The sequence below is a fragment of the Eufriesea mexicana genome, unplaced genomic scaffold (assembly GCF_001483705.2).
Source record: "Eufriesea mexicana isolate 0111107269 unplaced genomic scaffold, ASM148370v2 scaffold382, whole genome shotgun sequence".
NCBI lineage: Eukaryota > Metazoa > Arthropoda > Insecta > Hymenoptera > Apidae > Eufriesea > Eufriesea mexicana.
Window position 1 is genome coordinate 1,742,761 of NW_016908540.1, and position 72,089 is coordinate 1,814,849.

Below are 72,089 nucleotides of genomic sequence, written 5' to 3' on the forward strand. Positions count from 1 at the left end.
TGAGATCGTTATACTGCGATGATTTTCCTGCAAGAGAAGTATATAGTCCCTAATAGGTGAGAGTGAAGTATTCATAAACAAAAGCAAGGTCATTATTTCAAAACACGTAAGTTTATTATAATTTTAAAAGCAATTACTAAATTACACATTATACGTATTTTTTAGGTCAGTTCAAATTCTAGATAATTTTAAACAAGAATATATTATACTACATGCAGGATATTATATAACTACCATAACTATTAACCACTAATATCCTCAAAATAAATTTAATTTTGGATTGGAAATAAAAATTAAAAAGAAATTTAAATATTTTCAGTATAAAGTAGCAATCACTTTTTAAAATCCAAAAATTTCTATCGAATAATATTTCGACTATTTCCATCCTTGTATATATTATAGATAAGCATAATTACAATTAATGAGTGACACTTAACTAAAAAACAGTCATTTGCAAAAATTTCAGATAATAAATAACGAAAAAGCTACAATTAGATTGGAATAGACAAGGCGAAGCAGAAAAATTTTATTCACAAGGACAGTAATCTGTAAACTGTGCCAGAGCCATAAACCATCGCGCTGTTGCACGCAACAAAAGAGAAGAAAGGAGGCAGTTTACAGGCCAGAGAAAATAGATTGAAAGCGCAATTTTACAGGAGAAATTCAAAAGCAACGAAATTGTGCTTACACCTTAGGACGAAGGCGTATCATTTCTACAAAGGCACGATATAAAATATGTGTGTTGACTGTACCGTGATACTGATTAAAGTCGTAAAACATCTTTGACGCCACTGCTGATAGCGTGGAAATAGTAAAATGTAGACCATGCGCGATTTACAGCGTGAAGCTCGAGCAATGAAAGCGAACGGGTGGAAGCGAGACGGAAAGAGAGACAGAAACACATTGTAAATTATCGACACGGCGATACAAGTAATTGATTTATCGGATCTACACAAATAAAGATACTGTACGATTCGATACCATTTCCTGATACTGAATACTAACGCGTAACGCAATTCCACCAAGCGGACACAGAAATTCTCCAACGTACGTTCGAACATCGATTACGCTTACATACTTGCTTATATCGTTAACTGAGTATCCATTCGCGCATTTTCATTTAAAATAGTATATCTTTCCATCAAAACATTTTAATATCCGGCCAGATTATCGTTATCCAAAGTATTTCCCCTTGATACTTGTTCCAAGTTTGGAATTTCATCATAAAATTGCTAAAATTGGATCTTAATATATAATTTATATTAACTACGTTAATATAAAATTAGATTTTAATATTCGATCAAGTCGTAGCTATTTAGTATGCTTCTTGTCGATATTTGTTTTAAATTCAGAATTTTGTTATGGGAAAATTTAAAAAATTGCATGACAATTTTCTATATCCGAGGTAGGCTTGTACAAAATTATTGAAATTGAGGTTATAACTGCCTAATAAATATTTTAATATCAGGTGAGATTATCGTTACCTGATGTGTTTCTTTTTGATACTTGTTTTGGGTTGGAATTTCATTATCAAACTGCAGAAATTGCAGGACAATTTTCAATGAGCCAGGTATCATTTTGCATATTGTCACCTAAACTGTTATACCGTAGTAATAAAATAATTTATATTTGAATAAATTATTATTTAATATGCTTCTTATCGATATGTGTTTCAGAATCAGAATTTTGTTATAGGAAAATTTTTCAGATTGGATGACAATTTTCTATATCCGAGGTAGGCTTGTACAAAATTATTGAAATTGAGGTTATAACTGCCCAATAAATATTTTAATATCAGGTGAGATTATCGTTACCTGATGTGTTTCTTTTTGATACTTATTTTGGGTTGGAATTTCATTATCAAATTGCAGAAATTGCAGGACAATTTTCAATGAGTCAGGTATCATTTTGCATATTGTCGTCTAAAATGTTATTTATATTTAATTAAATTTTTATTTAATATGCTTCTTGTCGATATCTCTTTTAAGTTTAGGATTTTGTTATGGGAAAATTTAAAAAATTTTATTAAAATTGATGTTATAGCTATTGAATAAAATATTTTAATATCCGATCAGATCTTTGTTGCTTTTTAATATTTTCTGTTGGTCTTTGTTTTATATTTAGAATTTTGTTATTGGATAACTCTTAAAATAAAAAATTATAGTTAAATTAAAATTAAAATTAAAATTAAAATTATAGTTTATTAATAGTCTGCTCTTCACTTAAAATAATATATCACTCGAAAATCTCTTCAATTTTCATACACTTTCAACCAATCTGTATCTAAAGTTCAGAACTCTGTTATCAGAAAACTAGCACCGTTGATCGATAAGGTAGACTACACCTTTCTTCAATAACTGAGGTACTATTTTCTACATTTTCACTCAAAAATGGTATATTTTTCCATCGACATTTCATCCTGTATCCAAAGTACAGAATTTTATAAATAACATTTTATTTTAGTAAAAAATATTATTCTCCACTTTACAGTCTTGAACGCTGGTAAAAGATACGTGAAACGAGATACGTTCGCATAACAATAAGCTCTCATAAATTAAAATTAAAATAACAAATATCTAATACGAAAGGAGTAAGAACCCTCAACAGGATTAACAGAAAATAAATTATAATTAAAAAAAGAAATGTTACCTATCATATTACATATTACTAAATATTGCTTACTTTTAACAGGATTAACAGAAAATAAATTATAATTAAAAAAAGAAATGTTACTCATCACACGAGTGGACATAAGTGAACGGTATAAGCATTACTATATCAAGAATAAACCTCCATATCCTAAATAACCAATTACTAAACATCCAATTAAAAATTCCCCGTTCGTCGTTACCCAGAACGATCAATCAAAAATTCATCACAGCCACGAGCTCTTCTATTACGGAATATCCTGAGCGGCAGAAGAAAAATGGAACATCCAGTAATCCCAATCCGCGACGTCTCTATCTTCCAATTCCCTCTCCGTGAAATCATCTCAAATATTTACTAAATTACACGTTAACACGCGGCATACCTACGAGGCTGCAGCATGAAATTACACACGTCTAAAAGAAAACAGGAGGAAAATAAAATCGAACGACGCGGGATAGGCATTGAACTTGGCAAAAACCCTCTGCCTATCCGGAAGACTGGCCAGTGTAAAATTCAGTTCGCGAGGCTGTAACCCGGCGAGAATCCATAATAGCGGTAATAAATTACCAGCGATTCAGGCATTTTTCATTCGTACTTTTCCCCGTCGCACGCGGCCAGCTCGTTACAAGAATGCCGGCCAGAATCGATTAATCATCGACGTGACTTGTTAGAAATCTTCATCGCAAGTAGACCACGTGGCACCATCAGCGAACCGGAGGGATCTCGCGATCGACCAAACGTCCCGCTTTTTCTCTCGCCGGTGCAAGCTGACGGAAAATGGTCATAGATCACCAAATATTTCGCATACCAGGCAACGTCGGGCCTAAATTGCCGCAGTTAGCCGAGTTCTGGATTGCCCGGTTAACACCGATTCTCTTGTCCCATTGCGCGAGGTAGAAAAAAGATGGCGTACCACGGTAGTTAGGTGCACCGAGCCACGACTGACGCCGATAGTCGTTCGATGAATTGCCCGCTCGAATATTCAATCGAGTCAATAATCGAGCGAAACATCGAGTCATTCAGCGCTCTTCCCGGACTGTTATTAGTTCAGGGAATTTCAAATGTCGGACAAAAACGGCCGAGGAATATGAACGTTAATAGCGACGATTTCTTTTTACTCCGACCGATGACTTCTCCATTTTTACCCGTTTTACTACAGCGAATAGCTTTGGACGAGATCGTGCTGCTTGGCATGATACGATAACAGGAGAGTGATAAGCGGATGACATGTTAAAAGGGTAATTCTGCGACCAATTTTTTGGCAAGGAATGATTTTTTTCTATTTACTCTTAAATACCTCGAATTAATATTAAAATTAATTACTTGGGATGCTGAAAACTGTCAGGGATGTCTCGGATCGTCGATGGTTTTGGTTGGGCTTTTGTGATTAGTAAATTTGATAAAGATGCTTTGCAAAATCGTATTTTCAAGTTCACTAGTATAATTATAGTTCACTAATATAGTTAACTACTAGTTCACTAATACAATTCACTACTATTTCACTAATATAGCCCACTACCAGTTCACTAATACAGTTCACCACTAGTTTACTAATATATTTCACTACTAGTTCACTAATACAGTTCACTACTAGTTCACTAGTACAATTCACTACTAATTCACCAATATATCCCACTACTAGTTCACTAATATAGTTCACTATTAGTTCACTAATACTTCACTAATATAGCCCACTACTAGTTCACTAATATAGTTCACTGATAGTTCATTGATAGTTCACTAATAGTTCACTAATAATTTACTAATAGTTCACTGATAGTTCACTAATATAATTATTATTTGTTATACGAAAACTTGGTATGTAAAGAATATTAATAGTTCGAGGTACAATATGAATGAAATATGGGGAGAAAGAAAGGTTCAAGTGAAAGAATTCTTGAACATGTGGTTTCTCAATTAAACTAAATTCTAAACCTCAGAAAAGTATTTTAAAAAATTTCCGACTTAAGTATACTAGAAAATAAATTATGCGAAGTAAAATCTGAATGAAATAATCATTTAACCCTTTCCACATCATGGACTTTTGCTTACGTCAATCAGTGACTCTAACAAGATTTTTGTAATGGAAAACATTGTGAAATTAAAATTTTTGTTCCACAGAAAGAGAATTAAAAACATTTGCGAGTTCCTTCATAAACGTATTTACTTTTCTTATTTCCCTTGGTGAAAACAGAAGCGAATAATAAATTGCTGCTTTATAATCTCGCCGTAGTGGCGCCACTGAATGATGATTATTCGATTATACTGAATATTAACATTCACAAGAGTAGTATACCAAATATAAATTAGCTAAAATACTAGATAACTAAAATATAAAAAAATAAACAATTCTCTCCAACTATACTATATACATATCAAATATAAATTATCTAAAGTACCAGATAACTAAAATATAAAAAAATAGACAATGTTCTCCAACTATACTAAATACTACATTTCCTACAAATAGTTAAAACAATTACATTTTTTAGTATATAAAAAATTAAAAGAAGTATCTATAATGAAATATAGGATGTCTCAAAATACACGCAGGATTTTAATTTTGCTCCATTTATAGGAAAAAGTGTTACCAACGAAGAAAACAAAACGGCTTGACAACTGACAGTTCTATATTATATCAAATATAAATTATCTAAAGTACCAGATAACTAAGATTTAAAAAGTAGACAATACTCTCCAACTATACTAAATACTACATTTCATACAAATAGTTAAAATAATTACATTTTTTAGTATATAAAAAATTAAACGAAGTATCTATAATGAAATATAGGGTGTTTCAAAATACACGCAAGATTTTAATTTTGCTCTATTTGTATAATAAAATGTTACCAACGAAGAAAGGAAGATGGCTTAACAGCTGACAATTCAAAGCTATTAAAAATGGTGAAACATGAAACATGAAAGAGCAACGCGTCTTCATTATTGAGCAATATTTACAATTTTTCATTAAAAACCTGTGTCTTCTATCAAAATTATTTCTTGCCAGAATTTTGGGACATCCGATATAAATACATAAGCTAACATAAATAATACCAATTCGAAATTTTTAATTTAAAAACCTATATAGGGTACTACACAGAACACCAATTTCGATAGTCCCTCAGACCCCCTGATACATGATACAGTAAACTCCTCTACTTCGAATCCATCAGATCATGTTGAAAATAAGATACATCTTAACACAACGAATATACAAAAATTAATCTCTCAAGAGAAATAGAAATATTTTTAAACTATGTACTGAAGTGGTTCCGGGAACGCATGAAGTGTTTATTTCACACGTTAGATAAGACTTAGGGGGCCAGGACGAGCTGCAATCGCATACCCTTTTTCCTCACTCTAGTTTTGGCTCTCTACGCGAACAGTCAGAATACTTGAGACATACCTTTCTTAGGAGAGAATAAAGATAATTGTAAAATACAAATAATTATTTCTTTTTACCCATAATCCCAATAGATCAATTCACAGATCCGCGAGTACTATTTATCACTCGAATCGTACGAAACAACGAGAAACACGGTACACGGTGACTAGAAATCTGAACTTTGTCTCTGATTGTTCCCGTGTCACCGGCAGACACGTCGAATCCATTTCTGCAAAATCGGTGCCCGTTCAAGAACTTTCAACTCGCCTTGGAATCGGCCCGAGACGTCTATCGGCGGCCACGAACGAAATGCTCGAGATCGGGTAATAGTAGTGGTGGCATAGCTATGGGCAGCCATGCGGAATGGTGGCAGAAATGACTTCCAGGTTTTCGCGTTCCGTACGATGGTAGCAATAGATCGAATCGCGCAGCGCTACTATTGTATGCGCCGCGCTCGCACCGCCCCCTATCTAGCGTCCCTTTTGCAATTCCAGCTGCCGGCTAGCATCGAGACGGCGCAGATAATTTTAATCGAAAGTTCGTACACGTGGGCCACGGGCTAAAAGCTCGCAGCCGGAGATAAGGATTTGTCGGGACCGCCGGTTATTTATAATATCGTAAAAGCGATCTCGACCGCCTGACAACCGCCGTGACAAATAATTGCCCGCTTTAAAGAGCTGGTTAATTGCTCCCTGTGATTACCGATCGCGGCCAGCCAAACGAGAAAATTTCGTTTCAAATTCTTCGTGATATCTCAATTCTACCGCGCGGTTTCAAAGCTCTTCGGGACAGACTGTTTGTGCAATACATTCTACATTGTTCTCGCGATTGTGAAGAATTGGACCAAGAGTCAGTTTAATGGTTCCACATCCGAATCCATGGTACATGGGTGAAGTTTGTTGATAGGGAAATTTCTGCATGCCTTTTCTCAAGTTTGTGTTAAGTAATACCGACTCTCTAAAAATATTGCTAAATAATAATAATAAAGTTTGTTTACAAAGATATTATAGTTGACTTGGTGTGTAAAAATAATACTTTCAAACGAAGAATTTGATTATAACCTTGCTGTTATTAATTATTGAATTGTGAAGCTAGTGAAATAAATAGACATTCAAAAATTCGAGGCTTATCTCTTTTTCTCAATTCAAAATTATTTTAGAAAACCAAGAAGGAAAATATGGTATAAAATACAAGATAAAAATATATTCATCAATCGCGTACCTAGAGAAAGATTTTTTAACATACCTAGCACTATAGTCTGTATAAGAAAACATAAATCGATTACAAAAAGATTTCGAACAATCACCATCGACTATAGTACACGAAGATCTCTACTTGTGATTGTGAAGAATAGAACTAAGAGTCAGTCTGATGGTTCTATGTCTGAATCGATGGTACATAGGTGAAGTTTGTTGATAGGGAAATTTCTATGTGCTTTTTCACAAGTTTGCGTTAAATAATATGCACTGTCTGAAAATATTGCTAAATAATAATAATTAAGTTTGTTCACAAAGATGTTATAGTTGACTTGGTTTGTAAAAATGATACTTTCAAACGAAGAATTCAATTACAATTTTCCTGCTATTGTTAATTATTGAATTCTGAAGCTGCTGATATAGCTACTGAACTAGGCATTACAAAATTCGAAGTTTACCCTCTTTTTCGCAATTCCAAATTATTTTAGGAAACTAAGAAGGAAAGAAAAGATATAAAATACAAAATAAAACAAAAATATATTCATCAATCGTATATCACGAAAGATCTTTTAATATATCTGGCACTATAATCGCTGAAAGAAGACATAGATCGATTACAGAAAGATTTAGAACAATTATCATCAATTATAATATACAAAGATCAAAGTACATAGGTGAAGTTTCTTGATAGGGAAATTTCTATGTGCTTTTTCGCAAGTTTGCGTTAAATAATAACAACTGTCTGAATCTATTGCTAAATCATTAGTGAAAGTTTGTTTACAAAGGTATTATAGTTGACTTAATTATTAAAAATAATACTTTCAAACGAAGAATTCGATTATAATCTTGCTGTTGCTAATTATTGAATCGTGAAGCTACTGAGATAACTAGACATTACAAAATTCGAAGTTTTACATCCTTTTTGCAATTCAAAATTATTCTAGGATATCAAGGAAGAATAAAAATATAAAATATAATATAAAATAAAATAATATCCATCAATCGTGTACCATGAAAGACCTTTTAACATACTTGGCACTATAATCGTTGAAAGAAGACATAGATCGATTACAGAAAGATTTAGAACAATCATCATCGATTATAGTCCACGAAAATCCCTACAGAAATCAACAATTCGATCTTCGAGTATTTCGAATCACAAAGCTCCCTAAAATTTTCTTAAAAGTAACAAACTATATACCCTCAAAGAGTCATTAAACATCGTGAAAACGTTGCAAAGAAATCAAATAATAAAAGTCGGATGAAATGGTAGATCTGCGAGTCAGCCGGCTGGATAATTAAAATTATCCATATCCTTCACCCACCACGTCTCTATCGTTTGAAACCAATCATGTCCTCGGCCAGCCATCCATTCTCTCCAACGATACAATCAACTTGCCTCGACAAGCAGAAAATCGTTAAAACCGATTCCTTCCATCAGCTATCCCTACACCACCTCCATATCTCACAGCTATTCTTCAAGCACGCGGTACCAGTTTCTAATTACATAAAATCACGCACCGCGCGTCCCATCGTGCGGTCTCGTGTGCGGAAGGTAAGTTCGTTTTAACGATTAGCAAATAGAGGAATCTAAACAGCAAGGAACACGTGGATAATGTGCATTTAAACAGAAATATTAAGCAATTTACGGCTGGAACTTGGTCACATACTAAAAGTCACGAGGCTGAGCAAGCATGTTCGGCGTCGTCAATGCGCCTCGGGACAAGTATATGTCCTGCTGTGTACACAGTCTCCCGGAGAATTTGAAAATCACGAGTACCTTAGCGCTGCCTGGCCACGCTGTCGGGGTAACATGCGAGGCGTTGTCCGCGTGATGGCCGATCGCCGAGGAAAGACTGTCGTTCGCGCCTCGTAAAATGGACACGATCGGCACGCAACGCGGCCGGACCTCCTTTAAACCACTTGAATATCGTTATCGACTTCTAACGGTCCCTCCTGCAGCCGCTCTCGAGTCAGAAGAGAGAATCGCACGTGTATACGTATACACACGTGCGCAGTCGGTGAACAAATAGAACGTGCGATTCGTTCTTTGCATATATGGACGCTGCTCGTGGAAACCCATAGGCAACGCGCTCGAGATAAGATCTCAGCGACCAAGGTACCCGAACAGCTACATCAACGTGCAGGCTGGATTCGCGCGGACGATGCCGAGTCTCTGCTGGGAATTTCGTGAAAAAGAGAGGAAAAAATGGCGCCACGGGAAAGTGCGCGATTCGAAAGGAGGAAGGACCCGATGGAGACGTTCAGGGTTCTGCTGCTCACTCGCGATGGTGCTGGCAGATCTTGCCTTGGAGGTTGCGAGCTAAAAAGTCGTGGATAGTTACGTGGATATAGTTGACAATCTTTTGGTCTCGTTTTTCATCGTAGAAGAAGTCTTCCATTTTGGGTAGAGGGGTGTTTGAAGAAATTGGTTAGAGGGAAGAGGTCTGATGATGTGTCTGGAGAAGTTAATCTTCGAAGAAATTAAACAGAGAAGAAATATTTGACAGTAAAAGGTATCACTGTCATAAGCTACTTCTCACTGTCATAAATTACCCAAAAAAATAAAGAGGACCTGGTAACCAGGACCTGAAATTCAGCTGACCACATTGTTCAATTTTTATAATAGTTACGTGGATACAGTTGACAATCTTTTGTCTCGTTTTTGATCGAAGAAGAAGTCTCCCATTTTGGGAAGAGGGGTGTTCGAAGAAATTGGTTAGAGGGAAGAGGTCTGACGATGTGCCTGGAGAAGTTGATCTTCGAAGAAATAAAACAGAGAAGAAATATTTGACAATAAAAAGTGTCACTGTCATAAGCTACTTCTCACTGTCATAAATTACCTAAAAAAATAAAGAGGACCTGTTATCTAGGACCTGAAATTCAGCTGACCACATTGCACTACCTTGGTGCCATTGATAATCCGCAGTATAGGTTACCCTGTTCAATTTTTATAATAGTTACGTGGATACAGTTGACAATCTTTTGTCTCGTTTTTGATCGAAGAAGAAGTCTCCCATTTTGGGAAGAGGGGTGTTTGAAGAAATTGGTTAGAGGGAAGAGGTCTGACGATGTGTCTGGAGAAGTTGATCTTCGAAGAAATTAAACAGAGAAGAAATATTTGACAGTAAAAAGTGTCACTGTCATAAGCTACTTCTCACTGTCATAAGCTACCTAAAATATAAAGAGGACCTGGTATCCAGGACCTGAAATTCAGCTGACCACATTGCACTACCTTGGTGCCATTGATGCCAAATCCGCAGTACGGGTTACCCCATTTTATTTTTATAAATAAAACTGTAAAACGTGGAAAATGTATCGAGATTGTTAATCAAAATTAGTAAAAATTTCAGAATTTCAAAGTACATGGAGCAAATACGAATATCGATGATCCAAACACACTTTTAAAGATCACTATAGACCATGCAATTCTGAACCTAAATCTCGTGCTAGCTCACGTTAGAAGATGACTTGTTTGAAAGGCTGAAGTTTTCGAACCGAATAGAAAATCTTGGATTCTCGAGGACTCCGAGACTCGGCTCTGAAAGGCTTTCGTGAACGAAGACGAAGAGAAGGTCCTACGTCGCCAAACGAGTTTGAAACTGGCTGGTTAAGATGCATAAATAAATATTAACCGGAGTGGCCGACGGAGATGCGTAGATATATCGATTTATCTCAATGTCAATGCTCCTCTGGTCGCTTCGGTTACATTTATTAGGGTCATTAACATCAGATAGACGTGGAAGATTATCGAACCTTCGTACAGTTTGTCATCCGAGCAATGGATACGTTTCTGACAGCACTTCGTATCTTCATCGAGCATTATTATTGAACATGGTATAAAGCAACGGGTAAAAAGCTCGTTCGCAACGGACAGCATAATGATGTACAATTTACATAACTCCCTTGCTGCGAGCGATTAAAGCAAGATTTTTATAGGCCGTTGTGGCTAAGTAATCGGATATGAAAAGGGCGAGTAAGATATAAAATGTTCCAGTCCTTTCACTTTGTTACGCGAATCGTCCATTTTCCTCTGGATAATCGTTAGAAGGATGAGACAGAGGCGCGAATTACGAGGAATAGAAGCAACGTGCCTGGATAGGAGAAGGAGAAGTTTAACTTGATATTTGGATGCAAAAGGGATTTGGAAAGTGCTGCAATTTTCTGCTGATCTTATCGTCATTGTACTAACGACCGGTCTCCAAATGCCAATTTCATAATCAGGAAATCGTGGATTGGAATAGGCGAGTTTCTCCGACGACTCGACAATGCGGGATAATGTCATTGACTCGATAATTTTCGTTTCGTATATTTTTTCTCGAATATGTTACACGCATAGTGAATCTTTCACGACGCATAGTGAAATTCAGGAAATTCGCGAGATCGTTCGTAAGATGTTTACAAATGCGTTTGTTAAACTTTTGCTTTGGAGAATATATGTGGGTACTAATGTAATGAGAATGGAGAAGTTATGGCTGAAGTCAGAAAAGTCGTGAAAGCTGTTGGAAAAGTGTGCAAATTATTTCTACAACTATAATGATGCTAATTAAGGTACTTGTCAATGAAAGTTAAAGGTAGCAATATGTCTTTAATAAGAATAAAAATAGGAAGTCCAAAACAAGTCATTTTAATTGTTTTTGGTACCTGTAACCTAACCTAACATAACATAACCCCTATGTTAATTTTTATATTTGTCAAAAAATAATATTCATTTGCGATAAATCAATAGATAATAACACATAGTGAACGTATATTTGATTCATACTTCATCAAAAATGATTAAAAACACGTAGTTACTGAAACTTCATGATTTCACAACGCTATTATATAAACCACCCCTTCGAATTTCCATTCGATATTGATTATCACCCCTAAAATTCAATAAAGAAATTTTAATATTCATATAAAGTATCCATATTGCCACCTATTTACCCTACTCTACTACTACAATTTGCACATTTATTCATAACCATTCAACGTCAAACAACAAGTAGCCTTAGTTCTTCTTTGAGTCCTAATAAATGTAGAGTCTAAATCTAAAATCACCAAAACTCCATAATTCCATATTATTACTGAAGATCTATGCTTGTGAAAGCTACCCCTGCAGGTACTCATTCACCTTTCCCAAATTTTCCGATTTCCAATTGAGAAATAGCTGTATACTATTAAAATTCCTACTCAAAAATGACAACCTCAAAACCACTGAATTCTTAACAACGAATGACTAAATCACTATAAACCAATATTCTATCCCAAACTGCAAGAAACTTAAAGTCATTGAAACTTCACAAATGTATGTCACGTCGCTTCAACCCGCACCACTAAATGATCAAAGGAGTCTCATCCAAAAATGACAGTCTCAACATCCACCCTGAACCAGTGAACTCGCGACTATAAATAACCAAATCACTCTCATCCAATATATCACCCAAAACTACAGAGGGCATAAACCTACAGAAACTCCACTTTCCCATGTGCTAATTATGACGATGATAATGACATCATGATGACGAATATGACAATGTTAAGAATACCGTGTGACGAATATGTCAATATTGAGGATACCATGTGACGAATATGTCAATGTTGAGGATATCACATGACAAATATGTCAATGTTGAGAATATCACATAACGAATATGTTAATATTGAGGATACCGGGTGACGAATATGTCAATGTTGAGGATACCATGAGGACGAATACGACATTGTTGAGGATACCACGTGACGAATATGTCAATGTTGAGGATACCATGTGAAAAATATGTCAATGTTGAGTATACTACGTTACGAATATGACAATGTTGAGGATACCACGTGATGAATATGACAATCTTGCGGATACCACGTGACGAATATGACAATGTTGAGGATACCACGTGACAAGTATGTCAATGTCGAGGATACCGCGTGACGAGTATGTCAATGTTGAGAATATCACATAACGAATATGTTAATATTGAGGATACCGGGTGACGAATATGTCAATGTTGAGGATACCGGGTGACGAATATGTCAATGTTGAGGATACCATGAGGACGAATACGACATTGTTGAGGATACCACGTGACGAATATGCCAATGTTGAGGATACCACGTGACGAATATGTCAATATTGAGGATACCACGTGACGAATATGTCAATGTTGAGGATATCACACGACAAATATGTCAATGTTGAGGATATTACATGACGAATATGTCAATGTTGAGAATACAACGTGACGAATATGTCAATGTTGAGGATACCATATGACAAGTATGTCAATGTTGAAATTACCATATGACGAATATGATGGTGATGGTAACGATATTATAATCACAATTATGAGGGTGACAATGATGTCATGATCCCGAATATGATGATGTCGCCGATGATGTTACGATGACAAATACGATATTGACCATGATTTTGATCATGATTATATTTGTGACGATGATATTAAGGTGACGATTATAATGGAAACCACGATACCACGAGTATCAATACGTTGACGATGATAGGAATGCATCATAATCACGCAATGATCCCATTATCCATTCATCGTCATTCTCCAAATGCCACTGAAAAAAAGTAAAAAGCGGCATAAAATTCGCGCGAACCTGGTCCCCATTCCACCGACAATCGTAATCGACAAGGAACACAGCGGACAGCTAAATTATCCGACGAATGCATGACCGGATCCCTGCGGAATTGGAAATTTCCAGTATTGCAAGTCCAGTCGTACAAACGCGGCTCGCAACTCGCATCTCGTTCCCCCTGCCTCGTTGCTCGCTGTCTCCTAATTAAGTTCCGCTCGGTCGAAGCGTTATTAGCGCATCGCGCGATGCGTCGCCCCTAAGAGGGTCGCGGATGGCGCACAAGGGGAGGGCGGGCGCCATTAAAGTCGACGCGTTGCGCCGTGGAAAATATCGCGCGACGTCGCATAAATATCGCGAGCGTAAGAGCCAATAATAAAATCGTAAAAGTGGCTCGAAGTTCAAAAGGGAGGCGCGGTAACGCGAGGCCGGGCCCCGGTCCGGTTGAACGCTCGCGCTATTTAAGCTTTGCCGGGCCTCGCTCGCTCGCTCGCTCGCTTCGCTAATGGCGAAGCGGCGGCTTTTGCGCGAGCGACTCGTTAAGCCGCTACTCTGCTCTCCGCGTCCTCTATGTACCTGCGCGCACGTAAGAATGTTTAAGAATATCTGTATGTATTTATATACGCGGTGGTCGATTTTAATTATACGCCTTCCAGGAAACCGACCGATGGAAACTCGAACGCGTTTCGAGTTTTAACTCCACGCTTTTCGGACCCGAGTCTTTCAATCAATCGAAGAAATCGATGAATTTTATTCCAGAAAGCCATGATTTCGATGAAATTTTGGGCTTCCACTTTTCTCTTCGTTTTTCAGCGATATTCGAATTTTGAGAAATTTGGAATTTTAAAATGAGGATGAATGAATTTTAGATCTTCTGTTCTTGGAATTGGGTGCAACTGATTTTGGTAGATGAATCTTCTGTATTTGGGAAATTTTTGTATACTATAGTTTAGGTATTTTCACTGACTTTTTTGCAAGAAAAGTGGTTTGAAATCGAAAGTTTCAAGAGAGAAATGGTTATTTATGTAATAGCTTCGTCCCTGTTTATTCCTTTTTATCGATGAAAGTGAAATCAAATAACAATTTGCATATTATCGATACAAGCGCGAGTCGAGTGGAAAGAGTTAATATTGACTTTTACTCAGATAAAAAGTGTATAATCAATAATGTAGTATATACGATAATAATATTTATATAAACTTAATTATTATTATCATCTATATTTATAGAGATGTATACTATATTTATGTATACTATATTTAGGTCGATATCGTTAACGCTAATATATTCTAAATTGAGTAACAAAATTTTAATGTGGACAACGCTTCTATCTTCTTTGAATTTTCTTTTTCTTCCCTTTTTCCTGATCGAGTGTGTTCAGATTGAATTTTGAGAATGGTAGTTTGAACAGTACAAAGTGTTTTACGACACGATTATATACCCTATCGATGTCTTTTTAGTAATCGATCGACGCTTAATGGAGGAAAGGGAATGACGAATTTATTATTCCACCGTGGAAATTTTAACGACGCATGAGAGACCGAGTTTAGATGTGCTGGTAAATGTGAAAGTTGAGGCTTTGATCTTCTTTGAATTCATGCACTCCGGGTGTGAATCTATTGGATTCCAAAATTAGATGAGCTTGGGCTCTCATGCCACGAAGAATCGATAAAACTTTATCACCCCATTTGATACAGAATATATTTAAATAAAATAATGTAACGTAGACACATCCATGACATACAATATAATTTTGAAGATAAATGTCAGAAGAAACCACAATCATTAAACCCCTCAAGAAGAGTGCCATGGTAGATAATAATTATATAATAGTTTATTTTATCAGATCAAATGTTAAATTCTAATCCATATTCTTCTGTCAAAGAATTTCTTTCCGTTTCTCATTTCCAGTAATTAGTAATTATTAATATTCTCAACACGAATAGTGCAATAAATAAAATGGCATAATATAGACATATCTATAACACAAAATATAATTCGAAAATATAGTTGATTATATATCATTAACCCTATCACAACGAATGCCATAATACACGATAATTATAGAATAATTTTGTTTATCAGATCGAATGTTAAATTCTTATCGATATTTTTTAGGCAAAGAATTTCTTTCTTCATTTTCAGCAATTAACAATTATTTAATTATTAATAATAATAACACTCTCAACACGAATAATGCAATAAATAAAATGACATAATATAGACACATCTAATAACACAAAATATAATTCGAAAATATAATAAATTTTACATCATTAACCCTATCACAACGAATACCATAACACACGATAATTACACAGTAATTCTGTTTCTCAGATTAAATGTCAAATTCTTATCGATATTTTCCAGTCAAAAAATTTCCTTCTGTTTCCCATTTCCAGCAATTAGTAATTATTAACACTCTCAACACGAATAGTGCAATAAATAAAATGACATAATATAAACACGTCTATAACACAAAATATAATTCGAAAATAAAATTAATTTTATATCATTAACCTCATCAAGACGAATGTTATAATGCACGATAATTATACAATAATTTATCTTATCACATCGAATATTAAATTCATATCAATATTTTTTAGTCAAAGAATTTCCTTCCATTTCTCAAACACATTCGTCACGAATAAATAAAATGACACAGCATAGCCACACCTATGACACAAAAAGGAATTCAAAGAATGCTAAATTTTAAATATATCCCTTCCAAAACTTATTACAATCTTTCCCTCTACAGACGTGAGATAATAATTTCATTTATCGCATCAATTCACGTTAATATTCCTTGCCCACTCCTAAACATACACTTCGTACATTCTAATATTTTACTTCCGTACCTGCTCATCCCTCAAATTCCATAATCCCACGAAAAGCCAGCTCAATCTCACCGCTCGCGACTTCCTCCCTCCCGACAAAAGGCATAATTTCTGGTGCACGTAGAACGCATAGACTGTGGAATCAATAGCCCACGATACCATCTCGGTATCGGAAGAACATTCAGGCAAAGTCTGAACCGCGATAAAACCTCAGCCCTCTCGGAGGCGTGCAATAAAGAACGGTAAGCGCGGTTCCATCGTTGGTTCTTTTATGGAAATGCGCTCTCGCCGGGTCACCCTGTATACGCATACGCGTGCACGCGGCGCGTGTGCACGCCGACGCACACATCGGAGCGGAACGGCGCGGTGTGTACGCGCGCGACCTCGACCGCTCCAATTCGCCGTTAATTGGGCGACATTTTCGCCGTGCACCTTTTTACGCTCTTGGCCTATCTCAACGAGCTTATATCCTGAGGAGCGGGCATAAATTACGGCGATTACCGCGGCCACTGAGCTACTCCTCCCAGGAGCCGATTCGGCTCGCTAATTATCGGCTCCGTATAAATTTCCATCGTTTCCTACCAGCCGTGGCTCGCAGCTTCCAACGGATGCCGCCGATAGAGAAATAAATGCCCACGTTATGGCATCGCCGTTAATACGCCCCTGGTGAGCGGCTTCACGCTTGCATCTCTCTCTTTCTCTCTCTTCTTCTTCTCTCATTCGCTCTCTCGATACGCGACCCCGACTCGTGACGCTTAAAACGGACCCTTCCTGTCGGCTGAGCGTTTATATCAATCGGGATTATGAATTTAGCTCGTGTTTTTATTTTGTCCCTTCCATTCCTGGCATCGTGGGATATCCTCGTTTTGCCCGTGAAACAGTCGCAGGATCGAGCAAGGTTGGAGTAGTCGTGGCAATTCGCGATGCAGAGACGAGGATAGAAGATCTGCATAATGAGATTTGGGGTGAGATACGTCTCGATGGTTCGAGGTTTCGTGGATTTAGGGTCAACCCCTTCAGGTATTGTTTAATCTTCAGGAAGCAATGATTTGCTCATTTTTAATCAATTAATTTCGGCAATTTCGTGTAACGATGAAGGAAATAATTAATGATCGCCCTAAATTTCGTATCAACCCCTCGACTTATTATTTAATCTTCTGACGTCAGCGAGCAATGATTGGCTCATTTTTAATTGATTAACTTCGCTGTGCGACGATGGAGAAAATAATTAATGATCCTCCGAAATCTGATATCAACCCCCTGACTTACCGTTTAACACTGGAACTACTAAAGAGGTTAACGTGACTTCACTCCTTTCAGATACTTTATTCTAAAACCAGCCCGTAATTTTATATGCAGATTTTTATTTTCATCGTAGGTCTATAATTACTGTCATTTCTGTGCACTAAATTCAATTATCCAATATAGGCCTTTAATTCTAGCGTTAATTTTCAGATGTCAGAAATCGACTATTTGTCGAGTTTAAATTAAATTATAACGAACCACCAATATAGTCTAAATGAAGACACTTCATCATCACTTCACTTTCTAACTTCGTCAAATTAAAGTTGCCAAATTAATTCCTTGGCACACTGATAAAATTGAATCGGTACAAAATCAGGAAACCAATCACCAAAATTATTTTTGACAAAAATAGAAATTGGAAGCCGAAAGAAGTTAGCGAAGAAATGGTCTGCGGAAGACGAGAAGAAACACGACGATAAACTGATTGATTCGTTTCGTAAATTTTGAGAAGAGAATTATGGTTCAGCTCGATGACTTTTGATACAACGAGACGAGAATATAAAGCTATTGTAATTGATACCAGTGAAATAATTAGTTCAATGAAATTCGTCCAATTAATGTCACGGTCAACAAATCTTGCAGGCTTAGGATTCAATGACGATGGTATAAAAACAGGTGGAAACCGTAGAAACATTTAGAACGCGACATTTACACCACCCCTCGTTCGAAAGGCAAGTATGGCGGAGTAAGAAGAAGAGGAAGAAGGTTGACGACATAATAAAATGGTGGACAGAATCGAGCCGGTCGGCGTAAGAACTTTATACCTCCCGGAAGCCTGGAGTCTCATCGCGTAACGAAGTTAAGGATTTACGGGGTTTTATCGGTTAGGGCAAAACCGTACGTAGGTGCTCGGGGATTACCGTCTACATCCGACCTGCGTAGTTCACAGCCCCGCGAAACGTGCAACTTCAAGATCAACGACCCACGATATTCATCCCCAATTACGCGGCCATACCACTGTACGTTGTTGCAAAAGTTGCCAGCGAAAACGTCTCTGATACGGTCATAAATATGTAACACGCGTGTACAGCGACTGACATAACTTCGTGCAGTTCTAGACTCTAACCCTTTGCATTCTCGGAATATTTTTATCGATCGCACGTTTTCATAGCGAGAAGCTATTCCACGTTGAAACTTTTCTTCTCCGATATTTGCGTCTTTATTTATACTATAAATAGAACCAAATATCGTAAGTTATCAATGAAAGCAAAATGGCACCAATGGAATTGAGGGTTATTATAGATGCAGTAGTCTCTGTTCTGAATCAAATACCCGATTATGTTTCTCAACAAAGTAGGGTGTTGAGAATGTAAACGTAAATCTGTAATGTACTCTGTATCGGCAATTCTCTATCAACACACCGTGTCACGTTAATCTGATACAAGGACTTTAAATTCCTTAATTTACCAATGCTCTTTTCCCTTGTACGAAAAGTGTAAAAACGAAAACGGAGCTGCTGCTGCATATCGTTAAATATTTTTACATAAAGCACTCAAGATTACACCGATACTTTCCCTTCATACCATTTTGTCGCGTGGAAGAAGATAATACACGTTTCATTACCGGAGAATTTGCTTAAGTAGTTTATACGATACTTTATATGCGACGAGATAAAAGAAGAAGTCCGAATAGCGCGACAAAGAAGCTAACGAAAGGTACCAGCCAAGCGAGATAAAGCAATAGCAAGCATACGCACGGCCATATACGCGCGCCATTAACATAACCTAAAAACCGTGACGCCGCGAGCTAACCTGCAACCACAGCAGCGCGCTCTGCATGCCGCCGTTGCACCAGAAAGCAGAGAGATCAAACTAAACAAGTACTATCTCTAACCCTTGGTAAATAAGTACTATCTCTGGGAACATCTATCCGGCAACGCGCAGTGCGTATGAGGCGAGTAGTAGAGCAACGGGCAGAGAATGAAGAGACAGCGATAGGACAGATTCGTCGTCGCAGCAAAAACGACTGAACAAAGTGCTGAAACGATTTCTCGCCAATCGTCGTGCCCGACATAGCTGGCGCGCGCCGTGGCATTAGAAATTCCAGCCGCGGTGTATCCAGCGCTTTCATTGAAAGCCTGATAGATTTTCTGTCGCTCTCTGTTAGGCGTACTGTCAGCGCCGCGCGTACGCAGGCCGTGAGGCAAAAACGGCCGCGACACGGCCGCGGAATCGAGGCAGAAACTACGGGGATCCCGCGTGTGTAACGGCGTCGTTTTTTCCACGTGGCGATGCCTCGCGGCACACACACATATATATATATATCTTGGTCGGCACATAAATTTATCGCGAGGCTGATCAGCGCTAATAAGACCGCGGCAGGCACGCGCTCCGCTGGCTGCCGTCGAATCGGACCGCCGCGCCGTTCAACCAGTTTCCCCGATATAAACAGCATTTTTCATCGCTCTTAGACCGATTCCTCTCGTTCCAGAACGAACGCTGCATGGCGGACGAGCCACCTCCGGCCAAGCCATCTGACGAGCGAACGGTAGCCCCCCGTCGAATCCCCGACAAACGAACTCGATCTTCGTGTCGTCCACTCGCAATCGCTCCGACTGAACTCGACTCTCCTCGAGAGGGTGGACGTTCGTGGAGCCAGGTATATCTATCGGTGTGCGTGGACGCGAGCATTCCGTGTAACGCCATCCTTCAGCCCGGTACCTCTCGTCATGATGCCCTTCCGCGGGCACTAAGCCCGGAGCAGGCGAGAACAGAGCCGCAATTTGCGTAATTGCGATGCCTACCCTTCTCCCTGGACTGGCTCTTTCGAGCTGGACGCGACTCCCTTCACAGCCCTCGCGGCCCTGCGCAAGCTGGCTTTATAAACGCTCTCTGATGGAAATTTCGCAGCTACGCGAGTCCCCTAAGCTACCTATGCGCGGCTCGTGCTACGCCAATTAGCCGTATTCGCGCCTTCGATACCTCTGACGGCTAATGCCCGGCATGGCCGGTGATTTCCGATCTCCCGGCCGATTGTAAATCCCTGGGACCCCTATACGCCGGCGTGTCTCGATACCAAGCGATACCGCGTTTTTCCCTCGTCCTACCGCTCGTGCATCCCGGCTATCTGCATAATGACACGCCGATTTACAAGTCGATCTCGCTTTCTATCGAGCCGAGCCACGGCGCACACCGACGCGCTTACGTAAATCACTCGTTTCAGAGGTAACCGCGAAACCAACTGGTGTCGATTCTATGCAACGTCGAGTCAACTATGTTGTACGTGGCCGACTGGCAAATGTAAATTACCAACCTAACGAACGATGGCTGCTACGCCAGCTCCTTGTAAATCCAAGTCAACGAGGTGGGCAGAGGATGCCGGAGACGTTGACGAAGGTGGCGGACTTAATCGGCTATTTATAAGCTTCTCTTCGTTTTCGATCCTTCGGCTCTGATTTTGCTTTTTGGACATGTCTGCTGCTCGATGCTCGCTTTCTTTCCCATTGGCTGTGAATCCTTTATCCATTATCTGTGCATCCTTTTCTCAGATAATTACCCAAATCTTTTCCATAAGTGTTCCTCGTTTTGCATTCTATCAGCATCTTTTTGCTTCCTAGGGTGAGTAATAGGCTTCTTGCTGGTGAGTTTCATTTTCGATTCCTCGAGTCGCTTTTTAATTCTTCGAGATGTACTTTTTGGCGATGAACGTTGGTTCTTAATTATCTGCATGCTACATATGCGAATAACGAAGCACACTTTTTTCCCGACAGAATTATTCAATGCTTGGGAACTTGATAAATGCCCCCTGTTTTGCGCCGTTTGAGCCCCCCGTTTTTTGAGGGGCGTGGAATAAGCCTTTTGTTAGCGAACGTTAGTTTCCCTGGTAATTATCGACAATGACGCGCCCGTTTCTAAGAGAATTATTCAAACTTTAGAACTCAATATAGTACAAGAAAATATAATTCAAGTTTCGCAATTCATGCAGTCGATACCATCGTGGCATTAAATTCCTCAAGAAACGACATTGGAGTATTCTATCCTGAAGCCTCGAACCTTTAAAAGCGATGAATCGATGTTTCCATTCAGCAAACACGATCAATGGAGGAACAACTAATATCACTATCCAATTCGCGTTTAATGAAAATACAATTTTATTCTAATAGACGTAATTAAATAATGATCGAATTATATACCAGATGACTGACGTTCAGATTCGAATAAGTCAGTTCTATAGAAACATAGTGGATACTTCTACATCCATAATGAAAAATTTACCGTGGAATATGAAAATTCCCATAATAATTGGAATTTCAATCTCATTTTGAAAAATCCAATTTCCTCATTGGAACTCTCAATGTTTAACACCGAACCTAGCTAAGTGGACCTAACGTTGAACGTTATCGTCTTAAATCTTTGCTGCACAGGATTTCAGATAATAAAATAGACCCATGTTGCACAGAAATTTTATTGCGTTTCAAATGAAACAAAATTGGAATATTTTTAAATTGCTATATTAAATTTCTAAGGTTTCTTATTATATATATATCTTTCTTTTCAGGTTTGCATATTAATTACAATTCTACCTCAATCTATGTGAACATGCATTCTCTTAGGAGCAGACAGATATTTTTAGTAATTGCAAGAAAGAAAATTCTGAGACTAGTCATTTTCACTTAATTCGTACTTCTGGTGTTAAAAACTCCCTAGGAATATCATAATGTGCTACGGACTTCAATAATATCTAATGCATCAAACAGCTTTATTGCTCTCTCGTGAGATCACGTCTTGAATATGCCTCCACAATATGGTCTCCTAATTTTATTAAATATAAAATTAGCATAGAAAGAATTCAACGTAAATTTCTGAGGTTTGCAGCTTATAAATCCGGACACAGAATGGACTTTATCGATCACGATTATGAACCAATCTTAAAAAGACTGAACCTGAAATCTCTTGAAGCTCGTAGGACGATTTTCGATCTACTATTCTTATTTAAATTAATTAATGGCGTCATTAATTGCTCCGCACTAATTTCCTCTATCAACTTTTATTCGCCTGCTAGATCACTGAGGTCATTGCAATCATTCCTGCCTTGCAAATGTACTTCCAGATACGCCAATACCGATCCTGTAAACCGAATTTGCTGGAAGGACCAGTTTCGAGCTAGATTTCTTCACTGGATCGGTCAATTTCTTTCATAAACTATTATCTAAATATGTTTAATTTATACTGTCACTTCTTCATTCGTATTTGATATGTAACGTTTCTTATATGTAATGTCCTCCGCATAGAACTTGTTAAATCTACAAATGTACACTAATGGGGCTACCCGTTGATTATATATATAAATACATTTTTATTAATAAAGGAATCGCATAATGTGAAAACATAAAAGAAGGAAAAAAAGATTATCGCAATAAACCTTCCAATTTTGAATAATTGATGAACCTATACTGGCATGTGGATGTTACCAACACAAACGAATACATTTATAACATTTTTTAAAGGTATTACCAACTGCTTTACGCAAATAAGAAGAAATATTTCAAGGTGGGACTAAAAATATCCCAGCATGCATTACGGTGCATCAAAAAGGTGGGATAGTTTTAATCCCAGCGTGCCCCAAGGAGTTAAAAGAGAGTCCGAGTCCTCGGGTCACTGATTTAATCGAAACTTTAGAGATTTGTAGATTTAATCATCCAGTTTAAGAAAATGTACCATCATAAGGGCAACTACTCGACAGTTTTTGAGATATTTCTGATTAAAGCTTCATTATTCTTAACTAGAGATTTCTTCCGAATAGTTATCGATAGTTACCAAGTGGCATGTGGCCTAACAGCAACGGTGGGAATTTTTGGATATCGCCATTAGACCACAACGGCACTTGGTAAATATTCGAAATAAATCTGTAATTACGCTAATAATAAAAATCTCGAAAATTATTGAGTAGTTTCCCTTATAATGATATATTTTCTTGAACTGCATGACTAAATCTAGCTTAAAGCCTACAAAGCTTAAATTAAATCTATGACCCAAAGGACTCGCACTCTCCTCGTAGTCACCCATTTTCGAGATTTTCCTTTCAATATACGATGTCTCCCGTTGTTCCATTTTTGTTTCAAGATTCTACTGCCGATCACCTGATTCTGGCAAATTTAGCATTAATCCTTTGACTGCCACGCCGAAATCACAGGTTTTTCTCAGGACGTCACGGGAGTATTTTTACTATTCGAAGCATATAAGCGCTACGGTCACTAATAAGTCACAGAAGAAACCGTGACCGGTCATATATGACCAACGTGAAAGTGAAAGTGTCAAGGGGGACATCCGTTTAAGCGAACGTGGATAAAATCAAGATTCCTAACAGACAAGTTCGGCGAATGCGTGATTACAACATCGATAACAGCGAAATAACCGATAATGCACTCAGCTCTACGGTAAATGACGTAATCCTGCGCACAGCATGAACCAGCATCCGTTCCTCGAAAAGCTGAGGAAGAGGGACGCGCTGCACGCGATAATCGGCACGCGGGGAATCAATGAAAATTGGCAGGGCGCGGGGTAAGTGTCGGCGTGACACGAAGGAGCCGAGGATCGGTGCCTTTTCGCATTTCCCTGTTGGCCGATTATTGAAAATCATTTCTCGGAACGGTCACGGGCCCTTTGTGTATCGCGTGCGTGCACGAGCACACGCGAGCGGGCCCAGGCGGTGCCCCTCGCGCGCTGCACCGGAGAGAACGCATCCCTGTGTGTCGGTGCACTCTGGACGCGAGATCAGCAAATCTAAGATCGTGCAACTGGTGTCCAGTGGCGTGTCCGCGGCATACGTTGCGAATGTTCGCCACCGAGCGAGAGAAAGAGTCGGAAGCGAGCGTGTGGCGGAGGAACGGGCGGATGGAGAAAGAGAGGAGGACGAGCAGCGGAGGCAGCGGTTGCGAACGAAGAGTGAAGGATGAAGGGGACCGACTGGCGAAGAAGCGAGAGGGGTCGAAGCTGAAGGAAGGAGGTGGAATGCGCGGTTCTCGAAGGAGGAGCTGTCGGCGGTGAAAAATCACGCACCCCGCCACCACTGCCATGGCCAGAGCATCTGCTCTACATACCCTGGCTCTCAACCTCCGTGAGCAGAGCTCATCCTTTCGCGCAAAACGGAGCTCGGCCTGTGATAATCGGCTGGACGCACCTGCGGCTCGTTCGCGGTCGATACACACGCGTATCCTGCCCCGACATCGTTTTTCGATGTTTGCCCGCCGGCTAATCTCATTATGCTTCTTTCGTTTAGAGAACTGGTTCCCGTATCGGCCGCGGATACTCTACGAACGGAACTGGTATTAAGATTAAATTAACGTTCGCGATATCCGCGAAACGGATGTTCGGCCGATCCGATGGCGACAAGAGGATACGGACGGGTTTCACCGGGTGCATAAACCTGCAGGAGTGATGGATTAATAACCGGACTAATTAAGGTCCCGGGCTAGCTCGCGCTATTACGTTCCTCCGGTTAATTATACGCCCTTTCGATGTTCCCTATCAGCAGCCTCTATAGATCCTGTAGCCTGTAAATAATAATCAATTCGACGATATCGCTGTGGCTAGTTCGGAAAGCCGAGCCGAATATTCGCGATCGCGAACAAGAAGGAGCAAGAAGGGATGATAGATGGAGCTGACTCGCTTTCGGAAGGGAACGAATTCATCAATGAGAACCTCGAAGAATCGGCGTGCGGTGTAGCAGAGCAAGATATACGTGCGCTGGCTGGGCTACCGGTCGGTCGGGTCGGGTCGCTGTTCTCCTGTGCTTCGTCTCTCTCTTTTGCTCTGTTTTTCTGTATCTCCTCTCGCCCTCCTCTTTTCACCTTCGCGGAATATCTCGCTCGCTCGCCCTTTCCACCTTCCTCGCTACCTCTCTTTCTCACCGGTTGCTACTCTCGCTCCACCGAGTTGTTGTTCCACTGTTTTATTACTTTTATAAATGCCGCCGCTACCACCACCACCACCGCCACCGCCATGAGCACCGCAGCATCGCCACCACTCGCCACCACCACCACCACCACCACCTCCGCAGCAGCCGCCGCCGCCGTTGCGGCGGGCATTTCCTTTGTTGGGGCAGAACGGTCCATTGTTGCTCGCCAGAAAGATGCGAATTTTAATTCGATATTGTCTAATATTATTTATGTATGCACGCGCTAGAGAACCTGCCCATTTCAAAGCGTTCCCTTGCACCCTTGCCGCCTTGCTACCGCTTCCTTCCTCTCCGCGCGAAGCCGAACCGCCTGTGTATCGTGCGATGAATCGACTCTTGTGCCGCCTTCGGGCTCGGGCCCCGCTATCACCGCGTGCACGATTCCTTCGTGGCTTATATTTCATGCAGATTTCTTGCTTTTAGGGGCACCGAGAGCGTCACGAAAAATATTCGCAGGGTACTCGCCAGCCGTTGACACGTTTTGCGCCACGCAATAGCACGATGGCCCATGGGGCCCCCGGAGCCTTGGAAATTTAGGATTTATCGAATACTCGTGCATAATGGACACAAATGAAATAAAAATATCGGAAAATATTCGCAGGGTAACTCGCGAACCGTTGACACGTTTTGCGCCACGCAATAGCACGATGGCCCATGGGGCCCCCGGAGCCTTGGAAATTTAGGATTTATCGAATACTCGTGCATATAATAGTCGCAAATGAAATGAAAATATCGGAAAATTTCCATTTGCGTGGATAATAATATCGTGGATATCGATATTGACGGTAATTTGAGATCTTTTTTCAGATATTTTTCAATTCCTAAGATTATTCGTAGGAAAGCTTCATGTCCGAAGAGTATCCTCGGATGCCGGATTTATCTAGAAATTTTGTCGGAGTTTCACTAACTTGTTTAACGATGGAAAATTATGTAAATCGCGATATAATAAGCGGCAGGTAACTGTAAAAACAGAGAACGCGCCAGTTTCGATCTAATCGTCGAAGTTGAGCTGTGTTGAACTTAATTAGTGATTGATGACTATCTAGGAACTTAATGCGCTGTTTGCATCGGTGATTCGAAGTTCATCTAAAACTAGGTCTCCAGCTAATGATCGCGGTAGTTAATCCTGGTTAACGCGAGGAAAGGAAGGAAAAATTCTGACATACTGTTAGCATTGCAACTAGGTTTCATCGCCAGTTTGAAGATGTACCTGATACTGGATCACGTTCCCGGTACATGTTATATGTGCATGTCAATGTTATAGATCATCGACCGACATCCGCGTTCAATTTTTATCTCCCGCTGCCTAATCAATTTTGAAACTGAAGAAGACGCTCTAGATGCAGATAACTAAGCCGCGTTTCTATTAATACCGATCTTTTAAGGCTTAACTAGCCGATGTAGTTATCTCTACATTCCAAATACACGAGAAGTAATTCGTATCGGTAAAAATCAATTTAAAAATTGGTTATTAAAATTATTATAATTATTGGTTATTAACCTTTTGCACTCGAGAGGCGCTTTTCAGTCACCATTTGATAAAATTTCGAAGCTCGATATTAATTAATATATCAAATTTAAAATAATGTAACAGTGCGCGAGGTATCGAAATTATTATTTACCGTTTAAAAAATATCATCAGCTTTATGGCAGAAAATTTTTCAACTCGTGCCCTTCTTTAGCCAAAAATCTTCATGCGCAAAGGGTTAAAATCAGTTCTTAAAAATTAGCTACGGATTCTTAATAGAAAATTTCATTTTTTCCTCGGTATGTTATAATTTTACCCATATGTAACAATTACGGATTTGATACATACACGAAGAAGGTTTCGAAATATACCATTTCTATTAGTGGTCTAACTAATTAATTAATTACTCTATTAACTAATGAAAAATTCGCCTAAATAATTTACCCAGAATTCTCATCAATTTCTTCCTTTTTAAATACATCGTATTAAGAACTTTCCTTAAGAAATTTCAACGAAGAACATTTGGAAAGCCTAAGCAGCTCCTTAATCCCACCTTCCAGGAGAGTTGCTAATTAAGCAACGTGTCAGTTAACGACTCGGCAATTAAATAAAATCCACTCTGTGCAAAGATCCACTTCACCGATTACAATTCCTCACCTATCAGACAGCGAATAATTAATCGCAATTCTCTATGAACCCACATTGGCGAGTTCTCGAGACACTTGTACTGGCGATCGATTACACGCATTAACGCAAACACAGCTAAAGGTGGTTCCGGCGTAGGCGTCGATTGTTTTAATACGAAGCTCGATTTAAACGACGTCTAATTACCGCCAAGTGTGTAGTTTCCTCGACGGAACCGGAGGCACCGCGAGACTTGCGCGTACGTGGCCGGCTCCAGCTGGAAATCAATATCAGCCGACATCCAGGTTCACTTGGAACTGCAGTCACAACAGAATGCGCAACAGTTGCGTCTGAGCGAGAGAGAGGGAGAGACTGTGTATCGTGCTCGACCCCATTGTTTGTCTGATAACCATTCGAAAGTACCTTTGACACCCTCGGCCGAGTAGTGCCTGCCATGTGAACCGTGGACGGAATCGCGATGGATAACGCGTTGAACGAGTAGAACGTTTTGATATGAACGCTGCTGGCCTGGCCACCGGGTGCAGCACGGTGCAACGATGCAGGAACCAAAGCAGGATGAACGAGCTGTGAGCTCGAGCAAGTCGGAAACCGTCAACATGTCCGAGAAACGGATCTCGTTGGGTATTAACATCAGCATTCTCGTGATACTGACCATCTTCGGTGTGTTGCTTTCGTTACCGTTGAAATTGCTGTTGACCACGAACTACTACAATAGAAACGAGACTATCGATAAGAACAGCACGGTGGAAGTAACAAGGGACCTGTCCAGCGAGGTGGCCAAGGTCCCAGTTCCGACTGACCATCGAAAACTGAGACGTTGCCCCAGGTTCGGTTACGAGGACAGGTTGAAGTCGGTCTACCGTAGTGATTACGATGGCAATTGCACGTACACGAATGAGCAACCTAGCACGGATCCTGGGGTGAAGGACGGAGAGGATAAGAGCCTGGCTGTTAGCGAGGGGAAGAACGAAACGTCGGAGACGTTGAAGGAGGTCCTTGCCGAGAATGGGGCGGAAAAAGCGGAAGAAAGTGGGAAAGAATGTCGAACGAAATCGGTCCCGGTCGCCGGACACATTCTCGTGACGATGCTTGTCATTTCAGCAATAGCTGCTTTCGTTGAAGTGTTGCGAATACGTTTCGCTAGAGATAAGGTATTACAGCGTAAACCGCACTAGTTTCTATCGTAAATTTGATCCAGCTTAACGATACCCAGTCCGATTGATCTTTTAAACGATCGTTATTTTCGTGGTTGCAAATCCAATCAGTGTAGATACGTTACAGGTACATTTAAGAGGCAGAGATAGCGATGCTCGTTTAACGAAAAGTTCGAAATGAGGAATCGCTTGAGAAATCTAGTCTAGGATATCAGTTTAAAGAGAAAAATAATGAAAAAAAAAATAACAGAGTAAATAGATAAAGTAAGAATCATCGATGAAAGTAATACATAGTAATAAGCGATAATAGAATTTCTTGGTTGCAACTGCAATCTGTGTAGATTCATAGTCGCACAGAGATATTGCTTGAACTAAGGTATTTAAAAAACGAAATGTTTCATAGAATAGAGAATTATTTCTAGACGTAGAAGTGCCATTAAATCAGTTCATAGTATAACACGAGTTAAACACTAGCGCAATGCAAGTTCCGTAGCGATACGACACTAGCATACGTATGGACACGTAATGTCGTATCACGTTAACAAGTAGAACCATATTTTTGTAAAAGTGGATGCAACGAAACGTTACACTGATTGATTTCACGAGCACCGAAATGCATTTTCCCTATTTTATGTCACAAACCCAAGTAGAAAGTAAATAAATAAAACATAGACACCAAACATACAATACCTCTCTAGTATACGAACATGTATATATATGTGTGTTTAAAAAACCTATAAGGACTCGTCTAAGGCAGGTAGTATCACCTCAAGAAAAACGTCCATGGTCGAGCTTCCCATTCAAAGGCGGTTCCTACCGAGGTACCCAATCAAGAGCCAGAGGTCTTTTGAAATGAATCGATCAGCTTTACGCCTATTAGGTAGCCATATAATTAGATCACCTCGCAGGTATGAAAGTATCGTGTAACATAAATGGATCTGATTCGAACCGTAGGTGCAAGGCCGCCGCCACTTATTCGTCGATCATCATTCCCAACGCAACCGTCTAAGCAAAGCCCTGGCTCGGTCAGTGGTACACCGAATAATCGGATATCGAGACGCCAGTCAGCCGAGTCCGACGAAGAGATCGGAGTTCTCATTAGCGCTCTTCGTCATCGTACACGCCTGCTTCGAAGGCATTAAAGGTAATGATGTAGCGATGAGAAGATATAACGAAAAAGCCAAAATGGTACCAGTTTCTTACGATCGGTATATTATCTGTGATTGGTACGAGATTGCATTTATTTTACCAAGCTTCAACTTCGAGATTAGGGAATTAATTTATCATTTGTAGCGATACGATTCGAGGGCAGATAAACCTTCAAATTTTCTGACAATGAGTGTTCACATTTTGAAAACAGTTTGATGATCCGATGAAGAAATAGATTGGGACGGTTTCAAATCCATATTGATATATTAAACGTATTGAAAATGAAATTGAATTACTGGATATTTAAATGTTCAAATGTACTAAATAGTACTAACCTATTCGAGACTAATTATTTAAATTATTGGACCAAGCAAAGCACTAAATTATGTTTCATTCAGCTTCTATGTGTCTGATTTTTCTCCTCAAGCACTATCATGCTTCTCCATAAGAGAAATGAGTTCCATTAAGCAACAACAATTAATTATTCTCTTAACTAGTTAGAAATAAAAACAGTGAAAATGTATTAAAACTATCAACTCCAAATCTACCTCATGTTTCATGCTTCATTTTATACCAATCTACGAATTACTCATTACCATTTTATCACATTTTTATCTTCACTGTTAAAGGAATACTATTTAAAAATGAACGTACCACCAAATATCCTAAAAGGAAGAAACTCGCATGAAATACGATACAACGATGAATCTAACTCTACTTTTTACTTTCGTTTCAGTAAGGTCGATCAATTGAATTCTTTGAAAATTCATTCGCGTTAACAATAACAGGGTACACGTCTCAGACTGAATGGTACGTTTCGAATACATTGTAAAAGAGAGCAAAAAGATTTTCTTGAAGAATAATTCATCGTGAAACTGTCTTGGTAGGTCTTACATATTGCACATCGATCATGCTTATGAAACTTTTTAAAATTCCTAGTACTTCGTGAATTCACCACCAAAAGGATCTCCAATGAAAATCGTTGTTTCCTCCTGTTCGAATTTTGCAAATTCAGACAACTTAATAGAAATTTTGCATTTGCAAAGAATCTTCCGAAACCTTTTCCTACTGCAGGCAACAGATCTTGCTACGATTTCACATCAACCATAATTTTAATCGTTTTTGTTCTTCATAAGGTAATTTTTACATATTGTTTTTATTTTAATATTTTTCTCGTCCTATAATAAATATGCAATGAATAATATGCTTAAAACAAAATAAAACAGTTTGATTAGAAATGAAAGAAAATGAAAGAAATGAAGAAACCTAATTCACAAAATAACGAGTTTTACATCACCTATACTAATGAATATTTTCATCATTTTCTTCTTTTTTTATCGAACAAGCAATAAGGATTATCTCAAGGAACTAATTAATCATATATTTACATTTTCTCAAATATGACTAATTTAGTGTGTTTTAATTAATATTACCTGTGGTTTTATTTTTTTTTTTTTTTTTTTGGTAATACATTTGTAGAAAAAGCGTCTATGTGAATAGGTAATCGTAAAATTTTTCTCGGAATGGAAAATGAAAGAACGCACCTGGTACGTCTTATTTATTCGTACTTTATCGCATACGATATTGTAATACAACGCGACGATCGTGTGAAAGTAATCAAAAGATGAACGTATTTTGGAAAAGTTAGAAATTCTTCGATATGTATTTTCATATTAATAGTCGTACCTCTTTAAACAGCGAATACTTCGACACTTCTGTGATTTTCATCGTTTCCCACGTGATATGTAAAATGTTAATCATAAATTGTGAAATATATATGTACATATATCGATGTCTGATAAATAAATTCTTCCATTCTCCAATCGAGTTATTCTATACGAAGAACATACTCCCTACGAACATTGCAAGAAAAAGATTAAACAATTGAAATTATGTAATAATTATTTAAGGTTAGTACTATAACTACTATTACCAACAGCAGTATTTCTTTTTAAAGCATGTTAATAATTTCGATATTTTTACAAATTTTTTTAATATTTCTTAATTGTCGTTTAAAGAAAAAAGTACATTATTATATTATATTATTTAATTTCGTATCGATATTATCGTATTATATTAATCGAGATGCTATCAAAACGCGAGCCAAAAAAACAATTGTTCAAATTGCTCGATGTAACGTAAAATAAATTCGTTCGTTTTCGTAACGAGCAAAATAGCAATATGGCGCCATGCAAATTCCGTTATAATTTTAGAGCACCAATTGTTGAAGCGCTTAGAAATATAGCCAATCTCAATATTTTAACAACGTAAACTTATAATGCATTTCAAACATTCTCACAATAATGTGATACAAGGTGATACAATTGGAGTATTACTTATTTACTTTACTTACAATTTCGTGTAGCACAAGGCACGTCATGAGCAGAATCAAATGCTTTTCAAACGTCGAGACTGTCAAACTGGAAAATTTAAATAGAAAATTCTTCTGTCGCGATAAATTATTCTTTATACCTAAAAATTCGCTGCATCGATAAGTACACGAGTCTCATACCTCTTTTCTTATACCACCATTGATTTGTAGCTTTCTTAAACACAATTTTCCTCGAATTTTCATCCCACCTTCGCGCCTTCGCTCCATTTTGTACGACAACTAAACGAATAAAATCTAGTGATTTTCACGTCCTTGCCATTGGCGTTACTGTTTTACGCGCGAAGCAGCAGGTGTCGCCACCTTCAAGGCCGTCATACAGTATTGCACGGGTGAAACGCGCAGAAAAGTGGAATCATGAATTAAAGGTACCTCGATAAATGGGTCGGTCTACAAATCGTGGTAAAGGAGTGCAGTAGGTGTTATGTTAATTATACTTTTCACCATTTGGATCGTGTAATAACGAGATAAGAGTGAATATTTGTGACGAAGTGTTTCGCTTGTTGCACAGTTGCCAAGGCGACTAAGGTGCGTGCGTGTGCGTGTCCAAAAGTGTGCTATGAAAAGAGAACGATCATCGGGACAGCGATTCCACGGCTATCTTCGTTCCAACGGCAATTCCATGTTTCAAAAACGAACGGCCTGAAGACGGGAATATTATGGACTATCCGGTTTTAGGCCACTACGACCCGTCCGTAGAGGCCACGGCTGATAGCGGCGGTGACGAGCAAGAACTGCTTTGTAAGTGCTTTTCATGTTTCATTTTAACGCATTTCCTTTTTTCTCTAGGCGCCAAAAACTCAGTTGTATCGCAATTCGATTTTTTCGATCGAAAATTCGAAGAGTCAGAAAGGCGCGAAACCTCTTCGTTCTGGGACACTCATTGCTCGAATCATGATGCGCGATCTGGTGTCCTACTAGCCGTTAGTATCACACGATATCTTTTGTCTCATTAATTCTTGTCCGCCAATTCAATGATCCGTTATTGGCTACTCCCTCTCTTTCCGCTGTTTTCGAAGCGTGATGTTTAGTTTCGATCAGCTGTTCGACTCTGAACGATCTTGCAAAATTCATGGGTTAGGCATGCGATCTAAATCAGCTGTGACGTTGCTGTTTTGAATGTGAAATTCAGTCTCACTTGTTCAAGCTTAAATATTAAACCTCTCACACAAACAATGATACAAAATATTATCAACGTTAATAATCAGTAACCTATATTTGATATTGAAATGTTATCACAAGTTATGTTTAATACTTTTACTGATATTGAAACAACATTGTGAAATTTTATTATCAACTTTTTGTCATCTTTCATTACAGGGGAAGAATCAAATTATGTTTTACCTGGTGATGAATATGTACCTGCAACTGAGCAATTTGGAGAAGATTTTGCGGGAGCTGAGTTTCATGAAACTCGTACTTTACTTGCGGATGGAGGAGATAGATTTGGAGTTTCCACTGCCACTTTTGACAATGTTGAAGAACTTATGTGGATAGGGAATCAAGGGGTATTATAAGATTTAGTGTTATAGGTGCAACTAATAAATTATTTTGTTAACTCTCTTTACTTTGTGTAACTCGTACCATTAAAATAGCATCAAAACCATGTTGCTCTAGTGATATTTATTGAATAATATGTATTTTTTTTTTAAGTTATTTGACTATGAAGAGATTAATGAAATAGTGTTTAAAATAATTACTAAAAATGCTGGTGCATTGACAAAAAACAATCCTTCATAGGGTCACGTCACATCTTATTACGGGGCTGGTTTACAAAAGTACACCTCATTTCAAGTTCATGCCACACAAGAAGTTCGGCATATTCATCCATTAGATGAGGGAATTTTAATCCTAACACAGAGTTTATTGAGATGTCAGTTAAGGCGTGGCATTCCAATGTTTACACATATGTATGTGAATTTTGTGATATATGTAACAAATTTATGAATATTTTCTTATTCAAAATACAGTACAAAAGTAAATGATATTATAGGTCATCAAATATGATAGACATGCAATGCATGCTACAAATTTCACCAACGAGATTACTTATGGGAGGACATCAAGAAAAAATAATTGATTTTAATCTAACCAGAGGAAAAGAGACTGGATTAGTAAGTTTTTATACATGTTTGTAGAATGATAAAATTATATGTACATGTATCGATATTATCTTGTACTTGTAGGTACATGTAGGTGAACATGGTTGTGCAATTTTAAGGCAGCATAGCAGGCTTATATGCTGTGGTAATCCTGCTGGAAGAATTGATCTCAGGGATCCAAACACATTATCAATAGAACATACTTTCGATACCCATAGTGGTTCTCTCAGTGATTTCGATGTTCAAGGAAATTACCTTGTTACTTGTGGTTTTAGTAACAGGTGAGGCTTAGAATATGACCATTAATGTTTCTTTTTTGCAACTATTTTATATTAAAATTTTATTTCTGTATTTAGTCATCAGGGTTTGTCAGTAGATCGATTCTTAATGGCATATGACTTGCGACAAATGAGAGCATTAAGTCCTGTTACAACTGTGGTATATCCTCTTCTATTGAAGTTCCTACCCAGCTATTCCAGTCGTTTAGCTGTAGTATCACCATTAGGACAAATGCAACTTCTTGATACTATTTATGCTAATGTACAACCCGCCATGACATGCTTGTATCAGGTAAATGTTACATTTAATATTTACAGGGAAAAGGTGTCTTCAATTATATAAATGTATAAGTTTTCTTGTTTTGATAGGTTGCAACTGGTGGTGCAATGATACTATCATTTCATGTATCTTCTACATCTCAGTGTCTATGTTTTGGAGATTCAGCAGGTTCTATACACCTAATGTCTACAAATACACCTGAGCCTCAGTTTAATACATTTTTTCAGTTAGTAAATGTATTAAATTTAAAAAGTAAATAATTCAAGTACTTCACAATGAAACAAATGCTAAAATGGTTTTGTTTTCATTTATTTAGGCCAACTGAATTTGCCGATCCAGTTGAATCACTTCAATCTATATCATTTAACGATGATGTTACCCCATTAAGTACAATACCAATTGTTTATACTGGACACCCACTATTGAGTGATTGGCCAGAAGAATATTTGAAAAAAGTTTATAGGTAGGTAAATATAATTTGCAATTAAATAAATATATAAAGTATGAAAATTTAATGAAATTAATGATGATGATCAATGAGGAATTAAGTTGAAATTTTTTTGTATGCTTTTACAGGAAAACACCACAAATTGATCCTGAAATACTACGCACAATGAAGATGCAAGGAACTATAGGTTATGCCCCAAATCCTCAGGCATTTCGGAGAAATCAAGTGAGGAAACAATATTCTCCCACTCTTCTACAATATTCTTCTCCAACTCTCCTAAAGCTCTCCTAAAATGTAAATTTCCTGTTCTCCATTCACAGAGTGTCAGCCATGATTCCTGCTTAAGATTGTGTAAGAATTATGTTAGTCTTGATGTTTGACTTTCTTGTTGCTAGTTACATCACAATGAAGTGATAAGGCATAACCAATTATCACTACTGAACATTGTGAACAACCTCCATTTATCTTTAACTTTATATTGTTTAAATTGTTCCTGAGACATTTTAATGTTTTAGTTTTTTTATGGAATGTATGGTTATAATTGATTACAGTTGTATATTCCATATGTGTTGATACATGTAGTGTGTTATTAATTGAATCAGTTATACAGATAATATTGATTACATTGCATACCTAAGAAGCATATGCTGTTAGTGATTTCATTACAGTTTCAGTGGTATAATCTTCATGTATAAATTCATGCAGTTAATCGGAAAAGAAATTCGAGCTCAATACGATTGAATTTTTTACTTTTATAGAGAAACCATTGATACCATGTGATTTAAGACTGATGACATTTCGTGATAAATATTGTAGTCCATGATCAATGTTAAAAAAACGTGATATATTTTCATAAGCTAGTCCACAGTATTCTAATAATTTTCTCTATGTTAATGTGTATGAGAGAAAAAGACCTAAATAGGACACTGAATACGTGTAATATTCAACTCTTTTTTTCCTAACTTCTGTTAATGTGAATTTTTATTAGAATAATACTGTTATATTTATAAACAAAAACATATTTAAGAGAAATATCTGATCAGAGGTATGATATAATAATAATCTACTTAATCTCATTATGATTGATAAAAATACGATATGTAGATTCCTATTAAAGAGTATAAACATTAGTGATTCTGTCTTGAATCATTTGAATTTTTCAGAGTAATTTTGCTTAAATGAACATCTTTGAAAGGCTGAGAAACATTTATTTTATTTTATCTTTATTTTAAACTCCATATAACAATAGCACTTTAATGGCTGTGTACAGTTACAGTTATTGAAGGGTAGTGGCTGCATTTACCTCGATTTCTTCAATGTGCCAATCTAGGAATTATGAACGTACATCAAAACTGGTGTACATGCATGTAATGGCATTGCATAATTCGTGATATAACCCTGCGAATTATTTAAAATACGCTCTATATAGGTCTGACTTTGGAATAATTTGAATTTCCACCTATTTTAGAAACGAAAAATAAGGAAAATATGTCACTTATAATCTTTGTATTAGGAATATAATTTTCCATCAACTTGTGGCATGGAATTCGGAATACTAATAAATTTGAGAGTTTTAATTTTTTATGAATTGCTAAAAAATAAAAAATCTCAACTTTAAAATTGTAATAGCTATAAAAGTCGCTTAACATTTCTTCAAAAATGTGCATTTAAAGTAATTATTTTCACCTTATCGTACTGCGAACCGACCGCTGCGATTTTCTACGGTTGAGAATCGCGAAATTTATGATAATTTCGTATCGTTATTTCAAATTTCAAAGTTTTGCATCTCAAGAAACAGCGTGAATGATAAATAAAACAAAAAGAAAAGAAAAAGAAAAACTATTTACTGCCTTTAATTTCGCGTTGAAGCACAATGCGTGTGTAATCGATGCATTTCATTTAAATGGTTGTTTACGTTTAATGATTTTGTGCTCAATAATCGATAGTTTTAGTATATCTAGTGCCTATATAGAATATATTTTTCAAAGATGTAATAATCGAAGTTGTATTTGAGTGAAATAAAGGTTGTAAGACATACACGTAAGCCTAACTTATTGGCTCGGTCCCACGCGTATTCTATAGGTATTATTTATTTTTTCACGGTCCAAATCGTGTTCATATAAATGCATCGCAGTGTAATTATAACAAGCAAGAGTATTCATCCGCATATAATTCGCGTTGATAAACAATCCCAAAAGAGAAAAAAAAGGAAAAAAGAAAAAAATAGAAAACAAAAGACGTTCGATTGATTAAAGAAAAATAAATAATACCTCTTTTACAGATACCTTACAATTTGGAAAAACGACGGGGAGTAGTCGCAAAGCTTTTCGCGGGGGACTCACGATCTAAAACAGATGACGGCACCTTTGTGGCCATACCTAAACGTTATCGTAAAATTGAGGTGAAATACTCACGACTCGGTTACGATGAGTTTGATTTCGATCAGTATAATTACACCAGCTTCTGCGGTCTCGAAGCCACGCTTCCCAACAGCTATTGTAACGCTATGTTGCAGGTAAGTGCAGTTAGATCAGTATGACAGATCTGCAAGAGCCTTATTATTCTTTCAGGGAAAGAAATTCACTTTGCCCAACACTCATCTCTATTACGTGTTTTCCAGTTACTTTACTATTGCGAACCCGTGAGAATAACGTTGCTCTCCCATTCATGCCAAAGAGAATTCTGCTTGTCCTGCGAGCTAGGATTCTTATTTCATATGCTGGACACATCCCGCGGACTGCCTTGCCAAGCGGCTAATTTCCTTCGTGCTTTTAGAACAGTCCCTGAAGCGGCAGCTTTGGGACTTATACTCAGTGACCTCCATCCGGAGGCGAAAAGGAAAACAAATTTGATAAGATTGATACAGGTATGCTTTCAAATGCTTAAGTTTAGATACATTGTTCCCAGAGGGTGTGATGCACAATGTTAACTAATTATTTATAAACGTCCTTATCGAACGTCACGGCTCCAAGCCGATCTTGAACTAATCATATTTGTATAGAAAGGGACGACGTTCTGTAACAAAAACAAAGAAGTGGAACCAACTAAGCACGACAAGTTTATTGATTCTAGCCAATAAACAACTTTTCCATGACAAAAGTACACTTTGCAAGTGTTACTCAACATCAGTATGATTGCCTGCAAAACATTAGTCGAATTTTAGATGTTTTAGTGCTAATTATTATAATTATCCATTAATTATACTTATCATAAGTGACTATTTTATATAAATATTTGATAACTCTTCTATTACCCATCCAATATACTTTCCTGATTTACTATATTAGGATTCAGGCTGAAAGAAGAATGATGTATTGATCTGTATCTATAAACATTTACTGTATATATATGTAATAAATAAACTTGCTATTTAGATTTTTTTGTTAACATTAAATAATAATTTAGAATTCCACGAAACTTGTTTTTCATAGAAACAAATTGCTGAATAAATATCAGTAGATTAATGGTATTGTTAAATTTCAGAGTTGGAACAGGTTTATATTACATCAGATCCATTATGAAATTCTTGAAACAAGAAAACGACAGCAAGAGGAAGAAGAAGCAGCTCGACTTAAAACAGGACCAAAATGTCCGCTATTCGTCTATAACGAGCAGGATTTCCCTAGCATTTTGCAGGATATCGGTTCTCGATATAGAAGTCATGCGGAAGAAAGGAAAAAGAGGCGGAAGCAAGGGAAGAATGGTAAATATATGTGGATCACGTCGAAAGGTAAACACAATTCACGTGTATCCTTTTTATTGGGCACTTTTGTGTTTATTTTTCATTTTGTATATTTCGTGCTCTTACTTGACCAATATAACATTATTTTCTTCTTTTCTTTAACCAAACAAGCATATTTTTATATTTGCATTCTAGTAATACTTTCTTCTTTTATTATTCTATATTTCTGTAGAGAGCTTTTTGTTTTTTCTTTTTATATTTCGTTTTACTTACGCTTTCTGTTCTTTTTTTTAGAGGAAAGAAGACATTGTTTTCCATGAATGCATGGCCTATTTGTAAAAATTCTATTTGTATTCGCAATACTTTAACTCTTAATATACCTATTAAACTTTTAATTAGTAGTTCTCAAAAAATAGATCACTTCAGAATAATTTAAACGAGTTATGTATTCCTATTTTAATATCACTGTTTTTATCACTTTGAACTTAAAAGTCGAATTTAATTTTAATATATCTTCTATTGTAGCAATACAAATTTTTGTAAAAATCGGAGATACTTTGTTATTGATAGTAAATAATTTTATTAAGTGTAGATATTGCTGATACAAATAGCGTTTTCCTGAAACATCTTATTTAGTAGTACAGTAGTAAATAAGTTTTTATGAAAGAGCATTAATTATATTACATATATTTTCCATAAATTTTTATTATTAATCTAAGTATTATAATTACGTATAAACTTTTCAATGCAAATTGATGTTCAAGTAATCCTAAATATTTGTTTATTGTGAACAGATAAAAACAATAGAAAGTCTGTGGAAGAAAGCGAGGTACGAGACGAAGAAACAGAAATCAGTCGACTGTTTGGATCGGATCAAATGCACATACACCGTTGTCTGAAATGTGAGCAAGAAGCTACAAAACATTCCATCATGTTGCTATGTAATTTAGTTTATCCGGAATTAGTACATCCTTGTAAGTCATATCTTAGATTATACGTACGTTCGATATCTACATCGAATTAAAAATGAATTTTTATCCATTATAGCAGAAGAGGTTCCATTTACGAGTGTTCTTGCCCGCAGTTTAAGACCCGAGAAAATTACACCTGCATGGTGCGATAATTGTCAGAAATTTACACCTACCCTCCAATCTCGACAGTTGACTAAACTACCTCAAATATTGGCTTTGAACTGTGGTTTAGATACACAACAGGTATTCAACACATATTTATATGCACATTACATGAAAATTTAGCAGTTTTAGACTGCAAGTATACAGCGGTGGTTTGTAACGTTTAAAAATTATTGTCATTTTAGGATAAAGCATTTTGGCAAACTCAAATGGACATAGTAGTTAAGAAAATATTAAGCGACAAAGAAAGTAGCCCATCTTTAAGTCCTGTCCCCATTACCGTGAAACCTTGTCGATACGGTAACAATTGTACCCGAATTGGTTGTAGATTTAGGCACATTGGTAGAGATCCAGGTACTATGGTCTATCTTATATGCGTCAGTATCTTCGTTAATCTTCTGATATTTGATATTTTCGATTTCTTTACTTTAATATTTTATTAGAAAATATATCAACGCCACCGGTCACTCCTCCCACAACAATTTCAACATCGGTTGCGACACCACCTAGTCACTTGTACTATTCTCATTCATGGATACCACACAATATAGAAATTTCTTTAAGCAATAGCGGTGAATTATTCGTGGAAAAGATTAGTAGTCCGGAGATTAATCTCAATGAAAGTAGAAAATCGACCGAGGAGATCATAATAGAAAATGGACAGGGTGATAATAAGGTACAAGATTCTGAGATTCCTGAGAATGATTTCGAGGACCAAGAGACTGAAAATCACATTAATACGGAACTTTATAACGAGGATATAGAGAAAGAAAACAAAATTGATGAGAATTTGGATAAAATAAGTAAAGTTCAGTACAGCCTTAATGCCGTTGTTTGTTACATCGATGATAAGAGTAACGAAGACAGAAGAAATATCGTTGCTCTGTTACGAGTTGGTCCAAGTTATCATGAACGATCATCTGGCAGTGCAGTGTCGCAGTGGTACATTTTTAATGACTTTTGGTATGTAAATATAATTTAGTCTTTTGGCTAAAAAACAATAAAATAATTAACGAAGAATTATATGGATTATAGTTTGGTACGGAAAGATTTTAGGTTCTCTGGTACATATAAATGTTGTAAATGTAAATCTTATTTTTTGCGATTATTTCATAGCGTTAAATTTTAACTTGCTGTGAAAAATTTTCTATTTCATCTAGTATATCCGCAGTGACTCCGCAAGAGGCGGTATGGTTCAATCTTGATTGGAAAGTCCCATGTGTACTTCATTACACGGCTGTGCCAGCACCTGAAGCAGCACCGTTTGTCAGTCCTCTTACCTATGACGTGTTTGGTGAAGATAAATGTATTGCTCGTAGTGGAGGAACTAGGGGTATCACATTTACTCCGTTGACATCCGACGAAATGCCTAAAAAAGGTGTCAATTTAATTTCGAAAACAATTATTTAGATGTAGGATACAATATTAATAATACATAAAATTATATTTCTAGGGGAATTAGTTGGTATTGATGCGGAATTCGTAACACTGAATCAGGAAGAAGCTGAACTTCGAAGTGATGGAAAAATGTCCACTATAAAACCAAGTCACATGTCTGTTGCACGTATCACTTGTATACGTGGGTATGTATCATTTTTAATTATCAGTTTTTTCTGATTTTCATTCTCTTCATATTGTTATAGCTAATGATATTCTTGAATTGTTGCTTTGTGTGTAATATTTTCAATTTCTTGAATAGGCAGGGTCCCCTAGAAGGAACTCCCTTTATAGATGATTACATAAGCACTCAAGAACAAGTAGTAGATTATCTGACAAAATTCAGTGGAATTCAACCTGGTGATTTAGATGCAAACTTCAGCAGCAAACACTTGACCACTCTAAAGTCAACGTACCAAAAATTGCGGTTTCTTGTTGATAATGGGATCATATTTGTTGGTCACGGCCTAAAAAATGATTTTAGGTAATTACTCAATTTTTGCTTTTAATATATTCATCTTGCATATGCCTTTTCTCGATATTCGCAGGGTGATAAATTTAGTCGTACCGCCTGAACAAATCGTAGATACAGTGTTGTTGTTTCATTTACCTCATCATCGTATGGTGTCATTGCGTTTCCTTACGTGGCACTTTTTGGGTAAGAAAATTCAGTCGGAAACACACGACTCTGCCGAAGATGCCAGCGCTGCTCTTGAATTGTATCGCAAGTACAAAGAGTTAAAATGCTCTGCGAAGTTGTCTGAATCATTGAAGGAGCTTTACAACGTTGGCAATCAATTACAATGGAAAGTAAGAATGGTCATTTACTTTAAATATTCAATAATGTTTTATGTATAGATAGTTGAAATTAGTATCTTCAATTAATTCGTCTGTCTTCAGGTTCCGGAGGATGACCCTCAGGAAGAAGTGCATGATTTAGTTACGTCATGCAACGACAATGAAGTTTAGACGATGATTTCGGAATATTGTCGTAAATCGGTTAACGATAAAACTTTAGGAAATATCGTCTATTCCTTCGTCTTGCGACAGAATCATGCACTTCTTTTGTATGAAAAAGAGTTCAATCGTTCATATATAGAAACTAGAAAAATTCCAAGGTTAAATGTGGTGATGATGTCGCGAGTGTTAATGATTACGGGTACAACTACATTATCATTCTTGTTTAGTATTTTCTTACCTCACGACACCGATTCGTGAGATCGTTGGATCACGTAAACGTAACTGAATTATCGTCCGTGGATCGTAAATCTTTTAGTTAGCCTCCGTCTAATTGAGATCAAGCGAAAGCTTCGAAGGGAAGAAAATGTCTCGATGATAGTAATTTTCTAGGAAGAATCAGAGCAGAATGTCTGGCACGCGTTCGGTAGCAGCTGTATATACATATTGTTGTACATACATATTGTTCATTAGCACATGTGTGTTTCGGTGCATTGAATATATTTATTTTAATTTTTCAATGTACTCTAAACGAGAGATAACAAGCAAACGTAAATCATTCTGCTCGGTAAACCACTTTAACCCTTCAACGACGGAGTAGTTTCGTTAGTGAATGAAAGAATGGTGAAAGTTGGCAAATTTTTAGACGTTTAGAAAGACGTTTAGATTTAGAAGACTGAACATTTAAACGAAATGAAAAATCATATCATTAGAAGGTTCGTTTCTAATACTTCAAATTGGTATATAAAGATCTTACAATGATTGAAAACTTATTTACAAAAATCAAAGTATGACGTGTGTGATATACACAAATAGCGAATAATACTGACATTGGACCACATGCTACACGTCGCTCGTCGATGAAGGGTTAATAGTACGTGTATATAATTAACAAATAGTATTTTTAGCTATAATTCTGGAGGGGATATATGTGTATGAACGTAAAAACGTTTCATGATTTCCTTTTTTATACGTATCTTTTTTTAAATATCGACTTTTGTAACGTTTTGTCCAACGACAGCTCACTAGAGAAGGAAGAAAAAAGGAAGGAAAAAGATGTAGAGGAAAAACATTTTTATAAGATTTACTTCATCCTCGTGATGGATTTCATTTCGTCTCACGAATCTACGCAGACCATTTTCGCTCGATCGTAAAATAAATTACTGAAAGAACCAGAAATTTTTCTAAAGGTCCTTCTCTACTTTGAGGCTCTTCAAATGCAAGAAAAAAGAAAAAAAAAAATGAAAAAAAAATAAATATTAAATAAAATATGGTAGTATATTTTACAAAATGATTGTACTCATAGATTATTTTTGTATATATTTTATCAATGACAATGAAAAGCAAAACAAAGATGGAGAATAAGGGAAAAATCTATTGAACGAAAGAGATTATCGAAACATATATTTTTTTATATGTGGAACAATTTTCTTATCATTTGTGCACGTCGTAACTTAACAAATTAATTCCAAACTGACAAAAAAAAAAAAAGAAAACGATCTATACAGCTGTCGTAGTGAGAACAATGAGAATATGATGTTAATGGTGATCATGCATTTGTTTTATGTTTACTACTGTTACGTCATTGTGATTTTTCTAATAAATGATTGTACGAAAAATGAATCCTTTCTGCTCATTTTGCTATGAATTTCCTAAAATAAGGATACAATTACAAAGATTTTTGCGGGCAGTGGAATTCTTCCAAGCACATATACCACATACATCCTGATTTGATAACATTGCCATCATCTACCCAGCCATGATTAATAATTAATTTAGTGGCAAAAAAGAAGAGATATAAATTAGATTCATCGAGAAAGGATTACAAATTTTTTCTAATTCCTAAAATTTACTGAACATTCGTTTCTCAATCGCATCTAGAAATAAGGTGTCATCCTTAATATTAATAATATTATATATATATATATATTTCTTTTTCTTTTAATATTACATCTTAAATCTGTATGTACAAGTCAGTTCCTACCTTCCCGCTTATCCGGGAATTCGTTTGTTCTCTACACAATTATTAATTTGCATTAGCTAGTTATTTTCTGAACGGTTTTAGTAATACAATTAATAATTTACAAGATTGTACACACATACAGCCAGGGCAAGCCCCGGTTACATGTTACAGCGCTCTATCATACGTTATACATATACATATAATAATGTAGAAATTTCAAATAAATAATCGAAAACTCCCGTTCTCGAGCTCGTTAAAAAAACAAGAAAATAGTGGAGAGAAAACGTAAATCGACTGTCGATGAATGAGATCCCTGTCGACGTGAATCTCGAAGCATTCAGGCCGATTAAACGTCCTTACCAATGGAAACCAGAATTACATCGACATACTGAGCATCTCAGCAGAAAAGCCTGAATATACCGTCGTATATTTACAATGCACAAAACTGGACAGTTATCTCGGCAATCTCGAACTATTTCGCAATTGTTTGGATCGCAAGAAGCAAATTATCGTTTGTACACAATTCCGTCGAATAAAATCAGAAATAAATCGTTTCCCCTTCGGTCGCCATGTTTTACAGAATTCTTCGCACGCAAACGTTTTCTCGAGGGAAGGATAAGTAACGATAAGCTCTAAAACGGAGTACAAAAGTGCAACCTATTCTCCAACGTATAAATAGCAAGGCATTTCTGCGGACTATTTTTCTTTCAATCTCCACATCATCGAGGCAGTTCGATCGTTATTGCTCGTTACAATCGACGAGCGAATGGCTTAAGTAAATTACAGACAATTGGAAAAAGAAGAGGGAGAAGAGGAGAGTATAATAATAATTAAGAGAAAGGGAAAAAAAGAACGTCTCCTGACTAGAAACTTGCATGATCGAGCTGCAGGAGCTGGAAGGAGTATTCAGTGGCAGTAAAAAATAATCGCAGAATCGCTCCAGAACCTCGTTTCTGCAAATGGTTGTTCGCAGTTTGCCTGTTCTGGCCTGGAGATTAAAGGCACTCGCGATTTTGTTAATTACAGTTAGTCTCGTTGCTCGTGTGACGAGCTGTGACCCAGCCAGTGCATAGATCAGCTCCTTCGCGAGATTCGAGGAGGATTAAGGCACTTCCTGGCTCGTTCGTTCAGATCGTTCGACGATTTTCGGAAATGGATCCCGCTGGTCGAGTCTTGGCTAATCTTTTACAGTAATCGCCATCGTGTTAGAAGTCGCCGTTCCTGTTCAATGGCTCCCTCTCTGGGGCGTCAGACGGTCTGTTCCTCTTGAAGAATCCGCACTGTGGAAGAAAGGTATTTTAGTGTTCAATTCCATTTTATTCATTAATTTCATTTTCATGAGCACTATTCCATATGTCTTTCATGTATCCTTCAGTAAACGAATCTTTTGAAGGAAGCATTGTTACATGAATATTTTTCAATCACCTACAAAGCTAGAATTTTTATTTTCTTACCAATTTAAATAAAAGATTTGTATCTGTATCATAAAAATTATTGGGAAATTTGAATTTTGAATCTGAAGATAAAGGCTTCAATTGTCTACTTTAAATAATGAACCCACAAATTTTTATTAGCATTATTACATATTAGTATACAAGACAATGTACTTGTGTAGCATTGAGAAATTCTTTCACCATTATTTTTCATCTTTTTTTTTTTTTTTTCTTCAAACAAAGTATCGGGTGTGAAAGCTGCTTATACTGTATTAAAAATGAACACTTTCATGTACCAGAAACAAATAATTCAATTCTGAAGTTAACAAGCTCCACCAAGTATAATTATTACATTTCTAGAGACACCTAATCCTTCTAATTTTTCATTTACTGGGATAAAAAATCAGCTGTAAAATATTGTGTCCAAAAACAAGAGCAGAATACAAACGTTTCTCATGGGGAATTTCAGCAGTTACACTCTGCAGATTCAACAAGCAGACCTCAATATCTTCATCAAGTACAGTATCTTACATAAACCTATGGGGATCAATTTGCATAAACAAACCTTGTGTAGCAAGAAAATAAGCAGCAGTAGGATGATCGTTCCAGCACAGGCAGAGAGCACCACAACCCATAGTGGAATAACATCCGGCACAGATGGCGTTATACTTGGTTCGACGTTTGTCTTAATTTCATGGCTCCTCATCATCTGTTCAGCAGGTGCACCAATGTACGGCTGCTTCGTGACCTTAGCTACCAATTTAGTCGAGACCATGACTTTCTCCTGAAGAGTCACCTTCTTTAGTGTCCTCGCGTCTACCCTGTACCTAGCCACAATCCAGACCTCCTGATCTTTCTTCAGGGGACCCAAAACGCATTTCAGTGCGACACACTTGGCACTGTCACAGTGGCCAATCGATCCCTGTGACTTAGGATCACTCTCGTCATCCACAGTGTCGTCAACTTCGCCCTGGGGGATCATAGGGTCTTTGTCCAGGTCCCTAGGTATTCTGTGAAGTTTCTCGAACTTCTTGAACTCCTTTACGCTAATCATGTCGCTTTCTCTCTTCAACCTGGAGCCTTCGTTAGTGTTGGGAACCCTAGTCGATGCACCCTCTTCGAAGGTTTCGCGATTGTCTCTTCCATAGACCCTGCTAGTCACCTTTCTTTCCTCTGTTCTCCTTTCCTCGTGAGTACTGGTATACTGGGTCTCGTGTTCCCTTTCTATGCCACCATCTTGCCTAGGCCCTTCGTTCCAAGAATGACTATAATTTCTCGATTCGTAATTACTACCTGTCCTACCTCCTTGGTAGCCACGTGGATCCAACGTGTACGTTCTTTCTTCGGTATAGGTGAAGGAACCCTGTAGAGGGAACCTACGACCATCGTTAAGCACAATGTACCTCCTCCCATTTGAATCGATGAAAAATTCACCCTCTATCCTCAAGAATTTGCTGTCCGTAGGCCCAGCAGAGCCTGAGCTATAGCTCTGACTACCGTAACTGTTCTGAAGAGGAAACGTAGAGCCATCCTGGAATTCTATGAACTCTCTCTCATCAGGAGATGTTCTAAATCGCCCCATAAATTGAACATAATGCTTGCCCTGTCTCTGGTACAGCTCATAGCCACTCGCTGATTTCGATAAGGATCCGAATAATCGTTCAAGATCCTGCGTGGAGCTAACGTTACGCAGCTGGAATCCGAATTCTCCTGGCCGAATAGTTTCCTCTCTATCACCACTGATCAACCTACCCTGTCCACCGCCATATCCTCTAGAAGAAGCTTCGTAACGTCTACTCGTCTCTTCCTGTATTCTTCTCTGTTCCTCCTCTTGCCTCTTTCGCATCTCCTCTTCCCACTGTCTCCTTCGTATCTCCTGTTCCTCCATTCTTCTTCGTTCCCCCTCTTCCTCCTGTCTTCTTCGTTCCTCCTCTTCCTCTTGTCTTCTTCGTTCCTCCTCTTCCTCTTGTCTTCTTCGTTCCACCTCTCCCTCCTGTTTCCTTCGTTTCTCCTCGTACTGCCTCCTCAACTCCTCCTTTCGAAACTTTCTTTCCTCCTCTTTCTGTCGCATTTCATAATCCAAACGTTCCTGTTCCTCTCGTTGTCTCTTGAACTCTTCATCGTGTCGACGTTGTGCCTCTTGCTCCAGCACGTGTCTCATCCATTCCTGGTATCCTTCGTCGCTCGCGTTCGATTCAGAGCGAAATCTGTCAAAGTGATTCGCAGAAGCATTACTTTCAACATTCCAGCGGTTCTCGTAGGCTCCAGAATTGTTGCGAGATTGATGCAACAGCCGGCCTTCGAAGTCAGGTTCCTTTGCACCCAAAGTGCTGGCATCGCTGGTCCGGAAACCACTGCCCAAAGTGCCCACAGTGCTTCCATGACTGCCAGATTCCATATGGAAGCTCATGCCAGTGTTGCCTGAAGACAGGTCTCCGGTGCTTATGGTACTCACTCCCGAGTTATTCTGCGACGTGATTAGAACTTCTGGTTTGATACCGAATTCCCGTTGCACGTTGATCGTCTTGCCCGACTCGTGCAGGTACACTCCAGATGGTTCCGCGTGGTGCGAGTACACCTTTCTGCGTTTGTCCAACTGAAAGAGACACGAGAATATTGTGAATCTCGTCATTCATCGTTTCCTCTGAATTCATAATATCAACGAATTATTATGCAGAGCTGAAGAGAAACACGAGGATACCTCGATGCTGTCAAGAACTTGACAACAAAATTCTTGGCAGGAAATACAGACACAGTAGTAGCATAAATTACATTGACATTCTTTCATCTTTCATTTTCGACTAACAGTGATCTCTAATAGTGATTCTATAATGCTACGTAATTCAATTATGCTCTAATTACAAAATTTCTACCAATTGTCTGCCAATAATGTCTACCAATTACAAATCTTCGCCTATCCAATTTATAGCAGCAAATACAGACGTAGTAGTAGCACAAATTGCATTGACATTCTTCCATTTTTCATTTCCGACTAACAGTGATCCCTAACAGTGATTCTATAATGCTACATAATTCAATTATGACTTAATTACATGCTATATTACTACGTAATTTAATTATGACTTCCAAATACGACCTAATTACAAAATTTCTACCAATTATCTGTCAATAATGTCTACCAACTGTCAACCAATTACAAAACTTCGCCTATCCAATTTATAGTAGCAAATACATATGTAGTAGTAGCACGAATTACACTGACATACTTCCATCTTTCATTTTCGACTAACAGTTGTCCCTAACAGTGATTCTATAATGCTACGTAATTCAATTATGACCTAATGACATGCTACATTGCTATGTAATTTAATTATAACCTTCAAATATAACCTAATTACAAAATGTCTACCAATTGTCAGTTAATAATGTCTACCAACTGTCAACCAATTACAACACTTGGCTTATCCAATTTATGGCAGCAAATATAGATGTAGTAGTAGCACAAATTACCTTGACATTCTTCCATTTTTCATTTCCGACTAACAGTGATCCCTAGCAGTGATTCTATAATGCTACATAATTCAATTATGACCTAATTACAAAATTTCTACCAATTGTCTGCCAATAATGTCTACCAATTACAAATCTTCGCCTATCCAATTTATAGCAGCAAATACAGACGTAGTAGTAGCACAAATTGCATTGACATTCTTCCATTTTTCATTTCCGACTAACAGTGATCCCTAACAGTGATTCTATAATGCTACATAATTCAATTATGACTTAATTACATGCTACATTACTACGTAATTTAATTATGACCTCCAAATACGACCTAATTACAAAATTTCTACCAATTGTCTGTCAATAATGTCTACCAACTGTCAACCAATTACAAGACTTTGCCTATCCAATTTATAATTACACAAAAGAAGACGTATCTATGACATCTATCCAATTAGACTCGTCTCCTTCTCAGCTCTGCACGGTATCCCTACCCATCCAGCAGCCATACCTGCAGACTAAGGTAATTCGCATTGGCAGACTCGCAGACGATGGGTCCAGAAGTTTCAGGCTGTTCAAGCAAATAGAGTAGCTCGTTCCCAGCCAAGGTTTGCGCAGGCCAAATGAGAAAAGCCTCCGCCTCGATGACATCCGACGGACCCTGGTTCCTAATAGTATAATTGTGCGTCATAGCAGGTCCGAACTCCGCCTCGGTGCTGGCGTTCGCGTCCAGGGTATAATTATCCGGATTGTAATACAGATCCTTCGGTTTGCTCTCGCCATCCACTCGTAGATCAGTCTCGATCCAGATTGGCAGCTTCAGGGCATACGCGTTGTCGTCTGTGGTGGACGGATTCTCGGGATTGGTCGTGTTCACGTTCATCTCGAACTCGTAGATGGGTTTCATCCCGTGAGACGTGACAGGTTGCAGCAGCACCTTGAACTTCACCAGTCCGTTCTTCTGTAATGGATTCCCGATATCGCAACGAAGGGTGTTGTTGTTCGTCTGTTTGGGCGCGGAGCATTGCACAGGCACCCCCATGGTCTCTATCTTCTCCACCTTGATGTAATCGATCCCGGTGGGTAGCTTCAAGTTGTACGTCGCCTCGAATGCATCCTCGCCCATGTTGTGCACGAGGACGTCTAGTTCGAGCCGTTTGCCAGAGCCCAGCAGGTACTTCTGCACGTTCGACGCCACCTTCATCTGGAGATCGGGGATGCAGACGTTGTCTGGGCCGCAGTTCTTTCTGATGAACAAAGAGTCCTTCCTGGACGACGTCGAGCCGAGAATGGGGTCCAAGGGATCCGTGGGGTTCCTTGCTCGGTTTTGTTGCCTGAAGCCTACCTCGTGGAGACTTATCCTCATTTCGGCGTCCAGGGATGTCAACTTGTCTCGGATGTTTGGTGTCACGTAGACCTGTGGATAATTTTGCAAACTTTAGAGACAGGTCTTCTTTTATTTTTAGGTGCAAACGGTTTTGCCGAGGTGAACAATTGCACTTTGCCAAGGTGTTAGTCGAAGTTTCGAAGGTCTTATAGAAATGACGAGCGTGGCGTAATTAACCGTTCGTGTCCCAAGCAGCGCGATCGCGCTCAACTTTGTTGATGCGTGTACGTCACATATTATCAACAAGCGCTATTGCGACGATTGGGATTTCTCGACATAAAATTAAACAAGCGCTATCGCACCGTTTGAACTTCTTCGCACTCGATTAAGGCAAGCGTTATCGCGCTGTTCAGGATTTTTCGACCGTGTTCTTCCGAAAGTCTCAAGCGCTGCTTGGGACTCAAATGGTAAAGGTCACCGTCTGTGACAGTACCTTTTGCGTAGATACGACTGCAGAGTTCATGGGAACCCTTGGTCCGTTCCTCAAAAATAGAGGATAATAAACAGCGATCTGGGGTTTGGCGAGGTGAACAATTGGAAAGGTGTTAGTCGAAGTTTCGAAGAAGGTCTTGTGGGAATGGTGAGTGCGGCATGATTAGGGCATAAGGTCACCGCAAGTGACAGTACCTTTTGCGTAGGTACGACTGCAGAGTGCATGGGAACGCTTGAGCCATTTCTCGAAAATGGAGCATAATAAACTGCCATCTCGAGTTTGGTTCGAGCGTTCAGAGAGTCATCGAGTGTCATGCGTGCGGAAGGACGAGTGACCACGTTCAAGGATCGCACGAATGGGATATTTATGATGTCGAATGCAAGTGCAGAGTAAAAGCCTAGGCATGCGTCTGAGTGTTTAGGATACGTGACCCACCGAGTGCAAGGCTGTGAGGAGTGCCTGAGAAACGCGCGATTGAGAGAGGGAGCATGAGTATGACAGAAGACAGGGTGCAAAGGCGTGTGTAAAGGGTATACGAAGGTTATTAATATTTTTATAACTAGAATCATATACTTTTTATTGTATTAACTGATGCTCCCTCACATTCTTTGCAAAAAAGTGTTAACCTATTTATGTTAAAAAATCATTAGTTTAGGGTATATTTTAATTTTAATGTTGGTAGGAAATTTTGACTTTATGGTTAATATTATGAACTCAATGTGATAATTTTCTACATCACATGCTACATTACAATAATGTTATGTTCACGAAATGATGAAAAATATAATTGTTGGAAAAATAAATAATATATAATAAAGAAAAAATAAATAATAAAGACTGTAGAATTATTAGGTGGCAGCAAAACGACGGTGATAGATAATAAAAAATAATAACGACATATATCTAGATGACAATATGTGCTGACCCACCCTGTATAATTAAAGTTCCATCTATATAAAAATTCGTAATCATTTTGTCGGAAATGATGAAAAATATAATCGATGGAAAAATAAATAAAGACTAGAGGATTGTTAGATGGCAACAAAACGACAGTGATAGATAATAAAAAATAATAACAACATATATCTAGATGGCAATATGTGCTGATCCATCCTGTAAAATTAAAGTTCCATCTAAATAAAAATTCGTATCCATTTTGTAGGAAATGAAGAAAAATATAATCGATGGAAAAATAAATAAAAATTATAGGATTGTTAGGTGGTAGCAAAACGACTACATAATAAAAAATAATAATAATATATGTAGATGACAATATGTGGTAACCCACCCTATATACGTATACTTCTTCCCTTATCTTCATATCCACAGATTTAATAACTCGCTAGAGATCGTTAGATCTAACTCTAACGTTAAGAAGGACGACGACTAAACAGTGGTTCTCAAACCGAAAGCAAAATTATTCACCTGCACAGTGTGACATAACTGTTGATTCTGTTCCACCCGGATCATGCGTTTCATAGTATTCTTCCCCTCCAGCTCCAAGAAGAACAGTCTGGGGTTCTTGGTCTTCTTCACGTCCAGGACGTACTGTACGTCGAAGCGGTGCGCAGGGCCCACGCCCTCCCCTGTGTACTTGAAGCAAGCCCTGAGAGGCAGACAGGTAACCCTGCTCCTGTCGGACAGCGTGCAATTCCTGTCATCCAGCGAGATCAGCTTCGACTCTAGATCGAACGACACGTAAGAGTCCACCTGAATGACCGGCCTGGACCTGAAGAACGCAGCGGTGCCAGACTCATAGGCGCCTACCACGAGGTCGGGGTAATTATTCCCTTCGAGATCCAGGCCACCAGCCACGGAAAACCCGAAGGTCTCCATCGGCACGTCGAGGTTCTCAGCGTAGATCACCTGCGAGTATTTTTCCTGCACGCCGGTCGGCGAACCGTTGTAGATGTACACGGCGCCGTGACCACGTAGACCACCGTAAGGAGCACCCACCACGAAGTCGCCGTACCCGTCACGGTCGATGTCCCCCAGAGTGGCCAATGACAAGCCGAATCGGCCACGGTTGCTTTCCCCGTCCCTGGATAACGATAAGCAATTATCGCGGAGTTCAACGATCCGCGTGTGTGCTCGAGTTTCTGCTTGATCCTTCGGACCTTCGCCAATGGGCCCGAGGTATGGATCAGGGGGATTCAGGGGTTCGCTCGTTCCGTGGGATAGCGTATCTTTGGTACCGGCGGTGGTGGAGATTGTTCGAGGTGCTTCGGATGGATGTTTGGGTAAGTTGATATGAATGGTGGTGAACAGGTGAGGTTGTTTATAGGTAAATATCGTGTGCTTGATATAGTTGATTACTCGTGACGAATGGTTATTCAAATTGTTGAAATGAGCGAACCCTTTTGTGTTTTTTGAATGAGTGAAACTCGTTTGTCCTATAATTGTGCATATATATAAAAGAAATATAAATATAAATATAAAACATTGTCTGCACGAAGGAGAATAGCTGACCATAGTTTTATCTTTAATTTAATTAATAATCACAATGACTGCTCCTCTCTTTTTACGCAAATTAATTTCTACGTGCCAGAACGTGTATCGAGATCTAGAGCAGGTTTTCATATACATATGTCCAGATCTACATATGGATTAATTAATCCAATTTATCGTATTATTACTGACTCAAACACTCTTTATAATCGTATAGATTTTTTTATTGGTCTTTATAAACATTCAAAAGATAATTACGGATGATTATTGATCAAAGCTGTTTCTCCTGAACAAAGCGTTTATAAGCACGTCTCTTCGGTGTTATATTATGTGTAATTTGTTTGCTTTTCTTTTATATGTGAAATTTTATGTAAATGGACTATGGTCCGTTTATAAATAAAATAATAATAATATATATACGTGTGAATGATATTTGAAAGAATGTTTAGCAGAATACATGAGAATGAAACAGTTGTCTGAGAAACAAGAAAGAGTGAACAGGTAAAATTAATTAAAATTATTAAAATTATTAAAATTAAAATTATTAAGAGTGAGTGAGTGAGTGATAGAAAGAAACTTCTAGAAAAAGTGCAGTGTTTGTATTATTTCAAATATTATTATTTTATTATTAGATTAATATTTTATTATAAATTTTATTATTTTAAATAATTTAATTGAAATATATTTTAAAAATAATTTAATTGAAATATATTTTTAGTTATTCGTTTAAAAGCTCTCGTATATTATTGTCCATTCTACCCACATTTTTGTTATGTCTTGTATTTTTATCTTATTAAATTGTTTATTTAATCATTTATTCGAATACTTAAATACTTATTCGAATAATTCTTTTGGATATTTCGTTATTATTTCTTCGAATAATTTATTCAAATGTTTCGATATTTTTAGTTTCGACAATTTGACCGAATATTTTATTGTTCTTTATTCCACTGATTTGTTCGAATATTTTATCGTTATTGCATTATTGTTTATTCGAATAATTTATTAAAATGCTTCGTTATTTTTTATTTCGATAATTTACTATTTTGACAATTTTTCCGAATACTATAGTGACTTCGTCGCTATTCCTTCGATCGATTTATTTATTTACATCGTTATTATTTTTTCGAATAATCTTTTTTATCGATAAGATTATTAAAAAAAAAGGAAAAAATTGGGAGCGATTGGAAATAAGAATAAGGCTTAGATTTAATAAAAAGATAATAATAAGTGGAATAAAATACCTAGAGTCAATTTTGCGGAACTTTTCAGGTCCAACGCTTTGATAGATCACGTACACTCTTCCGGTCTCGATGGTCATTTCCGGGTTATCTGGTACCGTGTACATAGGCGCACCAACTATAAGATCGTCTAACCCATCGCCATCGATATCGCCGGAAGCAACGGCGTAACCGAAATAAGCTCCCATTTGCTCTCCAGTGACATTGCGAGGATTCGTCATGTTCGAGGTAAAAAGAATGACCTATAATCAAATTTTACTTATTTCCTTGTTATTTTCAACATACCTAAAAGTACACGATCGATAATATATAAATATTCCAATATTTTTCTTCATATGACTGCAAGAGAAATGACTTTTTAATAATACATATCAAATTTTCCTTTCTTCAAATTTGTTTTCTAATGTCATAATTTATTCTTCTTTTAGTATAGTCAGAATTTAATTAAACAATTTTTAAAAATACATATATATATATATATATAATATAATCTACAATTTTATAATTTTACCCAAAACGAAATTTTCGGTTTCAAAGAGATTCCCATTGAAAAAGCGTAATGTGACGCGAACATCGGCAGTTATGCGAATTAAAATATTCTCGAGAGTACGAAGGATGAAGAAAATCGGGGTGAAGTAGAATTGCACTAAATTGCAGAATTGCTATGGAAAAAAATATTGCTCCGGTGGTTTCGCGATTTCTTTTCTCCTCTTACTCGTGTTTACCAGCGTTAATATTTCATGAGCATACTTTGCCAAGAAGTTCGGAGCCACGGGGTACGCCGACGGCGGTGCCGCTGTCACCGTTGCCAAAAAAATCGCCGGTCGTGACAGAGTAACCCATGTAGCTATCGTCCTCGGTCGCCGGCCCTTCCTTCGTGAACATTCTTTTCGCGGGGTTGTTCGTCGGCTGTGAAAACGCTTGGCCTGTAAAAGCAACCGGCAATTGACGTTGTCAATCACGAAGCTTGACCACCGAGATTTCAGACACGTACTTTCGCAAACACGTCGGCTTTCTGACCACGATTGGTAGGAGAGTATGCTGACTCGAGATAGCAATTTAATATCTCTGAGAAACTGTGATAGCGTCGATGGTATCGGTCGATGGTTGGGTTGTAACACGTGAGATATTCGCGAGAAGGTATGGTTATGGGAGGAAGATGGCAGAATTTGGGATGATGAGGATGGAGTCCGAGGTGTGCGAAATAGTTTGAGACGAGAAAGAGATGATGGAAGAACGGTGGAAAATAGGAGAATTTGAGATATTGAGGATTCATTGTGAAATGTGTTGGAATAGTACTTTAGAATAGTAAAAGGAAAATGGACGAAGAATGGAAGATAGAAAAATCTGGGATGTTAGATGTTCATTAGGTGTGTTGAAATAGAAATGAAAGAGTGGAAAACAGGAGAATCTGGGATGTTAGAGATTCACTAGGTGTGTTGAAATAAAAATGAAAGAGTAGAAAGCAGAAGAATTTGGGGGATTCACTATGACGTGTGTTGGAATAGTACTTTAGAACAGTAAAGGAAAAATGGATGAAAGGTAGAAAAATCTGGGATTTTAGAGATTCACTAGGTGTATTGAAATAAAAATAAAAGAATAGAAAATAGAAAAATTTGGAATGTTGAGGATTCACTATGAGGTGTGTTGAAATAAAAATAAAGCAGTGAAAAACACTAGTATTTGGGGAATTCGCTATGACATGTGTTGGAATAGTACTTTAGAATAGTAAAAGGATGTTGGAGATTCACAATGAGGTGTGTTAAAATAAAAATGAAAGATTGCAAAACAAGAATTTGAAATGTTGAGGATTCATTATGAAATATGTTGGAATAGTAGCTTAGAACAGTAAAGAGGCAATGAACGAAGAGTAGAAGGTAGAAAGATTTAGGTGGTTGAAAATTTACTATAAAATACATTGGAGTAGAAAACAAGGGTGGAAAACAGGAGAATTTGGGATGTTGAAGATTCACTATGAGGTGTGTTAAAATAAAAATGAAAGATTGCAAAAGAAGAATTTGGGATATTGGGGATTCATTATGAAATGTGTTGGAATAGTACTTTAGAATAGTAAAGGGAAAATGGACGAAGAGTGGAAGGTAGAAAAATCTGGAATATTAGATATTCATTAGGTGTGTTGAAATAAAAATGTGAGTGGAAAATAGAATCTGGGATATTAGAGATTCACTAGGTGTGTCGAAATAAAAATAAAAGAGTGGAAAATAGGAAAATTTGGAATGTTGAGGATTCACTATGAGGTGTGTTGAAATAAAAAGAAAGCAGTGAAAAACACTAGAATTTGGGGAATTCACTATGACATGTGTTGGAATAGTACTTTAGAATAGTAAAAGGAAAATATTGAGGATTCATTGTGAAATGTGTTGGAATAGTACTTTAGAATAGTAAAGGGAAAATGGACGAAGAATGGAAGATAGAAAAATCTGGGATGTTAGATGTTCATTAGGTGTGTTGAAATTGCAAAACAAAAATTTGAGATAGTGAGGATTCATTATGAAATGTGTTGGAATAGTACTTTAGAATAGTAAAGGGAAAATGGACGAAGAATGGAAGGTAGAAAAATCTGGGATATTAGAGATTCACTAGGTGTGTTGAAATAAAAATGAAAAAGTGGAAAGCAGGAGAATTTGGAGAATCCACTATGACATATGTTGGAATAATACTTTACAATAATAAATGGAAAATGGACGAATTACTCGTAATTACTTGCTCTTATTTTTATCCGTGCGAGAATCATGAAAGAGGAAACATGGGTATGTAATGGTTAACAAGAGTGAGAAATTTCCTAGAAAGTGTCAATCAATTTTTTGATTTAAAATTGCATGTTTATTACGAGTTTACAAGTTTATTGCGAGCTGTTTTCATCATTTAAATATTTTTATCTAAATATACTAACGCGTTGACTGTTAAAGAACGTAGAAGATATTGGTGTCCACTTCTATCCACACGAAAATCATCGGTTACTGTTTTCTGTGATCAAGGGAGTGTCAGTGAAATGAATCAGTCGTGAGAATGTAAACACGTTGTGCTTTCTCAACTATTGCAACCTCGATTCATATCCTCCTTCATGCGAATCATCGAATCGCATACCGAATCTACTGACAATCGAGTCTCAGCATAATCGTAGTCAGAAAACCGAAGTTTCACAAGAAACTGCAACAATACACGCTCGTGAAGCCACGTGTTGTCAATTAATCTAGCCTCTAACACAAGCGTAGCTCTATCAGCGACGCTGATACATCGAGAGGTCGCTACTGCCAGGCAACTGCAACTAAATTCCAGCGTTATAGTCTCTCTCGAGTATGGTCTCTCTCGAGCCTGATTAGGCGGCATTACTGTTACTACTAGGCTGGCCACGCATTATTATTCTCTGGCCGCAACGCGAAGCTGCGAGAAGCGGGCCTGCACCTGTTAAACACTGCCACCCTCGACTCACCTGGCAGTAATTAATAAGTAATCATAGCACACGGTGCATTAATCATCAATCGGATATTAATCACTGAGGGGAGGAGCGTCAGAGGCGTCACAGGCCTCAAACTGTCAAGCATGCAAGATCGTGTTCTACGTTAATTGCAAATTAATGGACGGAACAAAGAGGATTCTTTGTTCTTCGTATTTTTTAAATTTTGTTTTATTTGGATTTTTTGTTTTGCTTTTCCTTTTTGGTTTCGCATTCGCGATGTGCTTGAGCGTGACAGTTCAACAGGAGTTCCTTCGAATTATTAATCACAGGCGTCGGGTTAATCGCGGTGAGTCCGCATGAGTGGAAGCCGGATGAACGCGTGATTATTGGAAATTAATTATTGGGGGCCAAGCAGACGAGAAAGGGTACCGATTATCGCGATGGTATCACGAGTGTTTTGTCGCTTTGGAGGTGATTTATATTCGTGATTTATGTTTTCGGATCGATGTTCGGGATTTGCAGAGCGAAAAGTCTGGAGCGTTTGTTTCTACAGGTGAGAAGTTGTTTTCAAGCTGTTTTCCTTTTTGGAAGTTTGTGATTTCTTGGGGCTTTCGGTGAGAGTTTGTAGAAATTTTGAGAGCTATTTAATTGTTAATTATTTTCATACAGATAATTTAGTTTCTTTATGAGAATTTAATTAATTTCGTTTTTAATGGGGAATTTATTGTTATAGATTTATAGAAATTTAAATAGTTATTTGGTTGTTAATTATTTGCATACGGATAATTTAGTTTTCAATGAGAATTTATTTTTATTGATTTATGGAAATTTAAATAGCAATTTATTTGTTAATTAATTGCATGTGGATAATTTAGTTTTCAATGAGAATTTATTATCATAGATTTATAGAAATTTAAATAGTTATTTGATTGTTAATTATTTACATACGGATAATTTAATATCCTTTGGCAGAAAATTATATGACGCAAGATACTATACAATATATTCGATATTGCAAATGAATTTAGAAATTTTTATTTTACGATTATTATAAAAATTTGAGACTTTTAGGATAATGGTGCAATAGATTTTTATAGTAATATTCGCAAAAAATTTAAATATCGTTCATAACGATACAATATAATATGAGAATATGAAATTAAAATAATTATTATAAAGTTAACTTTGAAATTTGTATAATTTATATAACAATTGAAAAATTCAATTCGCGTTTAAATGTCTAGAAACTCCAGTTGATGTTTTTTATCCTTTTACATATTTTACTTTTCTATAGAAAGTAAAGTAAAAATTTCTAATATTTTTCAACTAATCAAGTTTTATTATAATTTTAATTCGAAAATTTTTTAATAATTACTCTTACTACGTCCTTACACGAAACACTAATTACGAAATCCACAAAATTATTAATATTCTTTTCAAATCAATACTATTGTATTTCCAAACACTAACAAAAATTCCAATTTTTATCTCAAACACAATCTCCATATACTATTTAGCTATATATCATTTTCAAAATTAATTAATATTCCACATTCCAATCTTCCATATATTATACTTTACCAGAAAAAGAAATAAAAAATTACTAAAATTCGTAAAATTCGTAGGAAAGAAAAGAAAACAATTTAAATTAAATAAAAAAATTAGATAGATATATCTACAATATATATTATCTGATATATTAATTATAATATATTAATAATATTAATTAATATACAAAAATTAGATAATATGTCTAATGACTTATATCTCTCGTAATTAAATAATTATTATTGTATTGGTGTTATAAATCTAATTTTTACGTCTTTCTAAAATTTTTTAAATTTTCAAATTGAAGTTTAATTTACACGAACATAATATTCGACTCCAGTGAACCCTTCGCTCTGTCGATTTCAAGAAAACCAATGCAAACAAATCTTGGAGCATGAAGCAACGCTTGTTAATGGACGATTCGTCGTTAACAAAATGGCGGCAGATTAGAGATGTTTAAACAGGGGTGACTGGGTTTAAACGACGACACGTCTTTATTTCTCGTTTCGTTAAGGACGCCTGCAAGTCCGCGATACCTGATTCTTCTGCTTCGGGGGCGAACAAGACGGACGCCTGGAACGGCAGTCTCAAACTGGTGTCGATCGAGTATAACTGACCTGTAATCGTTCAACGAAACCCTCTAAATTACTTTAAAGACCCAAAGGATGGTCGCGTGTTTTTGTGTTTCTGTAGCTGTCGCCCAGGCATTATAAAAGCTCGAGCCTCGTTTTCGTTCGTTCTCGTATTAGTGGCCCAGTGACTGTATACCGTCCAATTAGTGGGGTAGAAAGTGCGGTGCGTTTAATTCCATCGCAATTTTGCCGAGAATTTTTGAAGCCTAATTGACCCGGGGAAGTCTGGGAGATTATTTGGAATTATAAAGTTTCGAATTCTGCGTAAAATTCGAGTTCCATTGGTCACCGAATTTTCCTAACCCTTTGAAGATTCGTCAGTTAATTCTTTTAATCTGTATACTGATTTCGTGGAAAGGTCAACGTGACTAATGGCAGTATAAAAAATTGTAGGATAATTGAAGTATAAAATGGTAGGAAGAATTATAAAATAATTGAGATATAAAAAATACCAGAGAAAATTATAAAATAATTGAAATATGAAAAATTAGAAAGAATTTTAAAATAATTTAAATGTAAAAGATTGGAAAGAATTGTAAAATAACTGAAATATGAAAAAGTAGGAAGAATTATAAATAGAATGATATATAGAATTAAAAAATAATTAAATAAAAAATACTAGAAAAATGATAAAATAATTGAAATATGAAAAATTAGGGAAAATTTTAAAATAATTGAAAAGTAAAAGATTAGGAAGAATTGTACAATAACTGAAATATAAAAAAGTAGAAAGAATTACAAAATAATTGGGATATAAAAAATTCCAGAAAAAATTATGGAATAATTGAAATATGCAAAATTAGGAAGAATTTTAAAACAATTGAAATGTAAAAGATTGGGAAAAATTGTAAAATAACTGAAATATAAAAAAGTAGGAAGAATTATATAAAATAATTGAAATATGAAAAAAGTAGGAACAATTATAGAATAGTATATTCTTGTTCACAAGAGTACTGAAACATTTCAATTCTGGACTTTTAACAAATAATGTATGAATACATACATTGAATTTTTTAAAATAGTACCAAAATGATACATCTAAATTAACACACGAATTCTAGAATCGAGTGTGGAAAAATTATAAAGAAAATTCGCGGAAAGTAGAAAAATTCCAATTATTGTCAAACGTAAATTAACCAACAAATAAAACAGGAATTAATTCAAAAATAATTTCCGCGTCCAAATATTTTTCCAACTTCACCTACACATTCTTAACACTCGTATCTCACTCCAAATATAATTTCACTTTGAAAATTTAAAATCCAACTTGCATATTTTACTTTTAAAAAATTCAAAGTTTGTAAACTGTCCAAATATCTTTTTATTCCATTATTTTGTCGAATGATCAAAATTTTGCAATTTTCTTGCAGAATTTTAATTTTCTTTTACCTTTTAAACAATTCGTAATAAATTATAGAAATTATTAATTAAATTACTTAAACGACTTTGTTCTGAAAGAAAGATCGACTTCAAAGGATTAAAATTAGGTATTCAAAGAGGAAATGGTAATGTCACGAAATTCCAAGCCTCTTCGAACGTTTGGTATCCAATTAAATAGAAATCGAGACAAAATTGATACGCGTATTTACAAGTCGAGGAAGGTGTCGCGTTCGAAGGTGATATCGATTGTGAAATTGTCGACCCAAATCGAACTAGGGAATAGGTGTATCGAGAAAGAGCCTTACCTTGCCAGTACCAACTTCCTGGCGCCCCGATGAACAGCCTCTTACCGTTCTGAAACCAATAGAAAGGCACGCCATTAGAGAAATTAATCCACGTCAAATAACTAACGATGAGAAGCACTTTATTCCGTCTTTCTTTTATCGCTCGAATTTATTCGGTTTTTCTTAATCTTTAGTAGGCTCCACGGATTACTTTCACCTGTGCTAGAGTTTGCCTTCTCTTTTTGGTTGAAACGATACCTGTTCGATAGTAGTTCATTAGCCTGGCATACAAATTGATCATGCACTTGTCTCGGTAATGATCGAAATTAATTCTCTTCAGTTTCTTAATATTTTTAATTTTTTCAGAGGACGATTAAATTTTTAAAATTTTTCAATCTTGAAATTAAAAATTTTCTAAATCTTTTATACTCCAAGGTTTTAAATTATGGAAATTTAAATGTTGCAAAATTTTGAAGATTCGATATAAGGAAATAATGAAACTTTTCAATTTAATTTAATTTTAAATTAAAAATTTTAGAATTTTAATTTAAAAATACTAAAATTCGGAAGTTTGCAAGTTACTAAATTTCAAAATCTCAGTGATTCAAAATAACAAAATTCTTTAATTTCAAATTCTCCAAATTTCTAAACTTCAAAGATTCTAAATAATAAAATTTCTTAAATTCCTAAATTCAAAGATTCAAAGTAACAAAATTCTTTAATCTCAAACTCTCCAAATTTCTAAACTTCAAAAATTCTAAATAATAAAATTTCTAAAATTCCAAGATTCAAACATTCGAAATAACAAAATTCTTTAATCTCAAACTCTCAAAATTCGAAACTTCAAGCATCCAAAATAACAAAATTTCAAAATATTCAAAATCCAAACTAACAAACTTGCAAAATCTCGAAAGTTGAATCCAAACTAAAAATATCGCTCATCCCGTGACAAAACAATAATTCCCAATTAGAGATTAGTCGATTAACTATCACTGAACCACTTCACACCAACATTCTCTAATAAAACATATTTCCTCCAACCTCCATTAAAAATTTCGATCGCTCCAAAAGACAACAATTTCCCTGCAACAAACTTAAAACCAGAAGAATTCCGCGTTATGCCCGCAGAACCACGATATAAATTCTTGGAACGGAACGCATCCGGGAGACGCGATGCGTGTGCGGCATCGATGCAGGAGAACAACGAGCGCACGATTACCGGGGCCCAGGATTTTTCTGCGCCGCGGGCGGCGCAACCAGGAAACGGACGCACCCACGAAAGTTCAACTTTTCTTCAATCGAGGAGATAATGGCGGAGATAAGGGAGTCTCGCGCGCACGAGCCCGAGACGCGATAAATCAACCGCTCGTACCGTATGCTAGCCGCGCGTCTATGCACCGCGGTGCGCGTCACGCATGTTAAATCGCTTTCGCGGATCGTGGCCTTCGCGATCCACCGTCTCGACACCCGTTTGCGAAAAAATCGCTGATCGACCACTGCGGAATCGCTGCCGAGTGGTTGCGTCAATGCGGCTGGAATCGCTTCGATGGTCGAAGAAACTAGAAGCTTAGATGTGAGTGTAAGTACTTTTTATTTATGGTGATATAGTTATACTTGTTTAACTATAGTTTAACACAGTATGATTGGTGTAGCAGGTAGAAAACTGCGAGATTATATCAATGAAATTAAAAGAAAATTCAACGATGCGCGTATACGGGGTTTATGACAGATTTGTCGTAGATGTGGGCTGTGGTGGCGCTAGTGAGTTAAGTGGACAAGCAACTTGGGGCTCTCGTGAGTAAGAGAAGTGAAGCTACGTTATATTAGAAGTTGTTATTTTGTATATAGTGGTATTTTCGAGTAATACTATCGTTCTCTATGTAAGGACATAAAGTAGTAATTAATATATTCATCAGTATGGCGGTTACTGATAGATTTCCTCGGTCAGTAGTGGTCAAATTGACTGTAAACGATCGTTAATTATAATAGATATGTAGCACATCGTATTCTTTGTTCTACTTAATGATTTCATTCAATTTAACGTTCTATTATTCACCCAAAAATAATACGATCTGTGAGTGTAAGTACTTTTTATTCATGGTGATACAGTTATACTTGTTTAACTATAGGTTAAAACAATATGGTTGGCATAGCAGGTAGAAAACTGCAAGATTATATCAATGAAATTAAAAGAAAATTCAACGATACGCGTATGCGGGGTTTATGACAGATTTGTCGTAGATGTGGGCTGTGGTGGCGCTAGTGAGTTAAGTGGACAAGCGACTTGGGGCTCTCGTGAGTAAGAGAAGTGAAGCTATGCTATATTAGAAGCTGTTATTTTGTGTATAGTGAAAATATATTGAATATTTTCCAGTAATACTATCGTTCTCCATGTAAGGACACGCATAAAGTAATTAACATGTTCATCAGTATGGCGGTCACTGATGGACTTTCTCCGTCAGTGGTTGTCACATTGACAGTGAGTGATCGTTAATTATAATAGATATGTAGCACATCGTATTCTTTGTCCTACTTAATAATTTAATTCAATTTAACATTCTATTGTTCACTCAAAAATAATGCCATCTATCGTTATCGTAAATGAAATTAACCTGCGATATTCTTTTTCCATACATTAATATAATGTCGCAACTGCTATATAGATAATTAGCGATATGCTATGTATAACTATAGTATTTTTAGTAACACTTTGGTTTCTTTCATGAATTACAGTAGGTCGTAATTCTTTTCAACAATTTCCCTCGACGTATGGCCTTAGTGAGCATTTTTATTGTTATATATTATACTTTGAGCACTGAAAAATTAACCTGCATATTATTGACGAGAAACAAAGCAGCGAAGCAGCAAATTTTAAATTAATAATTCCACCAAAATGGCGCCAGTGGGTTATATAATTCCTTATTATAGGTAAAATTCCAACGCCGCGTAGATAAATACGTAATAATTATTTTAACGCAGCAGAATGTCTCCAAATACCAGTTGAAAATTGCAATCTCAGACGAAGATCGATTTCCGAAGATCGATTTAAATGCAACATCTTCGTAAACGCGGCGCGTAACACGTTACTCGGGGCTTTCAGTGATGTATACACGGCCCAGTGCTCGTTACAGTAGCTCACAGACTCCGCGTATATAGAGGCACGAAGGCAAATATAGAGATGAACGGTGGACGGAGAGGCAATAAATTCCGTGGCGTGTAACGCGGATCGAGAACGTGTCGCAACATTCGGCCGGCGCGGTGATAAAACAACGCTCTTCGGCCACGTTCACACACGCTTCGCAGACTTGGGGCTCTCGTGAGTAAGAGAAGTGAAGCTATGCTATATTAGAAGCTGTTATTTTGTGTATAGTGAAAATATATTGAATATTTTCCAGTAATACTATCGTTCTCCATGTAAGGACACGCATAAAGTAATTAACATGTTCATCAGTATGGCGGTCACTGATGGACTTTCTCCGTCAGTGGTTGTCACATTGACAGTGAGTGATCGTTAATTATAATAGATATGTAGCACATCGTATTCTTTGTCCTACTTAATAATTTAATTCAATTTAACATTCTATTGTTCACTCAAAAATAATGCCATCTATCGTTATCGTAAATGAAATTAACCTGCGATATTCTTTTTCCATACATTAATATAATGTCGCAACTGCTATATAGATAATTAGCGATATGCTATGTATAACTATAGTATTTTTAGTAACACTTTGGTTTCTTTCATGAATTACAGTAGGTCGTAATTCTTTTCAACAATTTCCCTCGACGTATGGCCTTAGTGAGCATTTTTATTGTTATATATTATACTTTGAGCACTGAAAAATTAACCTGCATATTATTGACGAGAAACAAAGCAGCGAAGCAGCAAATTTTAAATTAATAATTCCACCAAAATGGCGCCAGTGGGTTATATAATTCCTTATTATAGGTAAAATTCCAACGCCGCGTAGATAAATACGTAATAATTATTTTAACGCAGCAGAATGTCTCCAAATACCAGTTGAAAATTGCAATCTCAGACGAAGATCGATTTCCGAAGATCGATTTAAATGCAACATCTTCGTAAACGCGGCGCGTAACACGTTACTCGGGGCTTTCAGTGATGTATACACGGCCCAGTGCTCGTTACAGTAGCTCACAGACTCCGCGTATATAGAGGCACGAAGGCAAATATAGAGATGAACGGTGGACGGAGAGGCAATAAATTCCGTGGCGTGTAACGCGGATCGAGAACGTGTCGCAACATTCGGCCGGCGCGGTGATAAAACAACGCTCTTCGGCCACGTTCACACACGCTTCGCGCCCCGATGGCTCGACGGTGCACTTAATCGACGCATGAGTTACTCGAGTGCCACTCGAAATCATCGACATACCTACGTATCGCGGCCGACCGATCCTATCGGTCGTTCCCATGCGGCGGACGCGCGCCACTTTCACGCAGCTTTTACGCGTCTGACGTGCGAGCAGTTATACTACTTGCCCTCACGCGACGCCTGGATGCGCGTCATATAAAAATGGAATTCGTGGGTTTGGCGCGAGGGCGCCATTGAGTTGCGAGCTGCGTTCAGGCTGTTTGTTAGGAAGATGTACGATGGTGATAGGTCGACGTTTGATGAATTTATATTGGTATTGTATACGTAGGTTATGTAGAATTAGGTTATGAGTGTTGGAAAAATGTGAGGATTTGTTGTTGGAGAGAGGTTAGCGTTGATTATATGAATATCAATGTTTAACAATTTTGTGAAAATTATTAGGATTTGTGGTGGAAGAAATGGGTATGGCAGTATTATGCATGAGGGGAAAATGGAATTTATAGGTTAGACGTGAGGGCGCCACTGAGTTGTAGCTGCTTGTTGGGAAGATGATGGGATAGTGATAGATTGACGTACATTTGATGTATTTATATTGATACTGTATGTGCAAGATGTGTAGAATTAGGTTATGGGTTTTGAAAAAAGGTTAGCGTTGGTTATATGTACATTAATATTTAACAATTCTGTTAAAATTGTTAGGATTTGTGGTGGAAGAAACGGGTGTGGTAGTATTATGCATGAGGGGAAAATGGAATTTATAGGTTAGACGCGAGGGCGCCACTGAGTTGTAGCTGCTTGTTGGGAAGATGGTGGGATGGTGATAGATTGACATACGTTTGATGTACTTATATTAATACTGTGTGTGTACGTTGTGTAGAATTAGGAATTAAGTCATGTGTTTTGGCAAAGTATGAAGATTTATTGTCAGGGGTAATTCCGATATTAGTTATGTGTATATCAATTATGTATGGGTGCAGGTATTTTGTTGAAAATTATTAGAATTTATTGTGGAAGAAATAAGTATGCTAGTATTACTATTTATACTAGGAATATAATATTGATGGTATATTACATATATATTATTAATATAATAGTATAGACATTTTTTATAGACAAAAGTTGTCAACATTTACTGAAGAAGAAATGATATATACACATATATTACATTAAACTATCATTTATATATCAATAATATAAAAAATTCTGAAAATTAATTATCGTAGAAGTAACTGCAATAATATTATTATACACTAGTATAATTTAGGTTTATCAAATAATCTTATCATTTAATGAAGATGAAAATGATTTAAAAATTATATAGTTAATTATTTCACAATAAATCTAATAATCGAACATTAATAGGAACAATGAAATATTTTCTACCAAAAAATTCATGAAACAATTTATTAATCCAAAATCACCATCACTTATGATATTCCAATTTCTACTCTGTTATTAACATTTAATTCTGTATGAAAATTAAATCTCCACTATTAAAAATCCACCAATAACCCAATAATTTTTCAAAAAATAATTTCAACCTCCTCTCTCCTTCAAATAAAATCAAACCTCTCATCATAAACCGCCTACAAATTAGCCTAAAATTTGTTAACTCATCCCAAAAATCCATTCCAACTGTCACTTCGTTCGAATTAATTCCATTTCCCGCGTTCGACATCGCTTGATTTATTAAAACTGAATATTCCATTACAGGCGTAACGATGGACAGTGGTCTTGTTGGAGGCATATTTACCGAGGTCGAAAGCCTGCATGCCGACTTCCTGCCACGCGATGCGTTTACGTTTTACACGCTGTAACGGTAAGCCTCCTACAGTCTTATCTAACGGCGATGCAACAGTAGTAAAGATTGTGTCCCGCATACATATTAATCAACGGTCGGTGCGTGAATGATCAGAAGAAACCGAATGCAAAAAGGCGAGCTGTAATATCGCGCAACACGAACGAGATGGAATCGAGGTGGAAAATCGATTTTCTTTTTCGACATCCACCCTCTGGAACTGGGTTAATCGATAGTCGTGTCATTCCTTTGATCATTCAATCACGCATCTGTAATTGCCTTTGAAGTTTATTCCCAGTATCTACTTTATTGTTATTATTATTGATAATAATAAATAGAGTGAGTTGGAAATAAAATAGAACAAAAATTTTAGGAATTAATAATGCATCTATTATTGCTATTATCTATGAATTACTTGTGAAATATTTTTATTTTTCTCCTTCATTGAATAATTTTATTTTTAATTTTAATTTTTTCCAATTAATGTTAATGTTAATTTTATTTTTATTTTTAATTAATTCTGTCTCTACAAAGGATAATACGCGGACCAATAAACAATGAATAAGAAAAATATGCAGAGTCACAAATAGATCGGTTAGGTTAGATGAATTACGGAATAAGTATAAGAATTGAAAAGGGAAAATTCTTGAATAATTCTGAACGATAACAAGCCCGTTGCAAGAGGATTGCGAATGACTATACGAGAGCTGTTACGACAATAAAGTGACTATAACGTGGCGATTTGAGGCGAGTGAAGAACTATAAAATGACCGTAAACGACAATGAATTGAATGTAAAGCAGTTTGTAAAGTGACTATAAATAACTATGAAACGAATGCGAATGACACACTGTAAATGCCACGGCTATAAAATCACTATAAAGATTACGTAATGGCTGTAATAAGTACCGGGTAAGTATGGAATCGCTATAATTATCGCAGGATGATTGTATGGCAACCATGAACGACTTCCAGATGACTATACGCGTCTACAGCGTGACCATATATGCTCCATAATGCGATTATAAATTTTCACTGCCATGTAATTATGCAACTCTAAAACTACGCGAACGCGTTTGCTATGTTTTCTTCTCGGGAATTTAGAATAATTTTAGACCATTTTACTTCGCATCTCTCGTATAACCATAATTTTATGGGAGCAGATGTTCATGGGAAGCATTTAAGGTCGAAAAGATAGAAGTAGAAGTATTTAACACGTTGACCGCAGCGCCATCTGTACTTCACTCTCGGGTCACGTGTTATTGTATTCAATATGGATGCCAAATGATATTTGGAAGTATGGCGAAGAATTGGAAAGTACGATGTATGATATTTATCAGACTATAAAAATAATTGGTAAAAAGAGAGTAATTTGTAATATATTAGACACTATGAAATATTTTATAATAATAATTCTTCTGTTCGCTATATTACCAAAATAACAATAAGCTTAATGTGACCCCATCAGTGTTTTAAGATATCACTCCTGATAGAAAATGAAATATTTCTTTAACTAATAATTTTGTTTATAAAATATGTACATTCAAAGTGTGCTGAAATCAATAGTAAAATTAAGAACGTGAAAAAATGAGTCGAAAATATAGAACAAATTTTTCTCATATATTGCTCCATTTCCGAGAAAATTGACTTGAAATATCTGTTGGTTTGCATGTGTGTTACAAATGGCGCAATTGTATTTACAAATTCATGGAGTCTAATTATTCACAACGCGAAGAATAGGCTAGTAAAACCGATGCAGCTAAAATAACACGTTCCATTGAAATTTATAAACACGAACATAAACAAATACGTCTACAGCGACATTTTTATAATGGCACCCAGGCACGTGATCACCGTGCAAATATTCAAAATCAATTTTCTCAAAAACAAAGTCTTCTACGAAAAAATGTTATTCTATGTTTCTGATTTATTTTTTAACACAGAATCATATTCTGTCCAGTTATACCACCAATTGCAGTAATATAACCCTCTCTAAATTTATATATAGTATAATTTTGTTATACCTTATGACATGCATGAGACCGCGAAACCTATTGTTATTCAGAAAATATAGAAATATTTCAAATGAAAATAGAACAAAATAAAATAAAAATTGTTCTAGCTCGATCAGAGAAAGCTTAACTCGAACACGAAATGCTACTGAAGTTCAGAGTGAGTCATATACCACACCACGTGTTTAATTACCCTAATCTAATCAATCCAAATTACAAGCAATCGCCAGCTTCTACTTTTACATCCCTTTACCATTCACCGTCTACCAACTATCTAAAGCTGACGTCGCGTGAACACGATACCAGAAATCAATGCTTGCCCACTCCACGTCGTCAAACGCACTTGAAAGCCAGCTTCTATAGATACCATCCCCTAGGTTGACCTTCGTGGGAAGACCAGAGCCGAGGTTCCGCTTGGGTATCACCGGGATCAAAGTGTTAATCGCGGGACAATGTCGGTGCACTCTCTCAGGATGCACCTACGCGTCGGTGCTATTCTACGCCCACGCGTGCAAACGATGCATAGAAGAGTGGCGAGGAAACACAGGGATTCCTGGGTATCGAACGGAGAACGAGAAATACGGAAATGCCGGAGAGGAGATTAGGCGAAGACGCGAACGAACGAGGGGGAAAATCGGTGTCAGAGTTCAGGCGATCGGTTGTTCAACGCGACGGAGACATTTGTTAAGCTCCTGCGAACTATAGATAAACTGGAATGTCGACGAAGTTTGGTTAGAGTTTCGGAGAATCGGGTAAATGTGTCTTTATCACTGTGAAAGCACTTTAACATTTACCACGGAGATTCGGTGAAAGCTCGAAATAGGAGCATCCTGAATTTTTACCAAATTGTTTCTATGCAAAGAAATTTATCTGAGATTTACTAATAGTTTAAATGATAAAATTCGTCTTGGTTTAGGTTAGGTTTCATTTCTGGACTTTTACTAAATTATTTCCATGCAGTGAGATTAATTTGAGATTTATCAATAATCTAATTGATAAAATTTGTCTTGGTTTGGGTCAGGTTTAGGTTAGGTTTCATTTCTGAACTTTTATCAAATTATTGTCATGCAGCGAGGTTTACCTGAGATTTATCAATAATCGAATTGATGAAAATTCGTTTTGGCTTGGATTAGGTTTTGGTTAGGTTTCATTTCTGGACTTTTACCAAATTATTTCTATGCAACGAAATTTATCTGATATTTACTAATAGTTTAATTGATAAAATTCGTTTCGGTTTAGGTTAGGTTTCATTTCTGGACTTTTACTAAATTATTTCCATGCAGTGAGATTTATTTGAGATTTATCAATAATCGAATTGATGAAAATTCGTTTTGGC

General features: G+C 37.0%; 3 protein-coding genes across 4 annotated transcripts in view; 2 read left to right on the top strand and 1 right to left on the bottom strand.

The window, feature by feature from the left end:
• The first annotated feature begins 28,294 nt into the window (after window positions 1–28,294).
• On the top strand, window positions 28,295–30,540 carry LOC108545219 (uncharacterized). Of its 2 annotated transcripts, none has more exons than XM_017896730.1 (3): window positions 28,295–29,117; window positions 29,862–30,000; window positions 30,075–30,540. In XM_017896730.1, exons 1-3 carry the CDS (start codon window positions 28,503–28,505, stop codon window positions 30,260–30,262), a joined length of 942 nt encoding a protein of 313 aa, XP_017752219.1. In that variant the 5' UTR covers window positions 28,295–28,502; the 3' UTR covers window positions 30,263–30,540. The 2 variants fall into 2 exon arrangements, with proteins under 2 accessions (XP_017752219.1, XP_017752220.1); XM_017896731.1 differs by having other exon boundaries at window positions 29,874–30,000.
• Window positions 30,541–33,000: 2,460 nt separating this feature from the next.
• Window positions 33,001–42,987, top strand: PAN2 (PAN2-PAN3 deadenylation complex catalytic subunit PAN2). The gene is made up of 22 exons (XM_017896723.1): window positions 33,001–33,073; window positions 33,170–33,399; window positions 33,979–34,166; window positions 34,399–34,568; window positions 34,652–34,772; window positions 34,845–35,041; window positions 35,117–35,330; window positions 35,408–35,544; window positions 35,635–35,781; window positions 35,895–35,991; window positions 38,048–38,281; window positions 38,387–38,632; window positions 39,250–39,469; window positions 40,243–40,422; window positions 40,496–40,662; window positions 40,767–40,935; window positions 41,025–41,544; window positions 41,742–41,959; window positions 42,035–42,164; window positions 42,281–42,502; window positions 42,567–42,828; window positions 42,919–42,987. Exons 2-22 carry the CDS (start codon window positions 33,318–33,320, stop codon window positions 42,985–42,987), a joined length of 3,990 nt encoding a protein of 1,329 aa, XP_017752212.1. The 5' UTR covers window positions 33,001–33,073; window positions 33,170–33,317.
• Window positions 42,988–45,112: 2,125 nt separating this feature from the next.
• Window positions 45,113–72,089, bottom strand: part of if (integrin subunit alpha inflated) — a 202,400-nt gene continuing 175,423 nt past the window's right edge. The window contains exons 6-14 of the mRNA XM_017896747.1: window positions 62,632–62,680; window positions 60,851–60,931; window positions 56,096–56,271; window positions 55,349–55,587; window positions 53,082–53,697; window positions 50,348–51,253; window positions 48,402–48,967; window positions 46,937–48,341; window positions 45,113–46,218 (exon numbers count right to left, since the gene is read on the bottom strand). Coding sequence (XP_017752236.1) covers window positions 46,144–46,218; window positions 46,937–48,341; window positions 48,402–48,967; window positions 50,348–51,253; window positions 53,082–53,697; window positions 55,349–55,587; window positions 56,096–56,271; window positions 60,851–60,931; window positions 62,632–62,680 — 4,113 coding nt within the window. The 3' untranslated portion in view covers window positions 45,113–46,143. The remainder of the gene's footprint in view (window positions 46,219–46,936; window positions 48,342–48,401; window positions 48,968–50,347; window positions 51,254–53,081; window positions 53,698–55,348; window positions 55,588–56,095; window positions 56,272–60,850; window positions 60,932–62,631; window positions 62,681–72,089) is intronic.

Bases quoted from the DNA above. Each gene is read 5' to 3' on its own strand.
- PAN2 (XM_017896723.1), top strand. From the start codon at position 33,318: ATGGACTATCCGGTTTTAGGCCACTACGACCCGTCCGTAGAGGCCACG. The intron at 35,042-35,116 runs GTGAGGCTTAGA...TTCTGTATTTAG, and splicing joins ACTTGTGGTTTTAGTAACAG to TCATCAGGGTTTGTCAGTAG. The intron at 39,470-40,242 runs GTAAATATATGT...TATTGTGAACAG, and splicing joins GCGGAAGCAAGGGAAGAATG to ATAAAAACAATAGAAAGTCT.
- LOC108545219 (XM_017896730.1), top strand. From the start codon at position 28,503: ATGCAGGAACCAAAGCAGGATGAACGAGCTGTGAGCTCGAGCAAGTCG. The intron at 29,118-29,861 runs GTATTACAGCGT...AAAACCTATAAG, and splicing joins TACGTTTCGCTAGAGATAAG to GACTCGTCTAAGGCAGGTAG. The intron at 30,001-30,074 runs GTAGCCATATAA...TTCGAACCGTAG, and splicing joins ATCAGCTTTACGCCTATTAG to GTGCAAGGCCGCCGCCACTT.